The 60,948-nt window shown below is 47.7% G+C and overlaps 1 protein-coding gene across 1 annotated transcript; it reads right to left on the bottom strand.

Annotated features, from left to right (window-relative positions):
• Nucleotides 1-31,752: 31,752 nt before the first annotated feature.
• Nucleotides 31,753-57,198, bottom strand: LOC144161635 (facilitated trehalose transporter Tret1-like). Its single transcript, XM_077692266.1, has 5 exons — nt 57,181-57,198; nt 56,759-56,980; nt 54,962-55,222; nt 43,297-43,498; nt 31,753-32,311 (listed from the first exon to the last, which is right to left on the bottom strand). Exons 1-5 carry the CDS (start codon nt 57,196-57,198, stop codon nt 31,977-31,979), a joined length of 1,038 nt encoding a protein of 345 aa, XP_077548392.1. The 3' UTR covers nt 31,753-31,976.
• Nucleotides 57,199-60,948: the final 3,750 nt, after the last annotated feature.

Genomic DNA, 60,948 nt, shown 5'->3' on the forward strand with positions numbered 1-60,948 from the left:
CCCATTCGAATGTCGTCGGACGGCAATCTAGCCATGCCTGTATCGCTGAGGTAGAGTTGCCGTCGGACGGCACTATAAATAATTGCGAATAGACAAATTATCCTGACGAACAGATGATGACACTGATGGGCCGTCCCACTGAATTACAAGAGGAGCCATGGTGCTTTAGTGCGCAAGGACCTTGGCGGATGCCATTCGTGTTTGTCGGCGGCGACGGCGACGGCAATGGTGACAGTCACGGCGACAGCGTCGTAACCAAGTGAGCAAAGCCGGGAAGAAAACGGCGGAGGAAAATGTGGCGAAAGTATGCGGGGGAGGGAAGGAGGGAAGTATGCCGGGCCCGCGCGAGACGCTGGTCGGAGCGCTCCGTCCGATGAAATTTTCAGCTAGAGGAGGGCGGCACCATGGAGTTTCTTACTATATACACCGGAGAGAACTGTGGCGCTAGCGTTTATGCGGCTCATATCAAGGCCGTCTGTGTCGTCATGGGCCGCCATTCTACCGTACGCTCGCCTTAATTTCATCATTGCATGGGATTGCACAGTGGCCGTAAATTCAAATACGATTCCTCCAAAAATAAAGAGTGTGTATTTATGTAATTAATAAATAACAAACGCTTATTAAACTTAAACTAATGAAAATAAAGCGAGTTCTTTTTCCTGAGAATATGCCGGAACGGTTACGACTACTATTCTGCAGACCAAGTTGGTAGTTAACAATAATGCAAAATTTTGGGGGGAAAGATGGCAGCATCTCCACTCCTTGGATGATGGCGAGGGTACAGAGTACGGGAACTCGAAACGACATCTAAGTTGCGCCCCAAGTGACATCCGATTTGCGCCCCGACCGTCATTCGATTTCAGCCGTAAGTTTCACCTTGATTATACCCTAAATCAAACTGCAACTCACGGCCCAAATCGAATTTCGCTTATTTTCGCTTGATGGTGGTATGCGGACGGATGGACGCGGACGGACATTCGGGGGTCCTATGGTACTCCGCACCGTTACAGGCGAGGACGTAAGCCGTTTTACTCTCGGATACTAACTCACGGTCGTAGCCCAATCAATAAAGAAAAAAAAAAAACGGTCGTAGCCCACTGGTTAAGACGACTGACTGTAACTCTGTCTTCTCTACCAGACACAGGCTCGCAGTCTGCCGGTGCCTGTGTGAATTTTGCGATTGTAAATGCTATGCGCGCGGACGCGGTTGGACATTGTGCGGTCCTAAGGTACACTGCAAATAAAACTCAGAGTCGTATTTTGCAAACATTTCAAATAATAAACTGTGGGGGTTGGAAACTCCGAGATGCTTTGCATCACCACATAGTTCCCTTCGGGGAGATGGTGTAACTTTTTTTGTGTTTCTCAACAATTAACATGTCGCGCAGTTTTGGGCGGCGCTTGCAGTCTCTACAATAAACGGCTAAATGTTAGCGAACTCTGATGTTCGCGAAGGCGTACGTTCAGGCAGCGGCCGGTCTGTCCTACGCATTTTCTTCCACACGTTAAGGGAATATTGTACACTTGTTGGATGTACCATTCTAGGTCCACCAAAAATTTGATAAGCTATGAATCGGCCCATTCAAAGCTAGTAAAAAATGGCGTCGCCATTTCCTGCATCACATCTGCGTTAACAAAATCCTGCGAACAATTGTCGGAACAAAGTGTCGCCGCTCAGGTAGACGGGTTAAGAGCGGCCGGGTTTCCAGGTTAGTGTGTTCTGTCGGCGTGCGAGAGGAATCGCCGAGAGGTTAAAAGGGCAGGAAGCACCGATCAGAGCAGGGGAAAAGAAGCAGATTCCGGGGGCGAGAAGATAGCGGTGATTCCGTACCTTCATGGCCCGTCTCATCGCCTAAACAAGATAGCATCAAGATATGGGGTGCGCGTGGTCTTTTCGGCGCAAAAGAAGCCGGCAAAAATTTGTCCAGCGGTGCAAAGGGTGGCAGAAAAGAAAGCAACAAGGAAGAAGGGATGTGGTAGGAAACACGGCACGAAGTTTGTATAGTGCACAAAAGACGTTGTCTACAATATTCCCTTAACGTGTGGAAAGAAATACGTAGGACAGACCGGCCGCTGCCTAAACGTACGCCTTCAGAGGCCACTGAAACGGTCACCGTATTCGCATTAACCCGTTCATTGCAGACTGCAAGTGCCGTTCAAAACTGCTTGACACGTTATTGTTGATAAACACAACAAACGGTTAACAAGAGAAATAATAGAAGCCTTCCGTATAAAAAAAGAAGGGAATGAATGTGTTAGCCAACCATCGGTCTTGCTGTCTGACACTGAGTATGCCTTTTTGAATCAGGGTTGATAAAATGCCTTGCGTTTTGTTCTTGTCAGCACACTTGTGGTTTGAATATGCATAAAATGTTTGGTTGTTGGTGCGCCTTACTCTTCTCGGATGGCAGATTGTAAATTTGATGTTATGACGGTGGCGTTTATTCCATGTATATATGTATGTTTTCCCGTAATAAATTTTCAGTTGCTAGTGAACATTTACCAACAAGCCCAGCTCTCAGTTCTTCTAAACGAACAGATATGCGCTGTGACCGAGAAGACTGGAGTTCGTGCTGCGCACAAATTTCGCATCAGGGAGTACAGGTAGTAATAAATTTCACTTTATCACATTTTAATATCTGACTTGTGTACCAATGTAAGAGCCTCTATGGTGTATTGGACACGCAATAAAACATGAATGAATGAATGAATGAATGAATGAATGAATGAATGAATGAATGAATGAATGAATGAATAGCAATCGTCAGTGCATTTTTTTTAGAAAACAATGTATTACCTGCATTTCAGCCTGGCGATCGGTGTGTACCTTGAGATCACCCAATCAGACCGGAGCGACTTAGTAACTACCGGTTTTATCAGTACCCTCTCTCCTCACTAGAGTAACGAAGGACTTATGAAGCCCTTACTAAGGCTTCGCCAAAGCAATGGCTGGAACATCTCCGGTAGGCCCAAGCAGATCCTTGTTTTTCAGGGCTTTTAGGTTCATGTATGGTCATTTTTTCTTACGGACCTCTGTAGGGGTGAACGAATAAAGAAGGAATGTATGGATGAACGCCACGGCGGGACCAGGTTTGACGATAAGCTCGAACTGGCTTTATGCAGCTATTGTGCTAATAGGCTGTCTTACGGGAGAGTTTTAACCTTTTCCTTAGCTCTTAGAGGAAATACAAAATCACAAAAACTAGCAGATTGATTGCCCAGTATGTGTTCAGACAAGTGACTTTGGCGTGTTTTCTGCGCTCAGCGTGTATGCGAAAAACAAAATAATGTGCCTAACAAAGCTCAATTTGTTAGGGTAGTATCGTGCTAAAATTCACCTGCGTTTAAATAGAGGGAATCTTCGAGGGAATCTTTCGAAATGAAATGAAAACCGAAATGAATTGAGGGATCCTCTCAATTCAAAAGTATGTGCTGGCACGTGCGCGCTCCTATACAACTCGAAAAAATAATCACCCGCTCCAATGATCAAAATTTTATTACGAACACTTTATTAAAGGAGGCCCTAATCAGCTAGACGAAGTCAAGATCGTTACCTTAGGGAGCGTAGTTTGGGAAGTTTTCGGCAGCGGACAAAGTTCAATAGACTGGAATTAACCAAACCGTAATCACGAATTTTTAAAGAAAAAACACTTGCGCTGTTCAGGTACCTCGCAAAAAGATTAAATTTCATCAACATCCTACTAAAAGCCTTTAGTGCTCCAGTGTGCAAAAGAGAGTCGTGGAAATGGCCGCCGCAGTGAAGAATAAATCAATCAGAAACATATCTGATTAGATGGTGTTGCAATTGTGGTCTACACAGTAGCAGCACTGTGCTCTACCAACGGCGCTATGTTTTTCGTTAGTGCATAGGAAATTTAGTCAAATTCAGGCATGATAACTAACACACTAAGAAACAGTGAAGAGTAAGCACATCAGTCTAAAAAATATTGGCACAGTTTCAAAACTCAGGCAAGCAGACGCACGCATCCAAAAGATGCAGCCACTCCGGTGGATCCCTCTGCGCCGCATAAACGCTCCTCACCAGTACCGCCTGCGCCCGAAAAATGCACTTGGTTGGCCTAGGGGGTTCCGCATCCCGATCTTTCGTGCGGTACTTCCACAAGCTAAAAAATCATAGCAGAACAAAAATGCAATTGCGCACCCGATTAACGTCTTCAAAAGGCAAGAAACGCATTATGTGGGGATTGACGTCAATGTCTATTTAAGTGCGTATTGCAAAACGTGTTGCCAGCGTAGAAATGAATGCGTTATTCCTTTATTCGTAGCATATACCCCATTGGGGGATTGACCCGAAATCGGGAGCACTGAGGGACTAAAGCGCCCGCTTCACGAAACTATTTATTGCGGGTGTAAAAGATGTAGCATAACGCATGCCGCGTGACTTCTGAGCATGATGGCACGTGAGCAGGACAGCTGCACTCCTTGGGGAACTCTCATTCTATGGAAGCTGCTGCGTGCGCCAGTAATTCCCGCAGTAAGACAAAGAAACAACAGCGAAGGAAGAGGCGCAAACACGTTGTAGCTGTAACAAAGCCTGCCGAAGTTTGTCGCGTCAAAACACTACGAAATAAAAGCGAATAATGTGACGCAAATAAGATGGGGCAGTACAAAAGTTGAGAAGTATCGCCAGGCCCTCGCCATTAAAGCACGCAAGCAGACTACGTTCCGCGAGAAATTTTTCACATCCGGAGAGCTATCAGCTTGCTTGCACGAAAACTTTGCACAAGAATTCGCGTTAATTTCACAGTTCGAACTTAGAAATGAGTTACTCATATTACGGACACTGCTGGCTTTTAAACATGGCTTAAGGCATTGGAGTAAGGAAGGCGATGAAAACTTCCGACTTCTCCTCCCTCTTCTTTACATTTTGTAATTTGAAGGAGGCGGAGGGGAAGGGCGAAGAGTTACACAAGGCAACTGACTCTGCTTAACATAAAATAATGTCTACCGAAAATTATTTTTCTGCAGGAAGCGCGATGCTTTAAGCTTACGCTATTATTAATCCGACTGCAAAGATTATATATCGTTAAATGTTGATTGATTGTAAGTTTAACGTGCCGACGCAACGCAGGCGATAAGGCGCGCCTTAGTGGAGGGCTCCAGATTAATTTGACCACCTGGGGATCTTTAACGTGCGCCGAAATCTCGTACACACGGGCGCTTTGGCTTTTCGCCTACATCAGAAAAGCGGCCGCCGCGGCTGGGAATCGAACCCGCGACCATATTCTCAGCAGCACAACGCCTTAGCCACTGAGCCAACGCGGCGGGTTATCGTTAAATGTCATTGCAAAAATTAATAATGATTGAAACAATCATCCTCCTTATCATCGCCGCACGGAAGATTACATGCAGTGTGTTTCCGCGGACAATAGAACATTAGAATTCGTTGCCTGGCCACGTGCGTTTCCTTGACTCACGTTGTTTGTTGAAGCTCAATCGTCGTACCTCATTGTTTTGTGCTGTTATTTTTCTTTGCACGATCGCCTTTTGCGTGCGTGAAATTGTATTTAGATACGCATACTAAATCAAGATATTGTAATTGTTTACTTTGGTGTTAGAATCGTGTACTTTCTTTTTTATTGCTTGTAAAGCTCCTCAAATGCAACCCTGTATCTTGGATACCATGCTTAATTTCTTGACCAAACGGGCGTGTTTGTACAGTGTGTACAGTATCGTGTGCCTCGTATCCCCCTCATGCTGTGTTAAAATATAAACTAAATTAAAACTGGTTGAGTATACGTAGAGTAAGTCCACTTTCTCGGTATTTTTTGCTTACCTTTTTAAAGGTTTTTTAGGCGAAAAAAATTGTGGCCTACTCCGACGAAATTTCACGAGGTTTGTGTTTATACAGATATCTCATTAGCCCGTTGGCCCAACATGCCCGAAAACTAGTTAGCCCCACATGATAACCACATGTTTGGCTTCCTGGGCCGATTTAAACTTTGACATTTGACCTCTAGATGGCCGGTTACAGGGAAGGTGACAATCAAACACTAGAAAAGAAGAAAGGGGTGACGAGATGCGGCGGAGCAGGGGATGATAAAATAGTCCACTGCCACAAAGTTATTGGTGACGCAAGGTTTACCGCATTGAAGTAACCCCCGCTGGCCATGAGGCGAGCTGTAGTGGAGAACTAAGGAATAAGTTAGACCACATCGGCGTTCGTAACGTGCCCCGATATCTCCACACACGGGTGTTTTTGTTTTTCGCCTGCACCAGATAAACAGCTGGGATGGCCGGTATCAAACCCGCGCTCTTGGGTTTCGGAGCACAATGCTTAACGGGCCGAAAATACAAAATACAACATGATTTAACTTAAAAAAGCTAGCCTTTTGTAACTCATTGAGCTCCATTGCAGACACGGAAGACGCTTTTTTTACTGTAAAAACGACAGAAATATTGATAAAAGTTCAAATTTTGCGGTATGTGGACGTAATATGAGCAGGATTGACGCAAAATGGGCAAGCACTGGAAACATTGTCATCAATGTTTTAACTGCACGTTAGTGTTCAAGTGATGCGGTCAAATGGAACGAGAGGCCCCAGAACAATCGCCCAGTTGTGTTTCTTCGCCGTGTCTTAGGTCGGCGGCACCAATCGCACCAGCAAGATTCTGTGACGTCATAGCAAAATCGCCTTGAAGTGGATTGGCAGTCGCCACTGCATCGTCAGTTTATTTTCCCTTAACGTCTCGGTTATTCATGAAAATGCTCCAAACAACCTAGTTACTTATTTTTGGAAATATGTCACATCTCTAGTGAAATAAATAATACAAATTTTCGCTTGCTGCAGGGCTAGCGCCATCTAGTGAAAGCGAGATAAACCAAATCGTGTTGCTTGTTTAATCTTTATTTCAGCAAAGAAATTATATATTTCTTCAAGAAGAAAACTAGGCCGTTAGGAAAACTTTCACGTATATGTAAAGCGTTTTGTATCGGTACACGATGCTTTTAAAGCACGTTGGTCATGTATTAGTAAGTCTCATTGGACTGTGATCAGTTGAGTTCCCATTAAGTCAAGCCAGTCTAAACAAACACGAGTCTAAACAAAAAAAAGTGACTTACGAATCAACGCTAACTTTTCATTTAATTGACGAACCTTCATTGCTAATTTATTTAAACGCTTTTTATATCGTCTGGCTGCTGCCTTTACATCCACTAAAGCGATCTGTCAGGCAGCGAGATCCGTCAGGCAGAGGATAACAGCGCTTCTCTCGAACCGAGTCATCAGACTTTTTAATCAGCATGTGAAGAGACGTTTATTGATTGGCTCTTTCGCTCTTCACAGTTCTCGAATCAGGAAAAAGATTTTCTTTTACATTACAGCAGAGGATGCTGGCTGGCTTTCAATTATCGCCCCTCCAGTCCAGGATGCGAAACTATTGCTGCCTAGGGAATGCGATTCAAAGAGGAGGACTATCGAACGTGCCTATCGGTCACGTTCAATGTGCCTCATTGTCGCGTGGTCCACGCTGGCAGGGTCCACACCTAACTCGTAATGAGGGAACGAGTCCCCCCGAGGCGAATTCGTCAGCTTTTTTTCTTTTAAGGGAATGCAACACGTTAATCACGAATTTAACGAGTTTATTTGCACCATTGTAAGGAAAAGGGATTGTCGGTACTTTTGTGCTGTTTGTTAGGTTTGCAGCAATTGAAGACAAAGTGTGACACGGTTCACGCTATGCTGCCATTCTGTGGGTTTGTTGTTATCTAGATGGCACTTTGCACAGGCACGGAACATGCACAAAAGCTGCGAATACGGCCATCAATCAACTGTGCGATGCGGTAGGGAAACGAGGTGGCGAAAACTCAATGAAAGGATGAAGAGAAAAGACTTCCTTCCGGTCATGAACTGTACAAGGTTGGCTGTTCATGCACATAATGATGAGAGAGCGAGAGATTTAATGGAAGACCGAAAGGCTGGCGTGCGACACGCGGAGAAGAATAATGAGACAGCGAGAGAAGGAGAAAGATGTCTGAAGGTAAAGTGAGCGAGACAAGCACGCAGGCAGGCAGGCAGACCGACCGACCGACCGACCGACCGACCGACCGACCGACTGACTGACTGAATGAATGAATGACTTGCGGACGGACACAGGTAGGCGGACAGGAAGACATACTGACTGACTCACGACAGACGGGCAGATCAACGGCGGACGGATGGACGAAATTTCTTTGAGAAAGCGTGCGACATTCACTTTCGGGTGGAATGGTTCGACCAATAACATTGAATCATTGAGATAATGAACACATAGCCCACATTGTCGCAAATGCTACCGCATGTTTGGTTTTTTGGAGCGAAATGATTTGCTGTTACAGGATTATGTTGTAGCAACATTGTGTGGCAGGGTAAGGGAACTCCATTCGATAATGGCGAGGGAAAATAAGAAAAAAAGAGTGAATAAACATTTATTAACAGTTATTGGCCTACAAGAATACTTTTATAAGTGTGTGAGTACAAGGTAAGGGGGTTTTTTGAAGTCAGTTTGGAAGCTCCTAGTTTTACTCGTTCACAGAGGGGATAAAAGCGGAGAAGGGTTGAGAGCTAGATGTCGGGTCAGACAGGAGAAAATAAAATATTATAGTGCATTTTCCCGTCTCGAGAAAAGTGGTCCAAACCTCACGTTTCCATCTACTCCAAAAGTAAATGGGAAAATGAATAGTTAGAATATATAAACCTGACGCTTTGCCTCATACTGTCTCACCTTACTATCGGTATACTTGGAACATTGGTTCAATGTTCAGCATTCGGACTTTGGATCCCAACAGCAAGCCTTAGTAAATTAAGTTGAAAAACGAACTATATGTCAAAGTTGCGTGGGCTTTCTGAATACTGTGCTTTTTTGCCATCAAATAATCAATATGCTAGTTCCAAGCAGGGTATTATCGCTAGCTGCACCCACAATTATTAGAATGTAGCGAATTTACTGAAAGGTGATTGTCTATGCACGCGAGCATTATTCGATACCTTCTTTTTAGGGCGGTTTGGAGAGAGAGAGAGACAGAATAAACATTGGGCGATAAAGTTTTATCTGCGTTCACTGACATTCCCAGAAGTTGTGCCACACCGCAGTATGCTACTAATGCTAGGCTGTAAGTCAATTTCGTAGTTGGTACGAGTAACTTCACCATGTAATACAGTGTTCAGCGAACCCTACAGTTGGGTGAATTTTTCTCTCGAAGCGTGACGTCCTGTATAATCGTAATAGGTTGTGTATTGTTCCACATGTGGATTATCTACATGTGGATGCGTTTACTGTGTTCAGTCAATATTTGCGGTGAATATCGCAAACATTATCTACAAGCAGTGGGCGGACCAGTAGGCCTGCTCGCACCTTGCGGCGCAACGCGAAGTCGTCTCTGTAGCCTGGACAACCACCCATGTCTAGGCCATCCAAGGCCACCGACGTCCCCCACAGTGCTACTATTCGTGCCCCTGCCATCTGGCATCAATCTAGTCGTTTTGATAACTCTGTCGCTCTTTCGTCTCTCTCAGCGCTACTGAGTGCGAGGCTCCGGGTTCATTTCCGGGTAGCGCTGTAGCTCTTTTCTCGTAGAAGCAAGAAACAAAAACGCCCAGATTTCGGCTCAAGGTACACTTTCCCACGCCAATTTACTACCCTCAGATAATTCGGATGCGCTCAGAAAAATTAGATTATTCTCATCCCGAGGCGAAGAATGGACTAGGGCGTACGCCATTCCGTTTCCAGGTAAAAGCCCTGAACTTCGGTGTGTAAAACTATAACTTCAGTTTAAAAAAAAAAACTTGCAGATGACATCGATAGCGTTTTTCCGTCTTTCTGGTTTTTTATAACATGCACACACACACACACAAAGAGAGAGAGAGAGAAAGAGAGAGAGAGATCTTTGTTAAGTGAGATTTCACAGAGAGGAAGAGGGATATTTGCTGAGTAAGAGTTAGTGAAAGTTTCTAAAAAACGCTGAAAGAGGTGGTAGACCTCAACGGTGGAACCCGTAGTCCGGGGCTCAGCAAAGCCCACACTAACCTTCAGGTGACGAGCTGGTAAGTAGAGCCTCCTATGCGCTGTATACGTGGAATATGTAATGTTTTATTTGTCTACCCCTCGCCATTTCAATATGGCCAAGTTGCGTAGAAGTTACTGGAAGTTTCCCCGTATTTAGCACAGTTTAAGTAGATTTCGGACGTTTTCTGCCATAGATCTTCGTCCGACTTGGAGAGATATGTGTTGCACCGAGTTGGTGATTCTTCGGCGTTGAGATTGCCGCGTGGCAGGGGAAGGATGGCATTCACCAGGCGTAGGATGAGAAAACGTTCTCAATACGATTCGGAGAGAAGAGCGTGGTAGTCGTGGGCAACAGGGAGCACGGTATATGAGTTCACGTGGGTCTTCGGTGGCTGCGTTCCCTTCCCAATCCTTTTGTCGGGTTGTTGAAGTAATGTTAACTTTCATAATTGTGTATTTAAGAATTTCCTCAAACATTTAAATACTACGCCTGCGGTAAAGAGATTAATGGCCTTTTGAGCGTGTTCAACGGTGCATCTATTTGATAGTTCGGCTCGGCGGACATGAAGCGGATGATGGCTCTGATTTCTGATTTTTCTGTTCGTGTGTGTAGGAGGGTAATGAAGCAACAGCGATTGCCACGGTTCTCCACTACAGTATCGGACCGTTAATTTGGATTCCGAAAATTCGGACACGCTAGTTCATTAGGACACCTTCGCGGCACAGCCATTTATCCCATTGAAGTACATTTATATCCACGACCGATAGTTCGGGCGCCGCACACCACGCCGTTCGATTTTTCGGACTCCAGCAGGTCCAGCTTCGGTGCTCTCACGGTGCTCTCGGTGCTCTCATGGGACCTGTGTCGCTACCTGGCGGAGGCGCGGCACAAGAGAAGTGGGTTTTCGGACTGCCCGAACTGAAAAATCGAAGAGGCCCGTACGAAGAGATGGGCAAAACGGCTCACTTCAGTGAGCGGCTCAGAACGGGTCCTTTCACTGAAATGAACTGGTTCATTTGAACGGCTCAGCGGTTCATTAACCTTTGTTAAGCATAATCTAAATTATTGCCTAATTTAAGTGCGGGCTTTTCTTTGTCACGGAAATCTTTCTTTTGTCACAGCATCCGGGGTATTTGTACGGAAAAGAATTGGCTTCACCGTCATTACAAAGGTTTTTATGTCTCTTTGGTATTTCAAGATCACTCTCGGTCGATATGTAAAAAAATGTAATTGTTTTGTCAACTGTATTTGCTCTGCTTTTCTTATGGAGGCGAAAAGCAAAAACTCCTATGTGTACGAGATTTCGGCGCATGTTAAATATCCCCATGTGGTCAAAATTAATTCGGAGCCCTCCACTATACGGCGCGCCTCATCGCCTGCGTTGCGTCGGCGCGTTAAATCCTACAATCAATCAACTTTATTAACTCACAAACACGCTCCCTGCTAGTGAGTTGTGACGCCAGAAAAAAGATTTCTGGAAAACATGATACGATAATCTAATTTTAATACATGAAATGGAAATTGTGGTTTATGAGCAAAACCTTGCTCACTTTTACTCAGCCACGGCTCACCCCTCACCCGCTCTTCAAAAAGAGAGGCTCAAAAGATCTGGATCGCTCCTGAGTGACGCATCTCTAGCCGTATGTGTTTCCGCATTTTGGCCGCTGTCATGGTCAGTCGTTTTCTGTGCTTTGTGTACCGTTGTGTCTGTTGCTTGGCGTGGTAAGACTGATTTTTCGAAACGGCTGTGACACCATGCACCCGTGCTACCACCGCCACCTGCGTCGTCAGGACTGCGCCGTCAGGAGCTATCCGGTGTTACAAGGAAACGAGGCAACTACAGACACTCACGGTGGAGGAAAAAGCTGCCGCTGTCCATCAAGTTGAAAGCGGCCGACTGCAATGCGGAGTTGCTCGCGGATATTCGGTTCAAAAGCCAACCGTCTCCGATGACTTGAGGAAGAAGAAGATCGTGAACGCAGCAGAATAAGTGTCTGCGATGAAGCAGAAGAATATCCGAGACGGCAGCCACCCAAAGCTTGAAGAGGCACTAAACATCTAGCTCGCGCAATTTTGGCTAGCGAGGGGCCAGTTTCAGGAGATATGCTTAGGCAAAAGGCAGCGACGCTCGCCCTGCGCATCGATATTACGGAATGCAAGTTCACAGGTGGCTGGCTTCACAACTTCAAGAAAAGATATGGCCTGGCCTTTTGAACGCACCTGTGACGAGAGCGGTGCTGTAGACGTAACCCTTGGGTCAAATTACCGCTCCGGCAAGCTGTGTTCCCTTCTCTGCCAGTATACCCCAGACAACATATTTAACTGGGACGAGACTGGCTTGGTTTGCAAGGTGTTGCCTGAGAAGACCATTGCTTTCTCTGGAGAACCCTGCCACGGCGGGAAGTGCCATAAGAAGCGATGGCGGTTGTCGTGAGAGCCAACATGTCGGGGACAGAGACGCCTCTACTCCTCGTCATAGGCAATTCACACCTGAAATGTTCTAAAGGAATTAAATCCCTACCAGCTTGGTACGAAGTGAACTCGCAGGCGTGGATTACGCTGGACCATGCGGAAGCTCAATCGTAAGTGCGAGCAACAGAAGCGCAAGATGTTGCTTGGTACTGCTGTGCCCACGGCCACACCAACAACCTGAAAGCGACCACCTTGGAATTTTTGCCGCCGATTACCACCAGTTTGTTGCAGCTCATAGACGAAGGTGTCATCAAGAACTTCAAGCTGCGCTACCGATCGCCCCTTCTGAGTTGTGTGCTGTTGTGTGTGGCCAGGATGCCTCTCTGACATGGCGAAGGGAAGATGGGAGGGACGCTTGTCCTGAAATGGACACAAACAGGCTGCTGCTGTTGGTGGTGATGATGGTGATGATTGTGATGCTAATGAACCGGTAAGGCTTCACCACCTGAGCCACGTCCGTCACTACCAACATAGAACATTTCACTATAGCATTTCACTATAGAACATTTTACTATATTTCACAATAGAACATTTCACTATAGAACATTTATCTATAGCACGGATTGCTATGAAAAACATTTCCCCGCATTTCCCCGAGGGGAAGAATGTGAAAGTGCGAATGCACGAGTTGAATTTGCGCGGTTCGGTAATGTTCGCGAAAGAGAGATCACACACACACACACAACTACAAAGAAAGAAAGATGCATTTATTCACAGACACCTATTTGTGTTGTCGTTGTACTTGATTGCTAGAGCGGATCTCAGCTTTGAAATTTCGTGTCAGTACTCCTTTAAGCGGGTGCATTAGCCCTTCTCACGCCCGATTCCTGGCCAATCCCCCACGTGGGTATGTGACATGTCAGCGGCCAGGCAGCGCGCGCCCATCTCCCCCCGTTGCCAAGGAAGACGAGGAGCGCGCGCACCCGCAGCTGTTGCTATGTGGACGGACGGCTGTCAACGGAATTCAGGGTCGCTTATAAAGTGCATTCGCACTTAAAACGTAGCCGTGCCCCCTGCGTGGTGTTTACTACAGGTAATAACATCAGCAACCTGTATAATGCGATGCATCCTTCTCTGCGAACATTGCGAGATCGAACTAGGATTAAACTCAAGTTGCCATTCTGGCGGCTACATCAAAGGAAGATTGCGGATTGCTTTGCTCCTAACTTTTGGGAATAAGAAAGGATTTGAAAGCTGTTTCTGAAATTTGTGGCGAAGGTTCCGCAGCGGCTATGAGGCGGTATTCCTGAACTCCTTTTTTTCAGTGCAGGGTAAGGGGGGGTGTGGCGTCTTCAACGGGTGTGTCGCAAGGAAGTGAAAGAGGGTGCGTTTAAATTACTACTTCAATGGATTAACATAATGACACTTGTGCATTTACGGTCACATTTTTACACTCGTGTTTCCCTGGGGATATCAATACAACAACCAAGCCACATTGTTCAGTATGACCTGCCAACCCTATAGCCAATTTCGCCGACTATGGCTTCTGCCTCACGCAGAACAATACCTACTGCTGACGACTATACTGCGACTGCTACTACCCCCAACCACGACTATATCTGAGCCCCGCGCTAATTTATTTTTATAGGGGCCATGATGACAAAATACAAGTTTGGTCCAGATAACAATGATAGCGATTATATTGTAAACCTTGAAGAAATAACTGAGATATTAAAGAAAACGTATGAAGCTGTGGCGACACCCAGCTACTTTCTGGCGATTTTTCTGTCACGCCACAGATCTTCCGTGCGCGACTGGCGGCCGCCTAGCTTAGCCACCGCCAAGAAACATCACTGGGGGGCCTTTAGCTCTGTTCGACGACATCTCTTGAATGCTAATGGGCAGTTAAGACACTGGCAAAATTGTCTCAGTATTGGCCTCTACTGCGTCACTCCTGCCCGTATTACGTCCTTGTGGTGCGAAATTTGAAAGTTTCAATAATTCTTGCGTTAATCAGGTTTAAAAAATGGCTGTGGCTTAACTCAGCTAACCCTGGATATGCAAAGCGAACGCTTGGCTTAACCTGGTTAAGCCTTGCTTTCACTTGGCTAACCTTTGATTTAGCTGTAATTATTACACTATTCGTCCACAGCCTGCCATTGCCTACAGTTGTGGTCCCTCTTCCGGCGTTTTGCGAAACGGCAGGGGCGGGGACGAATGCGGCCGTCGGCGGAGTTTGGCCCAGCAAGTCACGTCAAGCGTTGCCAAGGGTACGGCGCAACTTCGGTCAAATGAAGGTCAAATTTACCGCGACGGCAAAACCGCACGACGACATTAATAGAGCTTTGCTTCAAAAGCGTATTTGGTGACTCGATTGCAGTTGAGTAATTTAGCAGCCGCTAGTTTTATTTTTCCATGTCAACAAAGTTGTATTTTGGCTTCATGACGCCTTTAAGAGGGTGCAGAGACCAGCCCTGGCTCTCCGACTGGCTCGCGGATGGCATCGAGAGAAGACGAGGTGGAAGCGGCGGTCGTGGGGGTTCATCGCGTGCCACCTCGTTCCTCGATGGTGACGGGGCGCTTCCATCGTTCCATCGGCAAACCGTCGAGCCCCGAAGACGCAAGGGCCGCAGCCGCGGGCCGCCCAATGAGTCTCCTCCTCCCCTAGTCCCCCACGGGGTCGAGACGCTACAAAATTGCCCGACTGCAAGAGTGAGTCACTATTTTTCTGCATTCCTCGTCAAGCCTTGTTAGATTGAACGGTGTGCTAAACTGCTCCACGCTATGGGTTCGTCATCAGTTCGTAACTGAATTTCGTCCAGGAGCCGAACGGCTCCCGAGTGTTTTTTTTTCCAGTGTCCAGAGGGCCGTAGACGGCACTCCACCCAACCGCTGCAGCAATGGCTAGTGTGCGTAAGTCGACATTAGAATGTTTAGAGTAGGTCTACACAATCCAGAGCGTCTGCCGTTGTGGTAGCTTTTAAATACGAAGGGTGGGGGCTGGAACCCTCCGCTTGTATCCTAATTTTTTTATTTTTACGTAGACCGTTTGTTCCGCAATTTTAATAGCTTGCGTTTGTTGTCGGTGTTTTAAATGATTTCTTCATGTTTGTGAGGTTGTTTTTGGTTAGATTACGCTACGTTACGTTAGGGAGACTGAATTAGTGCCAGAAGCGCACATTTGTTTTGTTGATTGATTGATTGATTGATTGATTGATTGATTGATTGATTGATTGATTGATTGATTGATTGATTGATTGATTGATTGATTGATTGATTGATTGATTGATTGATTGTGGGGTTTAATGCGCCGACGCTACACAGGCGATGAGGCGCGCCGCAGTGGAGGGGTCCAGCCTAATTTTGACCACTGGGGATCTGTAACGTGCGAGGAAAGCTCGCGCACGGGTGTTTTCGCTTTTCTGTGGCATCGGAAAACGGTCGCCGTGGCCCCGAATCCAACCCGTGTCCTTGGGCTCAGCAGCACAGCGCCATATCCATTGAGCAACCGCAGCGGGTGACGTTTTTTTTTTTTTTTTTTTTGGTTGTGTCTATTGTCACGGCAACCGTGAGAATTACCGGCAGAGATTTCTCACGGCAGTACCCTCTGATTGGGTGAGCACGGCACCGGGAAATTCCTTGGGACAAAATTCGGCTGCGAAAAATCTCTCGAACGTTTGATTCCGTGGTGTTGTGGTGTAGTGCTTGCTTGGACAAGAAAGAGTGGCGTTCGAATACGGCATAGGGCACATTTCTTTATTTTTCGGATTTTGGCAAGTTTTATGCATCTCGGTTTTATCAGGAAACTTTTTCCCACTCTAGTTATTCCTACAATTACCATGCGATTGACGCATAGGATTGTTCCGTGGGATTGGGTTTAAAACAGGTTGCGTTCGGTGTAGCTGGGTTACGTTAGTTGCAGTTGGGCTGCGTAAAGTTAGGATACGTTACGTAGGATTGTGTTACGTTAGTTTAGTTAGGGTATGACAGGTTATGTTACCTTAGCCTAAGTGGGATAGGTTATGTGAGGTTACGTTAGGCTGCTTTGTGTTAAATCTGGCCCTTACTTTCGTCGTTTGAATTAGGCGGTCGCATTACGAAAGTATTTTTGTTACCCCTGCAAACGTATAAACTCAGGTCTGTTTATAGTATACTTTAGATAACATTATTACGCTAGTTTTAGCCGTTGCTAGGCTTTGGGCGAAACTGCCATGAGAAATCGGACACACATTCTCACGGTTTACGTGATTATAGACACAGCCTTTGTGTGTGTGAAATGTCTGTGGACGTCGCTTAAGTCGATTAGTTGTAGTACCGTCTGGCGACTGTATAGACCCCCCTTTTTTTTCGGGGCAGCTTACCTCCACAGTCAGTGTGGGGGGAAATGGGCTAGCCGGAGCCCCTAAGAGTTTTAGGTTGACCGCCCCAATCTAACGCACTTCACTCCTGTCAGCTTCCTCGAAGGCAATGAGAGTTCGTGGCCAGCGTGCTCGGTCGCGCCGCTGCGGTATAGAATATATCCAGGCCCGCAAGCGTCGCATTGACTCCAGGTCTAGGTCTTCAATAACTGCACCAGAGTCGAAGCCGTCTGTATTGCTGTACGGGAAGGAAGAAGTGGACAGTGCTTGGAGCAGGGTATCTGCAATTAGGCGTACTGGACGGGGAAATCTGACGCCCCCTTCGGGGGCGCGTGGTCGATGGTAGAAGCCTGCACCCTATTGTATTGTGTGTACTGTAATATAATCTATTTTGTTTCTTCTTCCTCGTAACAATACTAATCAGCTCGAAAGCTCCCCGATGTAGACAAAGAAAGAGGTTCCATTATCGTTACCGGTCTTATGGTCGTATAAGGAAACATTTTGTGTGTGTACTGCGTCTAAAATGCGAACCGCGGTTATGTTAGCACTAATGCCCTTGCCCCAGTGGCGAACGCGTGAAAGCTTATAAGGAAACGTTCTTTGCATTTCCCTTAACTATAACATCTACCAACGTCATAGTCGAGTGTCCATCAGCCTTTTAAGATGGGTCCCATGTGTAAAAAGGTCCCGTGTGTCAGGGGCCTCTTTGAACCACTACTTTCTATGGGTGTCGCGTTTCGGCTTAAGCCCTGTTTCAATTCAAAAGAAAAGCAAACGAATCTACTACTAGTAGTCCTATTTAACTGTTTGTTTTTTTCTTCGTGGACCCTAACCGTGGTGCACCCGCGCAAATGTACCCAGCTGGTATTCTCTTTAACAAGCTGCCCTAAAATCAGTTGTCATGTCTCGTTAGTAGCAACCACAGACGTAAACGATAACCGGACCTTTACAAGTGTAACGTGAGACACATTAAAAATAGAAAAGAACATAAAATGTGATCATTTCGGACCGGTGTTACACGCACACTCCACCGCCTTCCTCCTGGTTCACTGACTGTCTTGCGAACAGAGACCAACTCACGCCACACACTATCAACGCTGTCCTGCTCTCCTCTAAGGTGAAAAGCGTCCTGAGATGCCCCTACCTGGTATGAGGAGTTGGAACGTTTTCCGTTCATACTTCCGTTGACAAATGTAGTGGGCAGCCCGCCATGGTTCTGATGACGGCGATGCCATGAGGCGCCTATACACTGCAAGCACTGGCCAGGACAAAACCGCTTTATTCGAAGTGTTTCAGGATCCCTACTACAGTGGTCACACGGAAACGGACCTCTCCGTTTTTAACGCAGACCGTTTATAACGAAGTCGACTTTCTATCTCGAGTACTTGGTTGCAACGAGGGTTCACTGCCCGTACAAGCCTAAATATTTTCTTCACTTGAAGCAACGCGTGGTAATTATTAAGTATGAATTCGCCAAACAGTTGGGTCCCGCTTGCAAAGACAGGGCTTTAACTGGACCATTCATACGCTGATCAATTACCCAGCGACGCTTGGGCAAAACAAAACACGAAACAAAACAGCTGCGCCTTGCCGGCCCGCGATGTCCACGTGATTGTCATCGGTAGCGGCTGTGTTGCGCTCAAAGCGGCTCTAGAAAGTTCGGATAGCGTGCGCTACAAAAGGGGTGGTGGGTACCGGCACCCGACTGGGCATGCGCATTCGTTCCCGTGGCCGCCTCGCCATGTGCGCGCGTGCATGCGCAGTCACGTCCCGGTACCCACCACCCCTTGTGTAGCGCACGCTAGCCACTATACTAAAACTTTCTATCCCCAGCTCCCGCACTTAGGCAGCTGCCGTGACGCGCCCGATTTCACTTCGCGGACATTTTCCGGCTGTGTTACCACCATTGGAAATGCATGCGGGGCGTGCATATCGAGGTGAATCCTATTGCTGTAAAAAATTACCAGTGGCTTAGCTCGGCTATACCAGGATACACGTAGCGCGAGCTAAGGTTCAGCTGGTTAACCTTAGCTTGCCTGGTTGTCTAGGATTAGCTTATTATCATGCTTATTGCTGCTAAAATGATTTCCAATCCAATCCAATACAATCCAATCCGATTCATTTCAATCCAATTTAGTCGCAGCGGTGCACGCGACGTCACTGCTCCTCACGCATGCGCAGCACGGCTCTCCAGGAGCCACGCGAAACTGCGCAACCTCGGCCAGTGTAGCTTACGCTACAAAAGTCGGACAATCGCGCGCCACACGCTGAGAGACAGTGCAGCTGCAAGCGCGACATATCGCGCCAAGCTTTGTTCGACTTTTCTTAAAGGCACATACAACCGATTTGTGTCGAGCATATATTCTGTCCCAAATCAATGTAAATCAAAGAAAATCACTTGAAACACTTTAACCCGTAACGGTTTTGCTGATAGCACCCTAGAACGTTTAAATCGCAATTTTTATATATACCAGGCATACTTGTCCCGCCAAGAGGAATGCAGGCAACCATGAGAGTTGGCCATGCTGCAACAAGCTTTTAACTGCCCGTGTGATAAAAGAGATGTTTAAAAACTTCTCCCCGGTTCGAACGACAACAATGTGCAGCCTTTCCTATTCTTAGTAGAATGTTTTGTTGGGCGAGTTGGTTCAAGGCTTCAAAAAAATTGAAACGAGCGCAAAGGGCGAGGACAGAGTAACACACTAGACTGGACGAGCGCTCGTCCAGTCTACTGTGTTTTTCTGTCCTCGTGCTTTGCGCTCGTTTTCATTTTTTGTTTCCTATTCTTCATGCGGTTTTTGAATGACCTGTTGACATCGACAGAATTAGTTGAACAGGCAAGGCAGTGTTTCGTTTTTACTACATGTCGCCAACTTTCAGAGTTGAGATAAAATTTAGTGCCATATTCGCCTCCTTATTTGGAAATCCCCTGCGGTTACCGTAGTATATAAAAAAGTTGGCTTTCATTTCAGCTTGGAGGCATGTACTCGACAAAAATCGCTTGTCTGTCCCTTTAAAGTCTTCCTTGAGGTACTCAAGAGCGAAAATAGATCAAAATCTTTCTTTTTCACGCAATCCAGCCACCCGCCAAAGTTTAAATAATGCTTGACGAAGAAGTACATTGAGGTCAAACCGTTCCAGACAATCCTACCGGAATATGTCATGCACGTTCACTCCGCGCAGCGCAAATGAAAAAAAAAAACAAAACAAAAAAAAACAAGAGCGACAGAAGCAACGTTTATTATTGAGTATATACGTAGAATTGGTTGTTTCTGTCGAAAATTTCTTTACCGCGTACCCTTTTGGCATTCTCTCTCAGAAAGAAGTTCGGCATAATCCTCTCCGCAAGCGACAGCTGGACTTTCTGGCTGATACTGGCCCATACAATTGTCTGTGGTTCATGAAGCCGCCTGCACGCAGTCCCTTTCTTTACCTGCTTTGTTTCTGTTTCTTCATACCAATATGCCAACTTAAGCATGTAGTTTCCATTTCTTTTGTGCCCTGTAATAAAAAGGAACAATAAAAAGAAGTGAACGTCGTGAGAACTCGAGTTTCTTGCTAATAAAGAGGTTTGTATGTAGGACGGAATATCAAAAGAGTGAAGAAAGGTAACGAGTAAACAGCTTGCTCGACCCCTTACACGTCTTACGTTTCTCTTGCAGGTCATTCCTGGCTGTGGGTACCCCTCCCCAAACGGCAGGAGATAGAGCAGAGTCGAGGCATCCTCTTCTAGAACCGCCCAAATTCGAAGTCGTGCACCTGCTACCCATTTAAGATGGCTGAAGCTCCCCCAGGCCCGCCTATCGGTGCTTCGCAAAATGCGGCTCCGGTCACACCCTTCCGGCAGTCCCCAGCGTTGGGCCCCCCTCCACCTCCGGTCGTTCCTCCTGAAGGTGTACCCGGTGCTGCTCTCCTAGCTTCTGTCGTACCTTCTCAGAGGGGCTCCGGCCTTGGCGTCCCAACTTCTGGAACGCCGACTAGACAGCTTCCCCCTCGCCCTCCTCCCCCGGCTTCCGCAACGCCGTCTCGGGAAGCCCTTGGCGTTGCGCCACCGCAACAGCAAGCTGCGCCACCCGCGCAAACGACGACCGGGCCCAGCCAGCAGCAGCAGCCGCAGGAGGGAACCGGCACTGCGGCCGCGGTGGGAGGCGTGTCGTCCGAGTGGTTTAAAGAGTTCGCTGAAATGCAAACGGCGCTGAAGTTTGCGGAGCTCGCCGAAATGGCGCCTCAAGTCCAGAGGCTGATGGACATGGGAGGACGCTTTGAAGACATTATGAACCTTCCTCGAAATTACGAGGGTCCAATGGTCCGGTCTGGCAGCGGCTTCGCCCGGCCGCCCATGCGGAGGCGAGGCAGCTTGGAGAGACCAATATACGACGCGCCAATGCGACTGCCGCCCAGTTACGGCGGCCCGCCAGGTGGTTACGTCGGTCCGCTGGATCGTTGCGCCGCTCGACTGGATCGCTACGACGGTCCACCAGGTCGCTACGACCGTCCACCAGGTGGTTATGACCGCCCACCAGATCGTCACGACAGTCCAAAAGATCGCTACGATGGTCCATCGCCGGACGCGAGGTCTTACGGAAGGCGTGCTTTTCCTGGTGAGCGTTCGCGCATCATCAGAGAAGACTATGATCTGCCGGGGCAGGCGGCGTCAAAGCAGCACTCGCAGAGAACGGCGTCGGAACTCTTACTCAAGATACGGGAAGACATCGAAGAGCATTGCGCAGAGAGCATGTTCCAGCAAATCAACAGAGAAGACGCGGGCTATGAAACTGATGAAAAAGGCGAACGCCGGGTCAGAGGCTGCAGGACAACGTTCCCGGGAAGCTACCGCGACGACGACGGTGAATCCAGAACTCGGGGCAGAAACTCGCCGAATCGGCGCTTCCGGGGCGACTACGACGTCCCGAGGAGGAACCCGTCGCCACGGGGACAACACCCCAGGAGGCGGCAGGAGTCGTCGTCTTCGACTTCCTCCTCTGACGTAAAATCACGACATTCGTACACCCGTCGACGACGCAAGATGGATTCTACCAAAAGCTTCAAGTCTCGGTCAAAGCGACGGTCCAAATCTAAGACAAAACGGTCGTCTTCGTCCTCCAGCTCTTCCTCTTTACGCTGTCTTAGACGTGGGAAGGGCAAATCCTCGAAGAAAGAGTCCTCCTCGTCTTCCTCCAGTTCCTCTTCGGACGTTCGACGAGGGAAGAAGAAAGGCAAAGCGGTCAAGTTTAAAGGAAGCGTCACCGGGCGGATGTCATCCGAAGCGCAGAAGGACCTTGAGAACATTCGTAAACATTGCGAGGCAGTGGTGAAATCCCTAAGCTCCATGCTAGGTGGCAACAGCTGCCCTCTCCGAAGCATGCTGGATAAACGGTCGCGCGAACAGGGGGGCCTTAATAGACCGTCATCGAGGAACATCATCGACGTGCTGCCGATGGGCGCGGTCGAAGAGAGGCGCCGCTCGCGAAATTTTGGCGGCGAGGTGGTTGCGTACGACAGCGCCTCCAGGCCGACATTGCGGAACTTAGGCCGCGAGGTGGGGGGCTGCGACGACAGCGTCCAGCGGCCTCCATCGAAGAGCGTTGGCGGGCAGACGCAGCGCATGCGTTCTCATGGATCTGTGTACAGATATGAGAGCCAGCCATCGGCCTTCAATAGGGAATAAAGAATTTCAACTTCCCGACTTGTCTTGCTCGCACACTTATTTTAACCACTTGCAAGCGCGTTCGGTATGGGATTTTTATCGCGTGTTGGCGTATTAGGAATAGCCAACTTCACTATACTTACCATAGTGTGGTACTTCCTTCTGCGCAATTCTGCGCGAGATTATGTTGCCTTGCGCAACGTGGAAGCTTCCGCAATCTGTCGCCCACTGTACGCCATCACAGGCGTAAAAAAGTTCCCACAGCAAATGGGAGCCAGCGGCTGCACTCTTGGTTTTTCGTTGCATTATCTGCATCAAGAACAAAACTTCGGCAATAAAAAACTACCACCTCCCCTCGCGGGAACCCCTGTGTAGAAGCGACGCATAGGGGGTTCACGTTGCAGCGTTGGACAGCGGAGGAACGGCGCTGGAACGATAATGCGGAGCGGCGCAGGCACCGCGTTTTATAGCGCGCATAACGGTGAGGGGACGCACCGGCGCCAGTGCGTCTGCCGCGGCTATGACGCAACACAATCCAACACAATCCACTTTAATCCAATCCAAGCCAAGCCAAGCCAAGCCAAGCTAAGCCAATCGAATCCAATCCAATGCCCCTCGCGAGAGAGTGTTTGCTGTCGGAGAGGAAACGGGGTGAGCGGCGGAGAGCGAAGCTGGCGCGGTGAGGAGAATGGGGGAGGGGTGGACGACAACGACGCCGACGCTGCATGGACAAGGCGAGTGAATAAGATGCAGTCGCATCTAAAACATCGTAAAATCCCCAGGAGCGACCGCCGAATCACCGGTGCGGCAGGAAATGCAAGTCGCGTGTTTGCTCGCCACCGGGCCGCGGATATGCGTGTCCTAGTCAGTGCAGCCAGCCGTCACCTGAGCTTGCTTATGGTGGCTCTATCACAGCATACACGTACCTAAAGCATGCAAAGCCACCCGAACTACAATAACAGCCAAAACGGACCTGCAATGGTTGGAAACCACGGTGTAGAAAAATATTCAGCAGAAATGGCCGAAACCGACCTAAAAACGAATAAGAAGCAGTAGCTGAAACTGACCAAAAGGCGACAAAAAGACCCGAAATCCCATTTATAATGCGTAAGGATGTCATAGACTATATGAGTGATAACAAATGTTAGTATTCAAATATGCCAAACCCTCGAAAATGAAAAAAAGCGTTAAGGGGATTTGAAACCGGGATAGGATCTTTGCTTCGCATGAGCGGAACTACTAGACTACGTGACCAAGCGGTTCTGAGTGATTAAATTAAACATGCCCCTAGATGGCACCACGCGTCGATTGTCTGAGCTGACTAGGAAACGCCTATAGGCCACTGGGTCATGAATGGGTAGAAATTCTGACGTTGCTTCTACAACGTTCGGTGCGTCCGCACACTTAGAGGCTTCAATTGCGGTGCAAACATTGTCCGATCTCACTCGGTGGCGGCAATTTCTGCGCCCGTATTAGCATTCGTTGGAAGAAGCGAGATTATGTTTTTTTCAAAAAGCTTCGAATCGAACAGAATAATTCACTATGACGAGTGCGAAAACAGAGATTCAAAATGGTGATTTATTATGACGTTCAACGCACAGACGCTACACAGGCAATGAGACGCCTCGTGGTGGAGTGCTCCAGATTAATTTTGACCACCTAGAAAATGTGCGCCGAAATCTCGAAAAACGGGCATTTTCACTTTTCGCCTCCATTGAGAGATTTACCATGGAGTGAGCTTCTGCAATTGGCACGAGAAAAAAAATGGAGGAGATCAAAACTGCGGAAACACGCTTGTGGTCGTGGTGGATAAACTTTTGGATTTGTCTAGAGTGCCATAGGACGGTTCTACAAAGTCCACTAAAGCGACGTCCAACGGCGTTTCGATGAAAGAATGCCGCGTCTGGCAGTACTTTGCCCTCTAATAACGTAACGTAACGTAGAGTAACCAACACAACCCAACCACGATGAAAAAAACTATCCTATCTAAAACACCGAAAACTTACCTAACCATGATAATTTTAATCAAACTAAAGATGTAAAAAATGGAGGAATTCTTGAACTGATGCGCAAGACTTGAATGGCGATGCTGCTATAGGTGAGCACTCCGGGACGCGTATTTCCAAACGCTTCGCTGCAATGAGCACCCACGTGACATGTCTATTCGAGCGATATATAACGGTAGTTCAATGTCGTCATTGGCTGCGCCCCAAACCTAAAGCGACCTAAAACTTACCAAATCACTATTATTTACAAAAACAACACGTAGATTTGTGTTTCGAAAAAAATTAAATTTAGAAACAACGCTAAGAAATGAAAAATAAAAAATAAGAAATAGACCTGGTGGGGCTCGAACCCAAAACGTCAGCGCCAGTACTCAGTATTCACATCGGGGCAACAGAGCCCGAACGGTAGGCTCCTTTTAGCACGAGCTCAAAACAATAGCGCGCGCAGTTTCATCGCACATGTCACGTGGGTGCTCTGTGCAGCGAAGCGTTTGAGAATACGCTTACGGGACACATAGTTAGGTTTCAGTATCATTGTTCATTTGAATAGTCGCGGTGCTAGCAATCGTCGTCATATGCATGGAAGAGGTCGACGTCTTCTACGTGGCGAGTGGTGGATGCAATGTCATCGTCTGCATTGTGTAAAACCACCAGCTCAACTCGGGAAGCTTGCACAAAGTCGCGTAAAGGTTGAACCATGGCGAAGCTGCAGAATTTCGTTATACGCGAGCACTGAATGACACATTACCACAGAATTGTACATTTACATGATGTTGTTGTTGTTGATGATGATGGTGATACCTTTATTTTGCGCAAAACTAAGTGAAAGGAGGAAGGGCAAATGGAAGTGTTCCCGAAGTGCTCCCCTCAGATGGTGGCCTGCAGGCCTTGGGTGGGAGCGGCATCTTCGGCTGTTGGACAAAAACTTGATCTGCATTTCGGGGTCGGAGCTAAGCAAGCAGGTCTCCTACTGCTGTTCCGTCGTTGCTTTGCGCTCTGTCTCATCGTCATATGCATCGATACCGTCGTCGTCTTCATTTCAAGCATTACATGCGCGGTAGCACTTGACGACACTGCCGATTTTGGTTTTGTTTTGTTTTCCTAAACCACTGTAGGCGCGGGGGCTCAGCCGTCGCCACTAGGCACGAGCTCACGAGCGCGCGGCATTTTCACGCTCCACGTTTTTTTAGTGTAGAGCACTTTAGGGGTTCGCCTTGTCATCGTAGCTCGCTCGCTAGACCCAAGTAGAGTCACACGGCGTTCCGTGGTGACGGCTGTCGTCCCGGCGTCCGACAGAGGCTTCGAAAGCCAAGTGGTGTATTTAGTCACAAGCGTTCGAAACTCGTGAACCGCTTGCGCTTGTCATACATGTTCCCGTTGTTTAGCTCAAAAATAAACCGCCGTACATTTGAGACAAAATGTGCGTAATTAACCGAAATCACCCACTTTCATTGAGTTACGAACGCTCTCTGAGCTGGTTTTTACGATAGCAAGCAAAAAAATGGCAATGAAACGCCAGCACGTGCGGGAGGAAAAGCAAGGACAAAAAGAACAGAAATCTAGATGGCGCAGTTTCAGGCGGGGGGCACGCGGGCACTGCGAAGGCGGGAAAGTTGAATTGCTTTGCGGGGTAGCAGTGAGCGTTTTACAGCGCTACAGCCGATTATGGAAAATCACTGCTCTGCACTTCCGAAAGCTTTCACGTTGACTGGAGCAGCTTTATTTAAGTCTTCTTTCCTTTCGTTTCAGCAATGATGTAAATATATTTTACCGGTACTCACCTACGGGGCAGAAACTTGGAGGCTCACTAAGAGGGTTCAACTTAAATTGAGAACGACTCAGCGGGCAATGGAGCGGAAAATGATAGGTGTAACCTTAAGGGACAAGAAGAGAGCGGAGTGGGTCAGGGAGCAAACTGGTGTTAAAGACATATTAGTAGAAATTAAGAAGAAGAAATGGACGTGGGCAGGGCATGTAATGCGAAGACAAGATAACCGCTGGTCATTAAGGGTAACAGAGTGGATCCCCAGAGAAGGCAAGCGTTTCAGGGGACGGCAGAAAGTTAGATGGGCAGATGAGATCAAGAAGTTTGCGGTGATAAATTGGTCACAGTTGGCACAGGACCGGGGTAATTGGAGAATAATGGGAGAGGCCTTTGCCCTGCAGTGGGCGTAGATAGGATGATGATGATGATGATGATGATGATGATGATGATGATGATGATGATGATGATGTAAATATACTACTTACCAGTTATTTTCGCTTTGCCTTTTTTTTTTTGCCAAAGTGACCGCGTGCCGGGAACACTGCGCGGTCCCCGCGAAGCAGGCGCTCACGAGCACTCCCAGTTTTTTTTGTATTTTTTCTGGAACAAGCCCTAAGGCTTGTGCAACAGTTCAGCTGTTCAAACAAAGGATTGCAAGAGCCGGTCTCAAAGCACCAACCTTCGTAACCACAAGCAAAGACGAAATCTCAAGTCCACAACGGCACCCTCATCTACTCGATTTCCGTTCTGTATTGCATGGGAAGATATGCTCAAATATGACAGTACGAGGACAGTACACAGTCAAGCAAACAAAAGGATACGCTAAAGTTTGGAAAAGTGCAAATACATCAAAATTCAGGCAAACACATCCATGAGTTCAAAAGATCGAACCAGTCTGCTGGCTGGTCAAAGGAATTATACACACTATATACAAACGCCAGAGTTTAAGAGAAATGTGACTTTGTTGATCTTGGTGGCTCGGCATGCTTGTCACTTAAGCGACATCACCACAGACCAATCAAAACAAACATGTAATAGGGTGGCTCACCCGGATAGCCGAATGGCACAAATTGGATTGAGAAAGGCGTAATATCCACGTCTTTCCTGAGCGTTCGCTCCAAATGTCCCAGAAAAAGACAGCATGTCTTCAATCTACAAAAAAGTGATTAATTATCTTTGGTCGATAACAGAGACGGCAATTGGTCGACCAAGGTATAAGCAAACCCCGGTCTTTCATCCAAGTTTTATCAGGGGGCACACCAGTGTGTAGTTTAAAGAAAAATGTTTTAATACCTGGCGGAACACACATTTTACACACTCTATTAGGACGCCGTGGATTGGGCACTGGTAGTATGGAACACGATATAAAGGCATAGGAAAAGGCTCAGAAACCAGGACATCGAAATAGTCTCGGGCGAAGCATTAACTATTTACCCAAGGCTAAAGCGAACCGGTAAGAAGCGAACCATGTTAACTACTTCACTCAGAAAACCCCCAGGCTTCGGACTGCTTCCGCAGGCACTGAAGACACATCAATATCAGAGAGAAAATGTGCAAGACGTGTTTGCAGAACATCTTTCAAAAACGAATGTGGAACATCTCGAAAGTAGAATAAGCGAGAAACAGGCTCCCAAATGAAAAGATGCACAAGACCCCGTCCCCCTAACACAACCAGAAGAAAAGGGTTATCGTGACGCAGTGGCTCACTGCACGAACACCAAACGAAGGTTGAGAAAATCCGGTGAAAATCCTGTGTCCTGAGGGGATAGCAATGGAACACTTTTAGGACAGAATACGGGTGACAAGAGAGAGAGAGAAAAAAAAAGTAAAGGAAAGGCAGGAATGTTAACCAGGCTATGGCCTAGTGTGCTATCCTGCACGCGGGAAAGGAACAATGAGGAAAAAGAGGAAAATAGAAGAAGAAGGGGAAAGGTACGAAAATAGCGTGGAGTGGTGTGCCCAGCGGTAGGACACTATAGACAAAAAATTCCCTCACACTTCCCCGAGGGGGAGAGTGTGTAAGTGCGAATGCACGGTTGTTGATTGCGCGATTACGGTGGATATCGTGATCTTGGAGTGGATAGGAGGCGCCCAACACCCGCAGTCACTGAGCGGAGAGAGGAGGAGGAGAGTAGCGCCCGCCGTTACGGCGAGGGCTACACGAGCGCCCTCACGCGTCGGAATGCGGAGCGCCCGCTACGCGAGCGAGAGCTCTCCCGCCCGAAGTGGAGAGGAGGCGCCCAACACCCGCAGTCACTGAGCGGAGAGAGGAGGAGGAGAGTAGCGCGCGCCCATCTCCCCCCGTTGCTAGGGAAGACGAGGAGGAAGACGAGGAGCGCGCGCACCCGCAGCTGTTGCTATGCGGACGACGGCGGCGGACGATTCAGGCTCGCTTAAGAAGTGCATTCACACTTAAAAAGTTCAGACAGTTCGTAGAGAGTAGTCTTGCGCTACAGTCTTTTGTGCAATTCCGTCGTTTTGAGGAAACACAGGAGCGCTTTTGTTGCCTTGTCCGCAGACGACGGAGAAGGCCAGTGGCCCAAGATTGTCTCCTCAGAGAACGGGCGCCGAGAGTATAACTTTCGTAGAGTCGCAGAGAGCTGCCTGCGTTCGGATGAAAACCGTGGACAATCGCAGAGGACACGTCGTATGGTCTCTGGTGCGTCACAGACTTCGCACGCCTCACTGGCTGCCATTCCAATCAAATAGGAGTAAGCATTTGTGAATGCGACTCCAAGCCAGAGGCGACAAAGAATTGTTGCATCAGATCGTGGGAGACCTAATGGGAGGGGGCACTGAAGATGGGGACTTGTTGCACAGCGGAGCACGCCAATCATTCACATGGCGCTGCACTTTCACAGCCTGCTCCGAGCAGCGCTGGTGTGCATTGCGAAAGTGTGACAGGGGAAATACTAAGTACGCCAGGTCACAATTTCAATTGATTCCGGCAAAGCGAACAGGTGTCCTTCCCCCTTCTCCCAACCAAAATCCGCAGTTTTTCTCGAAGTTCAGGGCAGCACCTGAAACCTTGCAAAATTCTTGTGAAATGGCAAAAGCATTCTCTATGCTTGCCTTGTCAGTAGACGAGAATGCGATATGATCGGCATGTGATCAGATTTTCACCTCGAAGGACGATAGCGTAAGGCATCGCACAATGTCCTGTACAATGCGCATGTCCTGTAAAATGTCCAGTACAATGCGCATAACTAATGGTTCAAGGTATAAGCAAAACAGAAGTGAAGATAAGGGGCACCCTTGATGAGCCCATGAAAGATGGTGAATTGCTTGGATTAGTCTATTGTCGACTATTCCTCTCGCAGAGCCATTGGCATAGCATACTCGAATACCATCGGTAAGCCATGATCCTGCGTTCATATGCTGCAGAGCTAGAAACAGGAATTGGTGACTGACGCGATTGAAACCCGTTGCCAAATCAAGTGGTACTAGGGCTACATACCCGAAACACACTCAAGTATAGACCTTGCAATGTGAAAGTTAGTTTGCCAGATGTATGATGGTCACCAACTCGGAGCTCAATGACATTTTGAAGACGGCTGGCCAAAATCTTAGTAAATATTGTATAATCTATATTACCTAAAAATGGGAAGATATCCTTCTACTTTACACAGTTTGTCAGAATCATTAATTTTCGGAACTAAAGCAGTGTGGTTTTCGTATGGCATAGGTAGAAGATATTTAGCCTTGCAATCCTCGCGGTAAACCTCAAGTAAAATTGAAGGCAGCAAAGAACAGAATGTCTGGTAACATTCTGCACTGAGACCATCACATGTTCGGGTTTTGCCTTTCGCAAATTATTCAATGCTACACACCAGTTCTTGTATGCCAGTGTCCTGGTCAATATATTCACATTCGTCCTGGGTAAATTTAGGCGATAAATTAATAAATTTGTCAATGGACTCTTTTCTCGCCGCTTTTTTTTTTTTTGAGCTTGGTGTATATTTCTATAGTATAGAGTTCCACGAAGGCCATCATTTGCACATTAGTGTCATCAGCAATGTTTCCGTTCTATTCATGTTCCAGAACTTGTTTAGAGAGGGCACGACGCCGCTCATCGCTTAGAGACCGGCAACACGGTTGCACTTCAGCGAAATGCTGTGATGTCGCCCACACTAGCATGCTTTTGTTCTTCTTTGTAACCCCCCCCCCCCCCCCCATTTGTTTGGCAACATAAGACCTCTAACACAGTGTCTTATACAAAATAAAATGTTTTAACAGCGGTACATTTGGCAGCAATTTTTTATCAAAAACTCAATTTGCGTAGCCACACAGTCATTGCTGGCCATGCCACGCCGAACTTCCGGCCGAACTACTACACACTATGGCGGTACCATGCATGGAAGCGTCGAGCGCTTTCGCCGAATAACGTTGACGCTAGCGCCAGATTCCACTCTAGGTGAGCTAGTGAGAAACTCTATGAATTGGAGTACGGGTGCGCAGAGAATTGGGTCTGCACATTCGCCGGTCTGCACATTCCAGAGGGGTGACGTCATAGCCGCGGTAAACGCACTGGCGCCGGCGCGTTCCCAGCTCTGCGCCTCCGTTGCGCAGTAGCCAAGTCTGACGCTACGCCGGAGCCGCTTGATAACCGTTTCGCGTGGCTCCTTGAGAGCCACGCACCGCATGCGCGAGGAAAAGTGACTTGACTGGACTGGACTGGACTGGACTGGACTGGAGTGGATTGGGCGGGGCTAGTTCGGATCGAATTGGATTGGATTGAAAATCGTTTTAGCAGCAGAAAACATGATAATCAGGTAATCTTAGACAACCAGAACACCTAAGAATAACCAGCTGAACCTTAGCTTACGCTACCTATATCCTGGCATAGCCTGGCTAATCCACTGGCAATATTTTTAGTAGCTGTGTTCATGCGTCTATGCTGCTTGTGCTCATACATCTGTGGTGAAAACCACAAAGGTAATACAATTCCAACCACACAACGTGACAGACATCTTGCTATATTCGAAGGTTTGACGCCGTACCCTCTGGTCAGGAAACATGCTTGAAGTCGTTTACTGGTGACTGACAAAAGTCAAAACACGCAGATGACCTTTCGGGGCACTACGGCTCCCTTTTTCACACCGGAACTAGTTTGTGCGAAAAAGGAAGGCGTTGTGATCCGGAACTTCAGTCGTACATTTTCACACTAGTCAGTAACCAGTAAATAACTTCAAGACATCTAGCCAGCCAAAAAATGTACTAAACACAACTATAGTGCATTTATTTCGAGTGGGCGCCAATTGTGTGCAGGGTCTTACGTTACCTTGATAAAAAAACCTATACACCGCAGTTACAAGGTTATGCGCATGCCGACTGTAGCAGAAACATGCTTCTGTATAGGTATCAAAAAGGGTTTTGTGAGAATGCCAGTAAATTATTTATTCTACTCCACACTGCATTTCCAACGGCGCTATCGAAGATACAAAAACACCTTCATTGTTCCTGCTGTTCATTTTTATTGCTTAGAACGGAAGCAAGCGATACACAACAGCATTCGGCGTTTTGAAGTGCGAATCAATAATTCGATCACATTTGTGGAAGCATTATATTTATATATTTATGTGTACAAATTCAGACTGTCATCATTAAAAAGAGCGTCGAGAAGGCAAAGTGTGGTACAGCGCACTGAACGAAAACGTGGAAGAAAGGCAGATCGTGAAGACGCCAGAAACCCAAGCACGCGTGAGATGTATGAGTCACATTTGGAGTCCTCGTGTCGAGGGGTTGCGCGAAAAGTACAGGCAGGGGGAAAGAGAACTGCAAATCACTTCCTAAGACTTGAGGACGACTTGGACGACGGTCCATACTCTTCCTCGATGTCTTGAAACCGGGACTGCAAGATGTTCTCGAGGCTCTGGCCTCTGGTCTCGGGAAGGAAGATGGCCACGAGCGTGCCGCCCAGGAAGGTCACCGAGCTGAAGAACCAGCCCAGGCCCGAGAACTGGAAGCTCTCGCGCACGCTGTTGAAGAACCACGTGACCCCCCCTGCGCATGCCCAGTCGAATGCGACCACGGTGCCGAAGCGCAAGCCGCGGTGCCGGAGAGGCACGAGCTCGGCTCCGAGGATCCACACTACGGGGCCCAGGCCGACCGAGTACCCTGAAAAGAATTTCGCCGTGCTTGAACGCGGTTGAGCGAAGCTCGACCAGCAAAAGCACGCTTTTCGAGCCGAGAGGGCGCAATGAATGCGCACACAATTGCCCAGCGAGGAAGAACACAGCCGCTGATCGGCGATGACAGGCGCCCTCACTTTTTCTCCCTGCCTCCCTCTCCGTACCCATACCCTTGGGAGGAAGGGGTGATTGGACTATCTCACTGTGCAACCGCACGAGGCGCCCTGGTTTGACTTTGGCTGAGGTTACAGGTCAGATTGACGCTGCGAGAAACGAACCGTTTTCTGGGTTTGAACCTGGAGTGATAGAGCTTTGGCTCTAATAAGCGGAGAGCGCGTTAACATGAACTTCACCTCATATCTGACTGAAGGAACTGAATGAAATCCGGTGGCACCATGTCAGAAGGGAGAGGGAAGGTAGACGAGTACGGCGAGTAGTCGTGGCACTCGGATCACCGCGCGAAAGAGCTCTATCTAGCGTGCCAGATAGTACGTTAGCTCGACATTCGAGATGCGCAATGCCCACTTTACTTCGACATTCTAAATGCGCACATCGAAATGCGACAGAGCTCCATCTGGCATACCTATAGGTATGCCAGATAGTGCGCCACTTGAACATCGAAATAAAGATTGGAGCACGCTTAACCTCGCCTTTAAGCGTGCAATGTGATGGCGTTATCGTACTCGGCCATGCGAAAGACATGTATCAAGAGCGAGTTGCGGGCTGTTGAGAATTAAACCATTGATTGATTGATTGATTGATTGATTGATTGATTGATTGATTGATTGATTGATTGATTGATTGATTGATTGATTGATTGATTGATTGATTGATTGATAATAGGGCTTAATGCGCCGACGCAACGCAGGCGATGAGGCGCGCCGTAGTGGAGGCCTCCGGATTTATTTTCACCACCTGGTGATCTTTAACGTGCGCCGAAATCTCGTACACACGGGCGTTTTTGTCTTTCGTCCCCATCAGAAAAGCGGCCGCCGCGGCCGGGAATCGAACCCGCGTCCTCGTTCTGAGCAGCAGAACACCTTAGCCACTGAGCCACCGCGGCGGGTAATCACACCACAGAGCTGACGTCAACGTACCCCATAGCGGCGCCCGCGAACGGCGAGAACTTTCCGCCCCTGCTCCCACGCAATCTGTTGGGCTAGCACCTTATGATCCCGGGTGCTTCAGTGGGCGCTGCAAGGTGGCGCTACCAAATGTTTTGCTCAGGGTTAACGCCGCTGATGTCGCCGATTTTTCCTTCCCACCAGGCCCGTACCGCGGCGCCTTAGAAACGGTGTCGCCCGTTCTTATACAACCCGATATTTTAGATGCGGAGCATCTTATAGTCTGGGCATGTCCTGCGTCGGCGTCCGCACTCACACTGCGCATGCACAACGCTCCTCCTTCCCTCTCTCCCACAGCTGCGCGATACTCCCGCCACTTCTTCTCTCGTACCAGCTGCGTGCACTTCGCTTTCGCTTCTCCGGCGTTCTCGCTTCTGCTTTCGCGGCGCATGCTCGGCGCTTGCGCATCTCTCCTCCTCTCGTCTCCTCTCCTTCAACCTTGAATGTAAATCTGGTAGCGCGCTGCGAGCGTTCAGTTCAGCGCTTGCTGCGGTTGACTCCACTTCACTCCGTTATTCCGATGAAGTGTGATGGAAGCAACAGTCCCGTCAGTTAGTGGGTTGGCATTTCCACCAAATTCGACTACGAACACAACGGAAACACAACGGAACCCCGCGATGCCCCGCCTCTACTCAGCGTTCCCTTCGGGAAGATGGGGCTAATTTTTTTCATAAAAGTCTCGGAGGCATCTTATTTCCTCTTCTGGAGAACCGAAGAGCTGCTTGGTTATTAGTATACTAAGCGGCGTTGTACGTTAGGGGCCATTCGCGGCATCAGTAGATTCCATGAGCCGCGGCAGTGTAAGGGTTTGCGTTTCTAAGCGTGGGCAGTGAAAGACTAAAGGGGCCATGAAGACAAAATACAAGATTCGCTCATGAAAAAGGCTGTTTTGTCTTGATAACAATGATAGGATTTTGTTCGCAAATTTCGAACAGGCAATCGAGATAATAAAAAGATACGAACGAAGAGCACTTTCTGGCGACGTATCTGTGACGTCACAGAGTCTTGTTTGTGCGATCGGCGGCCTCCGGTCAAAGTCGCGGCAGTGCAACGTGAATGTGCGACTGTAGTCTGGCCTCGTAACTCTGATCGGATGAGTTACCGCGGACGTGCTTTTAAAACACTGGTGAATATGTCTTTAGTGCTGGCCTATACTACGCCACTCGTGCCCGTATTAAGTGGCAAAACGTGTAATTCTCAAGTTGTTCAATATATCGTGTTTTTTTTTCATTTAAAAACTTCTTTCGGGGCTGGAACGGAGCTGAGTGAGTCAGCAAATGTTAGCACTTTCAAATTAAGCAATGCTGGATTTTGTCTTATTGGCTGCTTTGAACGCGAAGCGTTAAAGAAACACGTCGCAGAACTAAGCGAAAAGGAACCGCAGGGCACAAGTGCTCTACTGATATTTGCTTGGTTTGATCGTGTCTACTTTGGAGCAGCCATTTTGTCCGTCAGTAAAGGATCGTAAACTGTCGGTCTGTCACTGCATCTCGTGGCCATTTCAAAGTGCTGAACCTTCAATATAAAGATACAAAGCCAAGCTGACACAGCAGGTATGATGTTGCAGGCCTCTTTTATGTATAAGCCCTGGACGCACTAAGGAGAATATTGCTACGTGGCGGCAGAGCAGATAAGGGGAGCCGTAGTTAGGAATGACGAACGATCTATTTACATCATGTACAAGGCGGCCATGAAAGCGTCGATACAAGGTGTGTCCCAGCCACTTCGTCGTCGTCCTCATGTTTGTCTTGGGTCATAGCGGGGCATTGTCCAAATTATGAGTGCCGTAACATCATTGTTGCACAGTCAAGAACAAAAGGTTACAGACCTCGAAAGCAGGAATTTTGGGTTATTTCTTTGTCGCGCGCTGCCAGCCCAGCCTATTATGTGCGGAGTTTTACGATAATTTAATAATTATACGCCACCACAATTGCACACAATAGTTCGTGGGTGGCAACCTGAGGATATATAACCTCAAATTGCCACTTTTGTAGTCTGCAAACTCTTGCTTAACACTGTACGTACTGAAGGCCAGGCCATACATACGAGTTATTTGCTATGAGGTATACCGCAAAAATACAGTCCCAGTATCAGTGCTTACAACATTGAACTGTCGGCGCCGTGGTAACGGGGGTCAGTGAAGAATGAGCGACCAATGGAATCATCACTGCCATTGTCTAGCCACCGTTGAACGCCGATAGAAACAAGTCACCGAGACCCACGAAATCTTATTGTAAATCAGCAACTTTGCAGAATGGGGCCTAATCTTATGTGACTCTGGAGGGAATCCGAAATTGTTCGTTAATACGGGAAATTCGTAAAGATCAGGCTTCGTAAAACTGGCATTAAACTATCAATTAAACATCACAGGTACAATTGCTGGCGTTGTTCTTCCGCTGTTGTAATTTCTGGGTGAGTGAACCCAGCTTAATTTTTTCCGCTCGCGCCTCCCAACATTTAGGTTTTGAAAGGGACCATGAAGACAAAATCCTAGTCTGCTTTATTAGAATAAATGATTTCACCCAATGAAAATAATACCAATTTTACATCATGATTCAAACAAAGAATCTAGATAAAAAGAATAACAGTTAAAAAAAACTGGTTTTACCCGATAAAAATGACACGAATTTTACATCATGGTTGAAACAAAGAATCTAGATAAAAAGAATATCAGGTAAGAAACTGGTTTTACCCGATAAAAATGACACGAATGTTACATCGGGGTTCAAACAAAGAATCTAGATAATAAGAATAGCAGTTGGAGGGGCGAATTCCCAGGCAATTGCCGGCGCTTTCTCTGTGACGCCACGGAATTGTGCTTGCGCGGTTGGCGGCCGCCGACGTCCGTACCTCCAAGAAGCCTGACTAAACGATTGCAGGGGCCTCTAATTCCGTTTGATTGTATCCCTTGAATGGTAACGTTCTAATTGATGATGGTTGGTGTTTATTGGCGCAAGGCCGACGAGGGCAAAGAGCGCCAGAGAAGTTATTTAATGAAAAGAAGTGATTCCCACAAAAGGTAGGTATAAAACGTGTAAACTGGACATAGTAAGATCGATAAAGATAATGGTGATGGCTGGTGTATAGGGCCAGATTTGATTATGCATGATAGGAGATGAGGTTTAAAAACTTAACATCTGACAAATACTTAAACACGCGTTTCACAGAAACCATGGCATCGTCCCCCAGAAACAACGTTGGGTGTAGGGGCATATGTTGTCTGTGGAGTTCTCTGAAGTGTTTGTGTCGTGTTGTGTCAAGTGCCTTGCATTGTATAAGTATGTGTACTACGGATAGGCCCTCCCCACACCTGCTACACCGGGGTCTTGGAGATCCCGTGAGCAGGTGCGAGTGCGTTACATGCGTATGGCCTATCCGTAACCTAGCTAAGGTAACTTCAATGTGCCTGTTGTGTGAGTCAGTAGTGTATTGTCCCAAGTGTGGTTTTATTACGTGTAGTTTGTTGTCTGTTCGCTCCAGTCTGCTTGCCAAGTTTTACAGAGTTGTTGTCTAATGTGTGGCTTGAGGTCTGTGTAAGGTAGTGTTGCCATGTCTACTGTGTTTCGGAGTGCAGCATTGGCGGCCATTTCATCCGCCACTTCATTACCGCCAATGCCAGAGTGGCCTGGCACCCAACACACAGTCACCCCAAGGTTGGAGGAATAAGGTACCATAATTGTTTTGAAGACAAGATTAATTACATGGTTTTTTGATGACTTTCCGGATGATAATGCACGGACGACGCTCAGCGAGTCTGTATAAATGACGGATGTAGGAATATGATGTTCAACTATGTGACTTACAACCAGAAATATCCCATATGCTTCTGCCGTAAAAATACTTGTATTAACATTCATTGTTCTACATGCTTCGAAATTGGGGCCATGCGCAGCACAAGACACTGCAGTGAACGTTTTAGATGCATCGCTGAAAAACTCTGCAGCCCTGTATTTATTCTGCAGATGCATGAAATGCTGCAAAATCCCACTTCTTGGTGTCCTGTTCTTATTGTATTGTACGAAATACAAGTCACATGCGACAGGACGAAGATTCCATGGTGCTACAAGAACAGTGTGAGATGATTTGAATGTGTCTAAGAGGGAGACGTCATGAATGGTCACCTCGTCCCTCACTCTCTGCGAGAAAGGAACAGGAATGGATGGGCGGTTTAAAACGAGTTTAGTTGTGGACGTATCATTAAAAACCGGTTTAAAGGGATGGTTATTCATTGATGAGATTTTGGAGGCATATAGGAGGTCGACATAAGTTCGCTGGTACGCTAAGCACCATTTGTCGCACTCTGCATAAAGACTGTGGACAGGACTGGTACGGAACGCCCCACAAGACAGGCGAAGCCCCAAGTGAAGCACTGGGTCGAGCATTTTAAGTGCTGTTTTTGTGGCTGACCCATACACAACGCTTCCGTAGTCCAACCGTGACCCTACCAACGCGGCATAAAGTCGAAGCAGGAGTTGTTTGTCTGCACCGTACGATTGGTGAGACAGGACTTTTAGAATATTCATTGTTTTTAGGCATTTTTGTTTGAGTCGTTTTATGTGGGGTATGAATGAGAGTTTCTCGACAAACACCACATCCAAAAACTTGTGTTCTCTTTTCACTGGAATCGAGTCACCAAAGAGTTTTACGTCGGGATCGGGCAGGATGCCCCGCCTTTTTCAGAATACAACGCAGGTACTTTTAGAAGGATTAAGTTTGAATCCATTTTCATCTGCCCAGCGAGAACGTTTATTTACCCCAAGCTGGACCTGACGTTCACAAATGGATATGTTACATGGTTTGAAAGATATTTGAACGTCATCAACATACATCAAGCAGGATATGCTTGGCGGCAGTGCCTTTCGGAGAGAGTTCATCTTAACTATAAACAAGGTGCAGCTCATTACGCCACCTTGAGGCACGCCATTCTCCTGCACGTGAACGTTTGAAAGGGCCGAACCGACCCTGACACGAAATGTTCGTTCAGAAAGGTAACTTGAAAGAGTATTCAGCATGTTACCTGTCACACCATAGGATTTTAGGTCTGCAAGAATGCCATAACGCCATGCCGTATCATAAGCTTTCTCGATATCAAAAAATACGGTCATGCACTACTGTCTGTGTATAAAGGCATCCTAATGTAAGATTCCAGTGCAACTAATTGATCGTTTGTGAATCGCCCTGCCCGGAAGCCTGCCTGGCAGCTCTCGAGAAGACCATTGTACTCAAGAAAGTACACGAGCCTACGGTTTATCATCTTCTCGAGAAGCTTGCACAGGCAGCTTGTCAAAGCAATGGGCCGGTAACTGGAAGAAGAGGAAGAGTCCTTCCCTTCTTTTAGGAAAGCCACTACTATGGCCTCCCTCCAAGAGCGAGGAATGTGCCCCGAAAGCCAAATCTTGTTATATGGGTGGAGGAGTGTTAGAAGAGTGTCTGAGTGTAGGTGCTGTATCATTGTATATGTGATGTTGTCTGGGCCTGGAGCTGAGGGTTTACAAGTGCTCAGAGCGGTCCTCAGCTCATGAAGTGAAAACGCCGAGTTATAAGAGGAGGTTGACTTATCCTTATCAAGTAAAGACTTCTTTTCAGCCAAGTGTTTGTGTTTCATGAAAGTGCTAGTGTAGTGTGCTGAACTGGACACGTGTTGGAAGTGTTGTGCGAGTGTGTTAGCCTGGTCTTCCAGTTTGTCCCCTGTTGTACTAACCAGGGGCAGGCTGTGTGTCTGTTGTCCTTTTAGTTTGCGTATTCGTGTCCAGACTTTGCGAGAGTCAGTGTAAGAGTTTATGGATGTTACGAATGAGCGTCAACTCTCTCGTTTTGCCTCACGGCGCACACGTTTTCCCATCGCCTTAGCCCTTTTGAACAATAAAAGGTTTCCCGACATAGGGTACCGACGGAGGATACCCCACGCCTTGTTCTGGGCCTCTCGCGCCCGCCTACAGTCCTCATTCCACCAGGCCTCCGCTGGTTGCGCGGGGCACCAGAGGCGTGGGGAATGGACCTTTCGGCGGCGTCGAGGATGTGCGCCGTGAAGAGTTGTGTGGCTTCATCTACGTGTAGGTGTGCTATGGATGTGTGGTGTAGTTTCGATGTCTCTGTAAATTTGTTCCAGTTAGCTCGTGCTTCATTGAACCTATTATGGGAAGATGAACTGCTTGGGCCTTTACCTATATATGTAAGTGAGGTGGGGAAGTGGTCACTACCATATGGGTCAGTTCCCACACCCCACTCGAGAAGAGGAAAAAGAACTGCGGAGCCAATAGCCAAGTCAAGACATGAGTATGTGTTGTGTCCTATATTATGATATGTAGGCTGTTTATTGTTGAAAAGGCATGCTCCAGAAGTAGTCAGGAATTTCTCTATCATGCGACCTCGGGCATCCGTTCTGGACGAGCCCCAAAGAGAGTTGTGAGCATTAAGGTCGCCTGTAAGGATGTATGGTTCGGGCAGCTGGTCAACCAGCACCTCGAAGTCAGAGCTCGTAAGTGCAACATCAGGAGGAATGTATATGGAGCATACCGTTAGCAACCTATTAAATATTATTGAGCGAACGGCTACAGCCTCAAGGACGGTGTTCAAGGTGACAGGGTGGCATGCTAAGGATTTTCGGGCGATTATGGCAACACCGCCAGAAGGGTGTGTGCAGCCATCCCTGTCTTTCCTGTATACCAGGTAACTATTCAAGAAATTTGTGTGTTTGGAATTCAGATGTGTTTCCTGGACACACAATATACTTGGCTGATTGGCATGCAGAATCTCATACACGTCGTCAAGATTATTCAGAAGGCCTCTGCAGTTTCATTGAACAATATTTTCTCTTCCCATTATTATGTGTTCAAAGCTACTGGAGTGTGACTATTAATGTAGGGTCTTTCGGGGCTTGCACTCTTGGGAGGGGTTTTCTGGCCTGCTCTACTGAACTGGACGTCGCAGCCCGTTCCTTCCGCTGCGATGAAAGACGGAAGGGCTCGACGTCCATGTCGTCATCTGAAGGCAAGGGGGTGCCCAGCGGACTGGGCCTCCTTGACGTGGTACCCTTTCGGGGGTTCCTTGCCTGCGCTGCCAGTGCCGAAGGCGTGGGGAGCACCACAGATGGCAGAAGCAGTGAGGCGGGAGAGGGGGTCACTGCAACTGCCTCCGTCTCCATCTCGTCCGGGCCCTCGCGTGTGCTTCGGGCCGGTGAAGAGGGGGAAACGGTGGGTGCAGCAGCATCCCCACCGGACGAGGATGCCACCACAGCCGCTGCTGGCTCAGCGAGCGGTGCGGAGGTGGGTTGGGCTGCCAGAGGCAACCCTGGGGTGGGGGGCGGGACCAAGTCCGACTCGCGGTACTGGGTCCCCGCCGAAACCAGACGCCGCTCCGCCCCCCGACGAGCTGCGTCGGCGTACCTCCCCAGGGGAAAAGAGGCGAACCTCTTTCGCGCCTCGGGGAAGGTGATGTTTTCTGTTACCTTATGTTAATGATTTTTTTCTCTAGTTGAAACTTTTCACAGGCGCGAGAGTATGCTGCATGTGGACCCTGGCAATTCGGGCAGGTAAGGTTGGTTGTACCATGCCCGAACCTCTGGCACTTGAAACAGCGCCGCGGGTTCGGGATGTATGGCCGGACAGAACAACGGATGAAACCTACGTTGCTATGCTCGGGCAGTGTGCAGCGGTCGAAAGTCAGAATCAGATGTTTGGTGGCTATGTCTTTGTTATCTCTCCTAATGACGATGCGCCTTACTGCTGTCACGCCGTGATCTTTTAGGCCTTCAAGCAGATCGATCTCTGTCTCGGTTAGGAGGTCTGGCTCAGATATCACACCCTGGGAGCTGTTGAGGCTGCGGTGGGGTGTGACTCTGATATCCAGGTCTGCCATGCGGGTTTGGCTCATGAGAGTTGTGGCTTGCTTCTGTGAGTTAACCTCAACTAGGACCTCGCCAGTTCTTACTTTTTTAGCATTGTATGTGTTGCCTAGGATAGATTCAAGAAACTTGGATACAAGGAATAGAGATTGTGAGGGAAAAGGCTTGGATTTGTCAACCGATTCAACTATCAAAAAACGTGGGTAGTTGTCAGGTTTCGGTGAGTTGATTGCAGGAAGAGGTGGATAAGATTCTTCGGTGCGGACCCTTTTCACGGTCCGATCATGTTTGGGGGGGGGGGGGGGTTTACGATTTACCATATGACATGTAATAGAAGCAGGGGACGGGGGTACTTTCTTCTCAAACCTTACCCTGATAGCCTGAGAGGTCCCGGAGCTCCCTGCCTGGTAGACAGACAGGGAGCCCATCCGCCGGAGCTTGACCTGGGCTCCGACGGCCACCGTTTGAGGCTTCTAACCTTTAAACACATCAACACGGTAGGTTACAGTTTATGTTGGTGGCTCGGGGTCCGCGGTGTCGCCAACACCGTCACCATGAATAACTCAAGGTGCCTGTGCGGGGGGTAACGTTCTAATTATCCTACGGCACTGAGGCTCATAGAACATCACTGTGGCGCGAAATTGAAAATTTTTGAAAATTTCGTCCGTTTTTCCGCCAAAGAAAGTGTTGTCAATTCCTCTGACATAGGAATCAGTAAAACACTAAAGTGAAATGTGCAGCGAAATCTGTAGCTGAGCATGATTTGCGGGTCGGCGGCTGTCTTGTGGGTGGGCTTCGCGAGCGACGTGCTGCTGGTGGGTCGCTTCAGCAAAGCTGTACTGGCGTCACTTCTGTGACAGATATGACTTCAGTGAAATCAATAAGTATCGCGGCATAAAACACTTTCGCGTTAAAATATGAAACCTTAAAACGAACAACCCCAAATATAACGTTGCTTTCCCGCAAGATTGCTTCCCCGTAAGATTGCTTCTCCGCAAAAAGCCCCCTGTGTGCAGGGGTGCACCCTTTACAGGCCGCTTGCTTCGTTGTACTGGCGTCACTTCGGCGAACTTTTCGTGTCATCATCATCACCAGCCTATCTACGCCCACTGCAGGGCAAAGGCCTGTCCCATTATTCTCCAATTACCCAGGTCCTGTGATAACTGCGACCAATTTATCCCCGCAAACTTCTTGATCTCATCTGCCCAGCTAACTTTCTGCCGCCCCCTGCAACGCTTGCTTCTCTAGGGATACACTCTGTTACCGTCGATGACCAACGGTTATCTTGCCTTCGAATTACATGCCCTGCCCACGTACATTTCTTCTTCTTAATTTATAATATGTCCTTAACACGCGTTCGTCCAACGGTTATCTTGCCTTCACGTTACATGACCTGCCCACGTCCATTTGTTCTTAATTTCTAATATGTCCTTAACACGCGTTTGTTTCCTGACCCACTCCGCTTTCCTCTTGTCCTTTAATGGTATACCTATCATCTTCCGTTCCATTGCACGCTGAGTCGTCCTCAATTTTAGTTGAACCCTCTTAGTGAGCCTCCAAGTTTCTGCCCCGTAACTGAGTACCGGTAAGATGCAGCTGTCATACACTTTCTTCTTAAGGGACAATGGTAGGCTGCCATTCATTATCAGAGAATGCCTGCCGAATGCACTCCACCCCATTCTTATCCTTCGAATTATATGTGCCTCATGGTTGGGATCCGGGGTCACAACTTGGCCTAAGTAGATATATTCGCTTACTACTTTCACGGCCTCGCCACCTATCGGAAACCACGGTGCTGTCCCGACGTTATTGATCATTACTTTAGTTTTCTGCATATTAATTTTCAGGGTACTCTTCGTGAACCCGGGAATAAAACAGTTTCATGTTAAAACAGGTCTTCTGTGGCTGGGGTGGAGCTGAGCGAGCTACAGAAGGCCAGTTCTTTCAAACTGAATAAGCTTGGATTGTGTCGTCATGGTTCAAGAAGGAATGCGACGCAATTACCGACGATGTAGAGGCCCAGAAATAGGATCGGCAGGCGCTCGACGACGGATGGCGCGCTCGACGTGTCTGCTGAATTGGAGGAGACGCTGTAGAGCCCGGCGATGGAAAGCATGGCCACGACGCAAATAAGCGACGATGCGGTCAGCAGTCGCCGCCGGCCAACCACATCCATCACGGACACCACCACCATGGTTGCCGCCACCTGCAACCAATGCCGCGAGTGCGCGTTAGGAGCAAATGGAGAATAGAGCTATTTGAGGTTTCCGGACGACATAGTACTGCTGAGTGAAATTGCAGACCATGTGCAAACAATGCTTGAGGAACTAAAATTAGGAAGCATGGCCGTGGCGATAAAAATAAATAGAAACAAACTCAAAGTAATTAGAAATAAGCATCCGGAAAACGTCCTATTAAGCTCAAAAATCGAGGAACTATAAAAAGTAAAAGAATTCAACTACCTCGGACAGATGGTTAGTGCTGACCCCAACCACGAAATAGAAATCCGGCTCAGAATAGATATAGGGTGGGAAGCACTTGGCAAGCACCCCCAAATAATGAACAGTAAGCTAGCTCTGTCGCTCAAAAGGAAAATATGCAACCAGCGCATACTGCCTGTTATTACGTATGGAGCTGAAACATTGCGCCCTACTAAACAACTAATAACCGTACGTAGGTCGGCTCAACGTGACATGTATCGAATAATGTTCAGAGTAACACTCATGCACAGGAAACGCGCTACATCGATCAGCGAACTAGAGTGGAAGATATCTAGTTGAAATAAAGAAAAAGAAATGGATCCGGGCGGACTATGTAGCGAGGCGAACCAACAACCGGTGGACAATTAGGGTGACAGAGTGCATACCAAGAGACGAGTCTACAAGAAGGGGAAGGCCATTAACCAGATTGAGGGATGAAATAAGGAAATTCGGGGGTAAACTGTGGACCCGAGCAGCGCAGGACAGGAGCAGTTGGAGGTCAACGGGGTAGGTCTAAGTCCTGCAGTAGACCTGAGCAGGCTGACGACGATGATGATGATGATGTTGATCATCATTTACAAGGTGTCATGTATCTTTATGAAACGCTACCACGGAGAACGAACAAGACAGGAAGGGAAACGTCGCTTCGTAGGGCGGCCAGATAACCTCACAAGTGCTCGGCTGAGGTTATACACAAGTAGCATCTTTCGCAGGAGAAGAAACTGCACGGCCGCCGCGATCGGAATTTCACCCGCCGCGGTGGCCCAGTGGCGAAGGCGTTGCGCTGCTGAGCACGAGGTCGCGGGTTCGATTCTCGGCCGCGGCGGTCGCTTTTCTGACGGAGGCGAAAAGCAAAAATGCCCGTGTGTACGTGATTTCGGCGCACGTTGAAGATCCCCAGGTGGTCAAAATTAATCCGAAGCCCTCCACTACGGCGCGCCTCATCGCCTGCGTTGCGTCGGCGCGTAAAACCCTACAATTAGAATTAGCGATCGGAATTTCACTGCGCTGTCCCTAAATAAATTGCGGCCGCCATTCTTTCCTTCATCAGGTGCCGCGACCCTCTCCTTCACCTTCGCAGATTCGAAGCTTTGCAGTTTGCGTTGGTTTTCTTTGTAACGTCAGTGAGTTTTAGTATAGGGTTGTGTCTTGGCGTACGCTAAACCTTAAATTTTTGCAGCACGCTACGTCGGCACGGCGGGGAGAGTTTCAGTGCAGTTTCGTCGGTTTTTCTTTGCGGCACGCTAACGCTTATGGCGCCATCTGTTGAATCGACCCTCATTAGGCCGACCGAGGACCTGGGATTTTACACGAGTACCCAACCAGCGGAACCAAACACCGTCTCATTAGTATTTAACACAAAACTTGTACACCATGATATAAATATGCTCCTACATAAGCACACTCTATAGCGGAAGCATTGCCCGAGGTTACTTTGTGTCCTGACGATCGCCCGCAACGTGCAAAACCAAGGTACGTGGTTTCACGTATACATTTTATTCGACTCGAAAACACCCAGAAATATATTCAGAACAAACGCAACGTGACGAAGTAACTGCTTGCACTGCGAGGCGGAAGCGCAATAATAAAATGCGATCTTTCGCCTCTAGCTGATTGCAAACCTCGCACTCACTCCACGCTATTTGCGGGGTTGAAAACCGAGTCGCTTCACTCTGGCGCAAGCCGACAAGGCTTTGAACTGCGCACTGGGTTGAGTCTTCGCTAGTGATAACGAATTCAGAACTCGCAGGAGCACATCGTCACCTTCCACCCTAAAGCGAACGTGTCAACAGCACACACATAGCATCGGACGCCGGCCTGGAGGAGCTTTGTTCGGGCAGCAAGCGATTCCACGTTTGCATCGCTCGCTGTGAGAGCACGGGGCCTATTTAAGAAGACGGGAGCAAAGAACTTGTTTTGTAAGGCCGGGTTCCGACTGTAGCCGCAAATGTGATAATATCTTTAAATTATGACGTCATTTCAGGTCTCATACAACGGAACTGCGTGACACGCCGATTTTTTACGTCTATAGCTCACGATATGGTTGTTACGTCGCTAGTCTGCACATAGCCTAAGATATGAATTACTGCTCACGGAGGAACGAAATTGTTAATGTGGTCCGCTCCACCTGCCGCCATGTTGTAAACACAGGGACACGCAATCACTTCAACGTACGTACGCTCGCTTTGTTGCGGAAATAGCGCACGTATCACGAACGTACGCTAGGCGCAAAAATGACGTAGCGAACTGCGCATGCTCAGTGCAGAAACGCGAGGAAATAACGTACGCTATTTCTTTACGCAGTCGTCTGCATGATATTGCGACCGCTATTGCCCCGACACTTCCGGTTCGGGAGCTCTCCTTGCCTCCCCTTCCACGGGCTGCTTTCACGCGTTTATCTGTTTCCACCCAAACGAAAACGCTCATGCATCGCGTCTTCGACAAATACAAACTATTGGTGCTAGCAGGGTCTTCTCTGAAAAGTGAGCACTTTTTCCCAAATAAGCAACACGCACGTGACAGCCGCCGCGGACGTGTGGCGAGGAGAGCTCTCGAACCGGAAGCGGCGGAAGCTGACGACGAACCCATGACCCTTAGCACTTATACCGCTCACCTATATAAGGGGTCTCAAGTAAAAATACGAAGGCCACGGAGTTTCATGCATCGACAAGACCCCATTTCATCTCAACGATGCGCAGTTGGCTTCAGTGCCCTACACAAATGTTTTTTTCGAAGGAAGGCATTTTTTAGGGGCAATTTAACCGGTTGGATGTGAACATATCAAGGCGGCAGGACCTATTAATAGTGACATTTTTTATATGTCGCTGAAACGACACATCAAGCGCTACAGACAGGTTGCCTCGTTGAGTCCACATGGAAATGCTTACGCATGTAATAGGTAGTGATTGGTCGAGGCATGTAGCGATTGCCCTTCTAACAGCCGTTCCTGGAAAGGTGCAAGTGATTGCTTCCACCTAAACAAGCTCAATATATTAATATAATATCATTCAATCAATCAATCGATCAATCGTTTATTAACGTTTTTTAACTCCAGGAGTTTATTTTTTAACTCCAGGAGTTTAACTGCAATCGTTTATTAACTCCAGGAGCAGCCGGAGGGCCTTTGTGCTGGCGACAAAGAAAAAAGAAAACAGGCAATGTGAGATGCCCACACCTCACAAGTAATGCAATTAAAGGATAGCATTACTGACACACACGCACACAAGAATTACACACTGTCGTACACCAGAATATACATGCACCCACAGAAAACACACACACATACACACAAAAACAAGTACAGTGCCTTGCAGCAAGCCATGTGACACGACGCCAGTGGTAGTCGTCATACAGAGATAATTTCAAATATATACATAAATGTTAGGAAGTTTAGTTGTACGGAAACGGAGTGAATCAAGATAGCTTATATGTAAGAGCATGGAAGGAATGTAAATAATAATAATAATAATAATAATAATAATAATCAATCAATCAATCAATCAATCAATCAATCAATCATGTTTATTTACGTGCCCAGGAACAGCCAGAGGCCTGGGTGCTGGCGCACGGATAGTTACATGAAAACAAAATACAAGAAACATATTGAAAGAAACAAACAAGCGACAACACACACACAAATTGAAGTAGCGAAAATTACAGAAATAAACCACAGGCGGAGCCTGAGTACAGGTAAAAAAGAAAAAGAAGATGCCTTTGTGGCTCAGCTTATTGTAATGAATACACAACAAGCAGAGAACAAAGTTTAACAGTAAGACGACAAGAACAATGACAAAGTATAGAGACAAATGATAAGACAACCATGATAAGTAAACAGTTTCAAAAACAGGCAACTATATTGGTTAAACAGAACCACAGAGAAACCAAATTTCAGCAATAAAAAAAAGAAAAACGAACGACAGAGATATCATAGATGTTTAACATACTGTGTTCAACAAAGCAGTACGGTAAATTGTAAAGGAGCTTTGAAAGATGTCAAGGCGTTCAGAGAAGCGGTTGTAGCAATTCTGTATTCTGCGCACAGGAGAATGATTGGAGTTGCGCGCAGCGGTCAAGAAAGGGCGATGCGACCTGGTGGGCCTCTGTGGAACACTAAACTCTAAACAGTTAAGCAGGTCTGCGCAAGAAAGGTCACCATGAACAATTTTGTGAAGAAATGTAAGGTCTGCACGCATACGTCTGCAGGTCAACGAAGGAATGGAAGGAACTATGGGTAAGTCAGAATCAGGACCCGAACTGTGATTGTGATGACGGTGCTTAAATATGGATAAAAACTTCTTCTGCACACGTTCTATTAATTCACTACTAGATTTGGAGATGCCGTTCCAGGCAACAGAAGCATATTCTAACTGGGGGATACATATTGCATTGTATAGCATTAGAAATGGATCTGGAGAAGAGAATTCCTTTGTAATCCGACACACATTTCCAAGACTTCGGAGCGCTCGCCGGGTGATGAGCCTAATATGAGAAGAAAAAGAGAGGGTACTGTCGAAAAGAACCCCGAGGTCCCTAATCTCCTCAACCCTTTGCAACGGAGCTCCCGCTATACTGTAGGAAAACAGTAGACGATGGGTTTTCCGGCTGTACGTGACAACCTTTGTTTTAGCTGGATTTAAAATTAGACAGTTTTTGCTGCGCCAGACCGATAATTCCGACACATCCCTCTGCAAGGCACAGCAGTCCTGAAAACTGCTAATGTGCCTAAATAGTTTGACATCATCAGCATAGAGAAGAAATGAAGATTTTGTTAACACTGTTGACACATCATTGATAAAGATAAAAAACAATAGTGGACCCAGCACAGAACCCTGAGGTACACCACTCGTTGCAGTGTAAACACTAGACCTTTTGAAGTTTACATCTATGTAAAAGGACCGGTCAAGGAGATAGTTGGACAACAAGGCAACAAGACTTGCATCAACACCGGACATAGTAAGCTTGTTAATTAATAATTTATGGTTCACTACATCAAACGCCTTACTGAGGTCAAAATAAATTACATCCAATAGGCCGTTTTCACAAACTGCAGCCGAAGCCTGAGTCATGAAGCTTGCTAGATTTGTAACCGTCGATCGACCCGAGAAAAAGCCGTGCTGATTTGGTATCAGAACGCTCTTGACGCAGGCAGCAAGAACGTTGTGCAGAGCTGACTCAAAGAGTTTTGAGGCGACACAAAGGAGTGAGATTGGGCGATAGTTGGTAACGGCTGACTTATCACCAGACTTAAATATTGGAAAAAATCGAGCAATCTTCCATGCACGAGGAAATTTGCCGAAAAGCAAACAGTTATTATAAATGGAAGTTAAGACAGGCACAAAAATGTTGCCGTAAGCCTTCATGAGGGCTGCTGGAATTCCGTCTGCACCACAGGAAAATGACGGTTTCATCCGTTTAAGGCTATCATTGACAAGTTTTTCATCGAACATAAGTGTACTAAAATTAGACATATTATTAAACGATAGGCGTTCGTCGGGACCATCTGGCAGTTGAAAGACAGAATGAAAGTACTGAGCAAAGCTCGTGGCGACATCCTCAACCTGTTCCCCATCGGAATTAATCAGACTAATGTGTTCTTTAGACGCCTTAGAACGGCCGCGTACATACCTCCAGAAGTCAGCCGGTTTCTGAGACGCACAAGCCTCTAACGACTCTATATAGAGCTGGTGGTCACGCCGGTAGAGGCTTTTACAAAGTGAGCGATACCGACTAAAATCCGCTTTCCACTTGTCAAGCCCAGACCGCTTGGCCTTTTTGTGGGCACTGTCCTTAAGTTTAAGCGAACTTCGAAGTTCTTTAGAAATAATAATATTCAATCAATCAATCAATCAATCAATCAATCATGTTTATTTACGTGCCCAGGAACAGCCAGGGGCCTGAGTGCTGGCGCACGGGTAGTTACATGAAAACAAAATACAAGAAACATATAGCAAGAAACAAACAAGCCACAAGACACACGCGAATTGAAGTAGTGAAAATGACAGAAATAAAGCACAGGCGGAGCCTGGGTACAGGTAAAAAATAAAAAAAGAAGATGCCTATGTTGCTGTGCCTGTCGTAAAGGCCACACGACAGGCAGAGGAACAAAGTTTGACAGTAATACAACAAAAACAACGGCCAGAGTGTAGAGACAAATGATAAGACGAACAAATGACAGTAAACAGTTTCAAAAATAGGCAACTATCAGTTTGGATAGACACAACCGCAGAGAAACCAAATTCCACAAAAAAAAAGAACGACAGACATATCATAGGTGTTTAATATACTGTATTCAACAGCGCTGTACGGTAAATTGTAAAGGATTTCTGAAAGATGTCAAGGCGTTCAAAGAAGCGGTTGTAACAATTCTGTATTCTGCGCACAAGAGAATGATTGGAGTTGCGCGCAGCGGTCAAGAACGGGCGATGCGACCTGGTGGGCCTTTGTGGTACACTAAACTCTAAACAGTTAAGCAGGTCTGCGCAAAAAAGGTCACCATGAACAATTTTGTGAAGAAATGTAAGGTCTGCACGCATACGTCTGCTGTTCAAGGAAGGGATGGAAGGGACTATGGGTAAGTCAGAATCAGGATGAAAACTGTGATTGTGATGACGGTGCTTAAATATGGATAAAAACTTCTTCTGCACACGTTCTATTAATTCACTACTAGATTTGGAGATCCCGTTACAGGCAACAGAAGCATATTCTAACTGTGGTATACATATAGCATTGTATAGCATTAGAAATGGATCTGGAGAAGAGAATTCCTTTGTAATCCGACACACATTTCCAAGGCTTCGGAGTGCTCGCCGGGTGATGAGCCCAATATGAGGAGAAAAAGAGAGGGTACTGTCGAAAAGCACCCCTAGGTCCCTAATCTCCTCAACCCTTTGCAGAGGAGCTCCCTCAATACTGTAGGAAAACAGCAGACGGTGGGTTTTCCGGCTGTAGGTGACAACCTTTGTTTTAGTGGGGTTTAAAATTAGGCAGTTTTTCTTTCACCAGACCGATAATTTCGACACATCCCTCTGCAAGGCACAGCAGTCCTGAACACCGCTAATGTGCCTAAATAGTTTGACATCATCAGCATAGAGAATAAAAGAGGAGTTTCTTAACACTGTTGACACATCATTGATAAAGACAGAAAACAATAATGGACCCAGCACGGAACCCTGGGGTACACCACTTGTTGCAGGGTAAACACTAGACTTTTTGTAGTTAAAATTTACATAAAAGGACCGGTCAAGGAGATAGTTGGACAACAAGGCAACAAGGCTTGCGTCTACACCAAACTTAGCAAGCTTGTTAACTGATGGTTCACCACATCAAACGCCTTACTGAGGTCAAAATAAATAACGTCCAACTGGCCGTTTTCACAAACTGCAGCCGAAGCCTGTGTCATAAAGCTTGCAAGTTTTGTGACCGTCGATCGACCCGAGAAAAAGCCGTGCTGATTTGGTATCACAATGTTCTTGACGCAGGCAGCAAGAACTTTGTGCAGAGCTGACTCAAAGAGTGTTGAGGCGACACAAAGGAGTGAGATCGGGCATAGAAACGGCTGACTTATGACCAGACTTAAATATTAGAAAAATTCGAGCGATCTTCCATGCACCAGGAAATTTACCTAAAAGTAAGCAGTTATTATAAATGGAAGTTAAGACAGGCACAAAAATGTTGCCGTAAGCCTTCATGAGGGCTGCTTGAATTCCATCTGCACCACAGCAAAATGATGGTTTCATCCGTTGAAAGCTATCATTGACAATTTTTTCATCGAACATAAGTGTGTTAAAATTAGAGTTATTAAACGATAGGCGTTCGTCGTTGCCATGGGGCAGTTGAAAGACAGAATGAAAGTACTGAGCAAAACTGGTGGCAACATTCTCAACCTCTTCACCATCGGAATTAAGCAGGCTAACGTGTTCTTTAGACGCCTTAGAACGGCCGCGTACATACCTCCAGAATTCAGCTGGTTTCTGAGACGCAGCAGCCTCTAACGATTCTGTATAGAGCTGGTGGTCACGCCGGTAGAGGATTTTACAAAGTGAGCGACACCGACTAAACTCCGCTTTCCACTTGTCAAGCCCAGAACGCTTGGCCTTTTGGTGGGCGCTATCCTTAAGTTTAAGCGAACTTCGAAGTTCTTTAGAAAACCAGTGGGGAAATTTGGAAGGAACAGGCTTATAACAAGGGATATACTTTTCCATGCCACTTCTGACGATTTCGGTAAAACGTCGAACCTGTTCGTCAACATCATTGACATCCAAAACACTAGACCATTCAGCAGATGAATAAAAGTGATACAGCCCAGAATAATCTCCACGCTTGAAAGCGTATCGCGGGACTGCACAATTGTCAACACCACCAAAGCGATGCTGGGTCGCAACCGAGACAGAGACAATAAGAGGGGGGTGAAACTTGTCGGGGTGCACAAGGGATATTTCGGAGGCACACACTTGTACGTTTTTTTAAGTTTAATAATAATAATAGTAATCAATCAATCAATCAATCAATCAATCAATCAATCAATCAATCAATCAATCAGTCAATCAATCAATCAATCAATCAATCAATCATGTTTATTTACGTGCCCAGGAACAGCCAGAGGCCTGAGTGCTGGCGCACGGGTAGTTACATGAAAACAAAATACAAGAAACATATAGCAAGAAACAAACAAGCGACAAGACACACAAATTGAAGTAGTGAAAATGACAAATAAAGCACAGGCGGAGCCTGGGCACAGGTAAAAAATAAAAAAAGAAGATGCCTATGTTGCTCTGCCTGTCGTAAAGGCCACACGACCGGCAGAGCAACAAAGTTTGACAGTAATACAACAAAAACAACGGAGTGTAGAGACAAATGATAATACGAACAAATGACAGTAAACAGTTTCAAAAATAGGCAACTATCAGTTGGATAGACACAACCGCAGAGAAACCAAATTCCAGAAAAAAAAGAGCGACAGACATATCATAGGTGTTTAACATACTGTATTCAACAGCGATGTACGGTAAATTGTAAAGGATTTCTAAAAGATGTCAAGGCGTTCAAAGAAGCGGTTGTAACAATTCTGTATTCTGCGCACAGGAGAATGATTGGAGTTGCGCGCAGCGGTCAAGAATGGGCGATGCGACCTGGTGGGCTTTTGTGGTACACTAAACTCTAAACAGTTAAGCAGGTCTGCGCAAGAAAGGTCGCCATGAACAATTTTGTGAAGAAATGTAAGGTCTGCACGCATAAGTCTGCAGTTCAAGGAAGGGATGGATGGACTATGGGTAAGTCAGAATCAAGATGAAAACTGTGATTGTGATGACGGTGCTTAAATATGGATAAAAACTTCTTCTGCACACGTTCTATTAATTCACTACTAGATTTGGAGATGCCGTTCCAGGCAACAGAAGCATATTCTAACTGTGGTATACATATTGCATTGTATAGCATTAGAAATGGATCTGGAGAAGAGAATTCCTTCGTAATCCGACACACATTTCCAAGGCTTCGGAGTGCTCGCCGGGTGATGAGCCTAATATGAGGAGAAAAAGACAGGGTACTGTCGAAAAGCACCCCTAGGTCCCTAATCTCATCAACCCTTTGCAGAGGAGCTCCCTCAATACTGTAGGAAAACAGCAGACGGTGGGTTTTCGGGCTGTAGGTGACAACCTTTGTTTTAGTGGGGTTTAAAATTAGGCAGTTTTTCCTGCACCAGACCGATAATTCCGACACATCCCTCTGCAAGGCACAGCAGTCCTGAACACCGCTAATGTGCCTAAATAGTTTGACATCATCAGCATAGAGAAGAAATTACGATTTTGTCAACACTGTTGACACATCATTGATAAAGACAGAAAACAATAAGGGACCCAGCACGGAACCCTGGGGTACACCACTTGTTGCAGGGTAAACACTAGACTTTTTGTAGTTAACATCTACATAAAAGGACCGGTCAAGGAGATAGTTGGACAACAAGGCAACAAGGCTTGCGTCTACACCGGACTTAGCAAGCTTGTTAATAACTGATGGTTCACCACATCAAACGCCTTACTGAGGTCAAAATAAATAACGTCCAACTGGCCGTTTTCACAAACTGCAGCCGAAGCCTGTGTCATAAAGCTTCCAAGATTTGTGACCGTCGACCGACCCGAGAAAAAGCCGTGCTGATTTGGTATCACAACGTTCTTGACGCAGGCAGCAAGAACTTTGTGCAGAGCTGACTCAAAGAGTTTTGAGGCGACACAAAGGAGTGAGATCGGGCGATAGTTAGAAACGGCTGACTTATCACCAGACTTAAATATTTGAAAAATTCGAGCGATCTTCCATGCGCAAGGAAATTTACCTAAAAGTAAGCAGTTATTATAAATGGAAGTTAAGACAGGCACAAAAATGTTGCCGTAAGCCTTCATGAGGGCCGCTGGAATTCCATCTGCACCACAGGAAAATGATGGTTTCATCCGTTGAAGGCTGTCATTGACAATTTTTTCATCGAACCTAAGTGTGTTAAAATTAGAGTTATTAAACGATAGGCGTTCGTCGTTGCCATCTGGCAGTTGAAAGACAGAATGAAAGTACTGAGCAAAACTGGTGGCAACATCCTCGACCTCTTCACTATCGGAATTAAGCAGGCTAACGTGTTCTTTAGACGCCTTAGAACGGCCGCGTACATACCTCCAGAATTCAGCCGGTTTCTTAGAGCTGGTGGTCACGCCGGTAGAGGATTTTACAAAGTGAGCGATACCGACTAAACTCCGCTTTCCACTTGTCAAGCCCAGAACGCTTGGCCTTTTTGTGGGCGCTATCCTTAAGTTTAAGCGAACTTCGAAGTTCTTTAGAAAACCAGTGGGGAAATTTGGAAGGAACAGGCTTATAACAAGGAATATACTTTTCCATGCCACTTCTGACGATTTCGGTAAAACGTCGAACCCGTTCGTCAACATCATTGACATCCAAAACACTAGACCATTCAGCAGATGAATAAAAGTGATACAGCCCAGCATAATCTCCACGCTTGAAAGCATATCGCGGGACTGCACAATTGTCAACACCGCCAGAGCGATGCTGGGTCGTGACCGAGACAGAGACAATAAGAGGGGGGTGAAACTTGTCGGGGTGCACAAGGGATATTTTGGAGGCACACACTTGTACGTTTTTTTAAGTTTAATAATAATAATAATAATAATAATAACTCAACGCAAACATACCTGTATGCCTGCGATGACGATGGCGCAGTCGGTGGCGGTGATGGCGATGCCGGCGCCGACAAAAAAGGAGCGCGCGTAGAATATGACCATGTTGATGCCGGAGAACTGCTGGATGAAGTGGGCGTGCAGGGCCAGCATCGTGTGTGACCTGGGCGCCGAAGCAAGCGCGAACACCTCCTCGACGGCCCGGCACTCGGCCTCGGTCTGCGACGGAAAACAACGCGGGCAGCGTGTCTTCCACGTCTTTGCGGCGTTTTCACGCCGAGCGCGTTAAGAGCCTCCAGGGGCAGAAAAGCCGGTGTACATAGTTGGCGGCGTTGACGGTGCGAGAGCAACACCGTCACGCTACCTAGAGGCGCAGACTGACATCTACCGGACCGCAAGACGCTACGCCGACGGATGGCGCGCTACAGGATCGGAAAGTTTTCACCGCTCGTGGACGCAGCCACACGGCCCGATGACGTCAGCACGTGTGTAGTACATCGTAGCGTGCGCTCGCTCTCGCTACATGCGCGACGGAAGCACTCCCGCATGTGTGTGCCGGCCGCACAGGTGACATCAGCGTCGCTGTTATTAGATCTAAAGAACAATACGGTTACGTTGTTGACGCACAAGCTGTCACAGCATAGTAGCTTTTGGGAACATTGTCACGAAGTTTTTCTCCATGGACAGTAGAATCACAAGAACCAGAGCTCATGTTGTTAACAGATTAGCGTGCGAAAACTTTTGAGTATGTCGCGAGGTAGTGGGCATTAGTATATCTTGAAAAAAGGGTTTTCCAACCCGCCGCTAGGGGCTAAGGCATTGGTACTGCTGAGACAAAAGACGCGGGTTTGATTCGGCCGTGGTGGCTGCTTTTCTGATGGAGGGGAAAAGCGAAAACGCTGTGTGTCGAGATTTCGAAGCACGTTAAACATCCCCGGGTGGTCAAAATTTATCCGGAGAACTCCACTATGGCGCGCCTCACAGCGCAGCTTCGGCGCATTGAACCCCATAATCAGTCAATGGAGTGGTTCGTCAAGGTTCCTCCCATAAAGAAGCATTTCGAGTGTTCTCAACAGAAAGGGCTGCTTTGGTGAACCTTCCGGGAAATGAAAACGTGATGCCACCTCTCTTAGAGTGGCTGCAAACGCATTAAAAGCGTTTAAATCGCTCTTAGATGTGGCAATCAAAAACATTAGGATGTACTGCGTTCAATCAAGATACCTTCCTCGGATTCCTCGCCACTGTTTTCTTCATTAGGTTCCCAAAACGCGCTCCGCTAGGTTGCAGTCATGAAGACAAAATATAGTTTGAAAGAACGGGCCTTTGGATTACTTTTTTAGTTTAAGTATTCCGGAAACACTAAAGAAAGTTCCAAATTTTCCTCATTACATACACGTATTGTGTGTAGGAGTGATGTATGATACAGGCAAAGATTAAAAACATACTTATCATGGGTTAAACGCAAGGTGGCATTCACGTAATAGAATAAAAGAGAACTATAGGCCTCCCTCCGACTCCCCAGTCATCTTTCGTGCCGGTGGCTATTGTGGGTGGCGGCCAATCGCACCACCATTATTCCATGACACCGTAGGGAAATCGTCAGGAAGGGGCTAGGAGTCGTTACTGCCTCATCTGTTTCCTATAACATACCGAGTGTTTGTTCCAAGTCTGCGATAAAATCGGTACCACTGTTATCAGGACAAAACAGTCTTTTTAAGGAAGGGAACTTGTATTTTGCCTTCATGACGCCTTCAAAAGCGATCAATAGACGGTACGCGTCAAGCAGGAAGGAAGGAAGGTTCTGTGCGGTACCTTGCCCTGTGGTCCTCGCAGCCTCCCCAGCGCCGCCATGGCAGCCTGTCTGCGGCCCCTGAGGACGAGCCAGCGCGGAGACTCGACGGAGAAGTGTCCCGCGCCCACCTGCACCACGGCGCAGAGGAAGCAGACGGCGCCCAGCGTCTTCCAGCCCACGAAGCGGCCCACGGTGTACGACAGCATGATGCCAATGGTGATGGCCAGCTGCAGCACGCCCCCCTGGAGGAGACGAACGAGCGAACAATCTCCATTGAAATCCTCATCATAATCTTGATTCTAATACACCCAATTGCAGTAACAACGGCCAACGTCATGGTCCCCGTGGTTAAATTAGTGAAACAAAGAGGTTTAAATGAAATAGGGTCACCCATCAGCATCGGAAGGTGAGGTTTGGCTCGATCGCTCCCTCGGTAGTTTGCACCCTCGAGGATGGTCATGGCGCCCGCCACAATGGTAGAAGGCACAGTGCTATCCTGAGCTCTATATGTTCACTCGCGGGTTCGATGTGCGATTCCCGGCCGTGACAGCGAACACTTTTAACAGCAGAGCTGTTGAAGATTGAGCTTCATCCTGTAGCGTTCCCACCAAAATACCTAGAAAACCGGCCGAGCGCGCATGAATGTGTCCCTTGCGAGTAACGCCCGGCGTCGTCCAGGCTAGCGCGTGGGCTTGCGCTGCATGAAGAGCTCGCAAAACAAAATCTAAAAAATATCGATCGCACGTAAGCGCGCGTTCCCGGAAACTTGTAAGAATTAAGGATGTGCTTGGGGGATAATCATATGTGAATACAAGAATCCTCATCGGCATATCTATCGTGGGCACCAACCAATAGGCCCACTTACCCGTGCCTCACAACCGGGCTATCATCTCATATCATCATCATCATCATCATCATCATCATCATTGCTATTATTAGCTGTAATCAGAGGCTTAGGCATTGTGCTGCTGATCCGAAGGACGCGGGCTCAATCGCGGCGTCCTCGGAGCGTCCTCGACACGCGCAGTGGCTTTACCAAAAAAAAAATGCCGAAAGTCCCGAGGTGCGCGAAAATGGCGAACGCTCGTGAGCGTGCGCCTCGAGGTGACCAGTGAGTCCCAGGCTTACGCGGGGCCTTTATCAAAAATTCCCCCGCATTTCCCCGAGGGGGAGAATGTGAAAGTGCGAATGCACGGTTGTCGGCCCGCTTGCGGCGCTTGCGCTCGGCCCCCGCAGCCCACCGCCTCGCCGCCTTCTCTTCCATCTCTTCCATCGGGTTTGTAGTATCACGTGTACACCACGCAGTTATCAAGCCGCTATAACGCCGCTGAGTCGCCAACGCACGCCGCTGACGACGTAGTTTGAATGCGTTAAAGATATAAGACGTGTCACTAACACTGATATCACCGTCGCGTCCGTGGCTTGGTGGACTCTGCTTCCGGTAGCGCTAGCGAGCGGACGCAAGATGTCGAGCTCCCCAGTTGGAGCGGTCGTTGCGGCTTCGGGCCGCGGAAACAGGACAACGGAAAACGAAGCACAGGACTACCAGATAATTCTGCCTCAACTGCCATCAGGTCGGTTCGTTTTGAACACAGTATTCTTGCACGCTGACGTCAAAGCGAGGCCTTATCGAGTGGAAGATTTTCGAGACGCGCTCGCACGCTTGGAACTGCTCCCCGACGTGATAGCGTTGGGAGCGTTCCAAATGAATCACGTGTGGGCAGTAACATTCAAGGACGCCGAAAGTGCCAAAAAGTTGGTTGATTTTCGCGACGTAAAAGTAAAAGATCTTCGCTGCATGGTCATCGACCCGAACAACCAGGTGCTGCGAGTGAAAGTGCACTGGGTTCTTTATGGTGTGCCCGACGACATGGTGCGAGCCGCGTTTGCGCCGTACGGCGTAGTGACTGACGTCGCAAGAGACCGATGGCGTGTGTCTGGGTGCGGCGACAAGGGCTCGACAACGCGCCTTGTGTCGCTGAAACTCAAGGCAGGCGTCTCCCCCGACGAAGTGCCCCACCAGCTCCGAATCGCCGGGGACAACGCACTCGTAGTCGTTCCGGGGCGTCTGCCGCTTTGTCTGCGGTGTCAGCGTTCTGGACACGTTCGACGGGAGTGTCGTGTTCCGCGCTGCACTCGTTGTCGTCGTTTTGGCCACGAGGCCTCACAGTGCGTGCAAACTTACGCCACTGTCGCCGGACCAGTGGGGTGTGACGACAAATCTGAGCACCTCATGGATGAAGCTGAAGCGGAAGAAGTCGCCGCTGGAGGAGGGGGAGACGAGCCAGCGCCGACGCATGAGCTCAAGGACCTGCCGACGTGCAAGTCACCCGCCGTACAAGCTGGCATGGGCCAGGGAAAAGATAATGACCGGCCGGGCCTCAACACAGACGACTTATCACTGCCACCAGTGAACCAAGCTGCCCAAGGAGGAGCTATCCTAGAAACCGACCAAGCGGACGGTGGGAAGGAGTCTGACGATGACACCATCGATATGGACACGAGCAAGGACCTCGCTAGCAGCACCTGCGGAAAGCGTGGACGCGAGAGCAACGCCGACATGACAGAAGGCGACAACGCGGCTTCCGACGAGCCGCCTTGGAAGGCGGTGCTGGGGCGGCGTTCCACACAGAAGCCCAAGCGTAGCGTCCCTCCGGACAGGAGGGAGCCAGCGTCGACGCCGGCGAAGACGCCGACGTAGTCGCGCGAGTGGTGTGCGCCGGTGGGCGAGTGAGCCAGCGTCGGTCATCCTTGTGTCTGAGACTCCAGGCCCGTAATTCAGTAGTGTATTCTGCGCTGCTTTTGAATCCACGCCCCGTACCCGTGGTGCTGTCTGTAGTGTATGGGGGGGCAGGACAACGTAAGGATATTGTCGAGGTCGGAACAGGTGCCATAAATTGGTATGGGGCACATGACAGCTTCTATGTCATTTCGACGGTGCATTTGGCTGACTACAGCGGTTCACTCCTCTTCCTGGCATTAATGAAAGCACCATCCTGTCCACACGCTCATTAATGTGAATGGCAACGAATCTCCTTTCAGCACTTAAGGTGGCAACAATCAACGTCAGGGGCCTGTCGTCAAAAAGGAGACAGTACCAGCTTAACCGCCTTTTTCTGGAAGACGATATCGACATAATCGCCGTTCAAGAGACGAAAATTGAAAGCCAGGAGCAAACGGACCGGATGGTGCAAACTTTCAGAGCACGATATAACGTTTGCGTGTCCCACTCGGTAGGCGCGTCGGCTGGATGTGCGCTTTTTCTGCGTAATTCTGTGGGAATTTTTGAAGAAAGTGTCAGTGTTTGCGAACGCGGTCGCTTTATTGTGTGCGATTTTTTGTACTCGGAAATGGCATGGAGAGTGATTTGTGTATATGCGCCAAATAAGGAAGTGGATCGCCGCCTTTTTTTTTTTGAAAGTTTGAAAGTGTATTTAAACTGCGATAGGCACGTATTATTTCTTGGCGATTTCAACTGCGTCTGTTCGAGCGCTGATAGAGCAAAAAAACCGCCGACACATGATTTGAGTGCGATGGTTTTAAATAGCCTAGTGCATGAGTTTGGCCTGGAGGACGTCGCGTGTGTTCTGTCGAACATGAATGCACCACAGTACACACATTTTCAACGTGAAAGTCACGCAAGATTGGACAGAGTTTACGTATCACTGGGTCTTGTGCCTCTGTGCGAGGCCTACAACGTGAAACCGCTGTCCTTCAGCGACCACAGCATGGTGACGTTTACAATAGGTCAGAAGCAAAGGAAAACTCGCTTTAGCTGGGATACCTGGAAATTCAATGTAAAACTACTGAATGATGAACCATTCACAACTGGTGTAAAGAAAAGATTAGAGGAGGCAATCGGAACAGAAAGTGGGTCACTTATCACCGTCTGGGAACAGCTAAAAAGTGACGTTAGGATAAGTGCAATAGAAAGATCGTCCGTCATACGCCATAAAGAAAAGGAGGAGGAAACACAACTACAAAGGCAATTGCACTTCTTGCTAGGCATTGAGGCTCAACAGCCTGGAACTTTTACAAAAGAAATAAGAGAAGTTAAAAATAAGTTGGAGGTCATTGACATCGAGAAGTACAGGGGTGCCATAGTGCGCGCACGCGCAGAGCGACTCTGGTTGGGCGAAACGCCAACCAAACGTTCCCTGAGTGACGAAAAGGGTTATGCGCTAAAGAAAGAGATTAAAGCTATTCGATA

This window comes from Haemaphysalis longicornis, unplaced genomic scaffold (genome assembly GCF_048455015.1).
Source record: "Haemaphysalis longicornis isolate Haplotype H1 unplaced genomic scaffold, Haemaphysalis longicornis Haplotype H1 scaffold_12, whole genome shotgun sequence".
Taxonomy (NCBI): Eukaryota; Metazoa; Arthropoda; class Arachnida; order Ixodida; family Ixodidae; genus Haemaphysalis; species Haemaphysalis longicornis.

Coding starts and splice junctions, on each gene's coding strand:
- LOC144161635 (XM_077692266.1), bottom strand. Junction 43,499..54,961: donor TCGTCATCGCAGGCATACAG/GTATGTTTGCGT, acceptor CATTGGTTGCAG/GTGGCGGCAACCATGGTGGT. Junction 32,312..43,296: donor TCTGGGCCTCTACATCGTCG/GTAATTGCGTCG, acceptor AATTCTTTTCAG/GGTACTCGGTCGGCCTGGGC.